The following is a 72,089-nucleotide window of genomic DNA, read 5'->3' as shown; positions in this document are numbered from 1 at the left end:
TCAAAATAGAAATTTCAAAATTGTAACTTACTTTTAAACTGTTATTCATGTTGCATTGACTATTGCTCAACCTACCACAATTCACAGTCTTTTTCTTGTTATAAATATTAGAAATCAATTGTTTTCACATTTCTCTACTAAAGGATTATAGAAGAATATTTGTTAAAGGATAATTTTTAATTTTTTTTTTATTTTTGGTTGTTGATAGACCTTTATTTTTTTCATTTATTTATATGCAGTGCTGAGAATCAAATCCATTGCCTCACACATGCAAGGCACGCATTTTACCACCGAGTCACAACTCCAGCCTGAGAATAATTTTTTAATGGGATTTTTGCAAAAATTAAAAGGAAACAAAGATAAAGCCTTTCACTATTACTTCTCAATATCTTATGAAAATCTTTGCTAATGCAATAAGACAAGAAAAAATAAAACTTATGCAGATTGGGAATGAAGAAATAAAACTGCTCTTGATTGTATATAACATGAATGTCAATCTACAAAACAATGTTCAAGACATAATATAGATCTGCATAAGTAATTGAAGTAAACAAATGAATAAATAAAAGTTTGTTGAAGCATTGATCAACAAAACTTACGTGTAGTGCATGTATAAACAGCTGTGGAGTTTAACTTGTGTTCAAAAGATTTCTCCAAATACGATTATTTTTATTTATTTATTTCCCTATGGAATTATATCCTGCATGTGTATCTTTTTCTTCTTGGAGAAAAGCTGCTCTCTGTTGGATAGATGTTTATTCTTCACTTCTCAAAAGAGTATACTTGTTATTATTGAGGCTCTTTTGGTATAGGTGGGGTGAAAGAAGAGTTTAAACTTCTCCGTAATTTGTAGTATTTATTTTACATTGCACAACTCAAGTATCTCCATATGCTGTTATAAATACTCTAATCAAATAACTGAATGATGAAAGTAAATATCCAATAAAGAGAAAATTAAAATAAACTATGTATGTAGAAATTACACAGAAACCCAATACTAAAATTCATATCTAATAAGATAAGCTGACTCTTTAAGATTTAGTTGATGGTAGAATTAAACCTTGAACTATTTACTGATTTCATATCCTTTATTTTATTTCAAGCTATTGATTTCCCTGAGATCTATTCTCTCCTCAGCATGCATATCAGCAGCAGAAATAATCTCTGTATATATTGAGCCGTAATCATAGAAAATTATGTGCAATGTCACAGAAAGACCTTGAACATTGAAATTGTCCAAATTTTCCATCACTTTATAAGTCTGATCTATTAGGAAAAACAGAGAACCTCTCTTCCTGTACATATTTTTTTTCAGTATTATTCTGAAATGTTGCCAAAACATTATCTTCTTTTAGGCAAAACAGAACTAAAAAGAATTTAAACCTTTATCTGGAAAATTAAATGGACATTCCAATGTTATTCCTGTGATGACTGATAGATGAGTTGGCAGCTGTCACCAACAAATTTCCCTGATGCTTCGGCTTAGGGTCTAATTTAGGAGATGAATACAAGACACAGCTTGAAGCCCATAATGGCTGCCAAAAGTTTCAATGACTTGTTATTGCATTTTGTCTTTGAAAGATAGTTTTCCTCAGGCTTGGTCAATACTAGAAATACAGTTTTGTTTTTCTGAAAGAATCAGAGCTGCTCCCTGTGAATGGACAAATACCTTGCCAAGAGAGGGGTGTACTAAAAAAAACCAATCTTCATCTAAAGTCAATTAAAGGTTTTGATCAAGTGCATTTTAAGGTCAAATATGTTACAGTTAAAGTGATGGAGAAAAAAGTGTGTGACACATATATTGGATACCACAATTCCATGGAGGAATTTGTTCAGTTTCTGAGTATTTGAGAATTTTGGATATTGTTAGTTTTAAATAGAACAGAGAATTTTACATGTGTGAAAAGTCAGACAAGAAGGCTCTTCTTTAAAAAAAACCATGATGTTTTCCATGTACTCTTAGTCTGAGCCAATTCTCCACCTTCTGATAAATAGAATTATGAATACTTTGTTCTTATAAACTCATATAAGTGTGTTCAAGCCTTTTGTTATACATATTTTAGAGGAAGCTCTTCTCTATGTATCTCAACCTTCCTGCCATTGGGATTAAAAACTGAAACTTTCCTCTGCGACAATTTAGTTTTTATTTCCTTAGAGCATTACACATAATTAGAAGAGACAAAAGCCATGAAAAGGAAATGGTGAAAGAACAAGATACTAAGGGTTGCATCAATGTGTGCAGTTCCACCCTTGAAAGAAATAGAGTACGGCTGGAGAGACAACTGAGTTGAATGAGGTTCCAATAGTTACGTAAAATGAAAACCCTTGGGCTTGCAGCTGGTTATTTGGTAGAGTCCTACCCTATGAAAGTTTCTTTTATTTGCTTGGTAATAAAACTCACCCAATAAATTTTAATGGCCCACATTTCTACTCTTTCTCAAAGAAATTTCTCTAGATAGTTTCACACTGCCTGAAATTCTTGTAAATCTTTGTAAGGAGTGATAATTTATCCAGAAAGTTTCATCTCCAGGCTCTATTTAAAAAATTTTACCTGCCATGTAGGCTTTAGAAATTATATTTTGACCAAAAATGCATGTGAAAATGAACTGATTGCTTTCCCTACCACTTCCAGAAAGCCCAAATTACACAAAAACTATGATTTGCATGTACATTGGACTGTAGCTTAGAGAAATTTTTCGCTCATTCTTCTCTGATGCTTATCTCCAGATCCCATTAAAACATTGTCATTTCTGATGTGCACCTGTGCTGCCTTGTTTTCCCCTCCTACTCTCCTTGAGTCTCACTTGCTGTAGTTTCTCAGTGGTCATTAAGCTATCCCTGTTTTCCTGATCTAATAGTCATGCATAGGCTAGCTAAATTAACCTTTAAGTGCGGCGTTCACTAATAATATACATTTTTCAGTTAAAAATCTTGAATTGATTTTCCTTTGCATAGAACTCAAACTCTACAAGATCCTTTGAAGGATATCATACTAGGAAGCCTTTGATCCTTGGAAGAGAGTTTACTTGAGGGAATTGGTTGACAAATTCTTGGAAAAATGTGAAGTTGTCAAAAGTTGGTAAAATATAGGCTGTTTTGGACATTTATATATGTTTGAACATTTTGAGTGTATCAATGGTATTACAAATGTGTGTTCATCTTAAATATATAGTTAATTTAGTAGACATTAGATCTTGCCACTAAATTTTGTTTTATCATGACCTAGTGGTATATGTTCAATTTTTAAAAATATAAAGACATTTTTTAATTTTCTTGGAATGTTTTTAATTGTGTTCATTTTATATTTATTTGGTTTTATTTTTAACAGTTTAATTACATGTCATACTTCAAAAGAACTTAACTGAAGCAACTTTATTCAAGATTACTTTCTAACTTACCTACAAATGACCAAAGATTAAGATCTATTCAAACATATTCCTTGGAGACAACATAAAGTCTAAACAATGGTGGGTTTTCAGGTCTCTCATATCCCACTGGTTTGGGGATTTAAATGTTTAAACATATACATACATATTATGTTTGGAAACAGTATGCTCTCTCTTATACTTTCACAACACTAACTTCATTTAAAAATCAACTTTGTAACTTGGATCCAAATCTCGTACCTTATATAAGCATACATGCAAAAAGGGTTGTGTATTTGAAAAGAAAAATGTAACTAAAACTGGGAATGGAACCACCATTTGACCCAGCTATCCCACTCCTTGGTTTATACCGAAAGGACTTAAAATCAGCATACTATAGTGATGCAGCCACATCAATGTTTATAGCAGCTTAATTCACAATAGCTGAACTATGGAACCAACCTTGGTGTCCCTCGATAGATGAATGGATAAAGAAAATGTGTTATATATAGTCAACGGAATATTACTCAGCTTTACAGTAGAATGAAATTATGGCATTTGCCAGTAAGTGGCTTGAGTTGGAGAATATTTTGCTAAGTGAAATAAGCCAATCCCACAAAACCAAAGGCTGAGTGTTTTCTCTAATATGTGGATGCTAATTCACAATAAGGCAGGGGGTGGGCACTAGGGAAGAATAGCATTACCTTAGATTAGGTAGAAGGAAGTGATGAGAGGGGAGGGGAGGGGATGTGGGGCTAGGAAAGATAGTAGAATGAAACAGACATTATTACTCTATATATACATGTGACTGCATGACAAATATGATTCTGCAACATGGAGACTCATAAAAATGAGGAATTATGTCCCATCTATGTATAATATCTCAAAGTGCATAAATGCATTCTACTGTCATGTATAACTAATTAAAACAAATAAAAAGATAAAGAAAGAAAGAAAAAACCTTAACAGGAAGATAGGAGTTTTTAATACAGATTTGTAGTGTGACAGGACTTTCTAATTATGACTCAAAATTGTGTAGCTGTGAAATGAAACAGTGATAGTTTTGCTGAAGAAGAAGAAGAAGAGGAAGAAAAGAAGACAGGAATAGATGAAAAGAAGTAGGACAAGGAGGAGGAGAAAGAAGAGGAAGAAAAAAAAGGAGGAAGATGCCATAAATAAAATAAAAACTTAGGAAAATACATTTGCAACTTGCTGTGAATTGGATATAGTTTGATATGTCTTCCAAGTGTTCACATGTTGAGATGCTGGTCCCTCGTGTGGCAGTGCTGAGAGGCAGTGAGGACTTTAAGAACAGGACTCATGGGAATCTCTAGGCCTATAAGATGAAGCAGTTTTCATGAGACTCCTGAGCTCTCATAAGACCAAGTTAGTACAAGAGCAAGCCCAACCTCTGAACCACTTTCTCCTTCCTCTTTTAAAATGTGGTTGCTTTCTCCCACATGAATTCCCACCATTTGCTGTGAGGAACTCACCAAACCTGACACTATGCTGTTTGGATTTTTAGCCTCCAAACTGAATTCTAAATAAATCCCTTTTTTCTACAGTTAGCCTGCCTCAGATATTTCATCACAGTAATGAAAAGCAGACAATAAAGAGCTAACAGAAAAAAAAAACCCAAACTTTGGAATATACCTAAATCAATCAATTTAACAAAGTCAAAATAAACAAAATGTATAATTTATAGAAAAAAGTCTGTTAAATATAAGGAACAACAGACAATGCCACAGCAATAAAATAAATATTAAAGCTCCTATTTTTCATTATTTCATTAAGGCTGTGTAACGACAAATTCTCAGACACTGCTAGTACAGACATAAATTTCTCTGGCTACTGTAGAGAGACATCTGACTATCCTAATTTCTAATTTCAGTGACTTATTATATGGATCTACTTAGGTGGGTGAAGTGATATATGTACAAAGTTATTCCTCAAGATGTGTGTAATAGCGAAGGATTGGAAACAACCCAGAGATCCATCAATAGAGAATAATTAAATTGATTACAGCACAACCATTCAGTTCTATAGGAGATCTTCTGTTTGTTAATTCAGAAAGATCTCCAGGTCTTTGCAATTTTTCTGGAATTTAATTTTAGAAAAGTAGAATATGAATCTATGTTACTAAGTTTTCAATTTCTAGTTTTTAAATAATATTTATAATTCAAAATATTATGGAAAAATGTCAGAAATTAAAAATAGACAATGCCAGACTAAAGCTTTCTTTTATCATTTTTTTTAAAAAAGTATTCTCTCTTCAAGTTATTTTACTTCTTATTTCTATTCGTTATTTAGCTTTAACCACTGCAGTCACAAAATATACCTTTAACCTGCTTGAAACTGTGTATATATGCCTGAGACAAATCAACAGGCTCTTACTACAGGGTTTTCACAGACCCATCTATTCCCTTGATGAATTTTCTAAGCAAGCGTTCAGTATCCAGGCTAAGAAACTTTGCCATGTCAATATACCTATAGTCATTATATCATTAAGCTGCCAGCCGCTTGCCCACATTTACCAAGCTCACACGGTTATTGTATTAAACTAGAATAATGATTTATTCATTTGAAATAGATATATTGCAGCATGCTAGTATAAATGTACAAGTTGGTATATGTTCCTTGCATTTAATTGATCAGTTCCTATTGAGTGTAGCCACCAAATATCCTTTTCATCTTTTATTCAACTTCTCTTTGTCCCTATTGTCAGTATTGTGACCCAATAAGCCACCATCATCCTTCCACAGTACCACAGCATTTAGACTTGTGTTTCTGAGTCTTTCTCTGCAAAATACATTCTGTAGAGGGAGATTTCTAAAGAAACTATATTCTGTAGCTCCTCTAGTTAGAAATCTTTAATATACACACACTTGTAGTAAGGATTATCTCCATGTTTTTACTTACACAAAGGCCAGAATGATTTGATTTCCATCTGCCTCCCTCTCCTCATCTTCCATAACCTCTCCCACTGTGGTACTCTCTACTTCCAAACTTTCTTTTAGTTTTTTAAAAGTGTTGTGCTGTCTCTCAACTCACGATCTTTGTGCATGTTTCTCCACCTCCCTATGAGTGTCTCCCCTGTTCCTCCCCTTCATCTGGATAACTATCTTCTGAGTGCAGCATAGTGGAACTTAATGGAAGTGCTCTCCGATCCCATTCAAAATATATAAACATATGAGGCATCCCTGATATGATCCTTAATTCTCTTGTCACAGCCCTACACATTTCATTGCAAGTGTTTGCATAATTGTCTGTATTTCTCGCTTGAGTATAAGCTCAGGGAGGATGCGGACAATGGTAGCCATGCATATTTTTGTCTTATCATCTAGTGTCATTTTAGCAATATAGAAGACTCTGAAATATTGCTGAGTGAACTGAGAAACCCTCTTAATGTTGATTTCTGATTTTGTAATGATATTTTGGATCACCTCTTTGTAACACACACAAATTTCATGTCATGATTAGCATTTAGAGCCTGGACAGTCTCATAGTCCATTGGGTTGCTATGAACATGATAGTTTATAAACAGAAGAAAATTTCCACAGTTCCACAGTTCCACAGTTCGGGTGACTGGCAATTCCCTCATCCAGGAGCTGGCTTCTTTACTTTCTGGTGAGGGCCTACTCACGAGGTCATAGATGGTGCCTTCTTGAGGAAAGGACAAGGCAGCTCTCTGGAGCTCCTTTATAAGACACTGAACCCATTTTGAGGGCTCCAGTTTTATGGCATAATCACTTCCTAAAGGTCCCATTTCCTAATACCATCAAGTTTCAACTTACAAAATTTGGCAGGAGACAGACATGCATACCACAGCAGGCAGTAACAGATCAGGGAGATGGTAACGTATCTTTAACAATGTTCTGATAAGATAACCTGATGTGTTTATCTGTTATCCACAGGGACAGCGTTTATTTGGCCCCAACAGCACATCTTCAATGTGTCAGACCATGGGTTAAAATACTCTTTCCTCAATGGTATTTAGAAGGTCTAGGAAAAGTTTACTTCTGTGATTTTTTCCCCCCTTTCTCACACACATTTTCTGTTTCAGTGATTGATAACTCACCTTCTGGTTAACAGATTCTTCCTTGAAATACACCAGAGTTATGACTTTATTCTTAGAGCTAGTATGCTTTATGCCCCCGAGAGCCACAAATGATGTTATACTTTGTCCTGGAGATATCCAGTATGTACCAAAATATTCACTAAATTAATTGAAAGAAACATTTGTTATTGATAATAATTAAAAATAATTTTGGCTCTATAGATCTAAAACTGTCTGAATTTCAAGATCATATGGAAAGTTTGGTGGGATCTGTTCTTGGAGATTTTTATTCAGTAAATAACTAAGTAATTCATGGAAATTGATGAACTTAAAAAATCAGATTCTTAAATATTTTTCCTTTTATTTAATTTTTTTTAGTTGTAGATGGACACAATACTTTTATTTACTTATATGTAGTGCTGAGGATACAACTCCAGCTCGTCCTTTTTTTCTTTTACTTAATGAATATGATGTACAAATAGCAGATGCTGGGCATGTTCTCCTTTATTGATTAGATCTGTTCAGAAACAGTTATTTTCTTAGACAAAATATTTAGATTTCAATGTTTGCAGTACTATTTGTGTGTATGTGTTTTCATAAAAAATACATATTAATGTATATGATTATGCTCATTGTTGTATAATACACAAATTTTGTTGTTTCCCTGAAGGCTTTATTCTAACTTATCATAGTGTCAACACAGTCTTATCAGCCATTTTACAGAGTATTTAAATTAAATCCTACAATACACAAACACATTTCTTTGATTTAAAGACTACCAAAACTAGATCATGCAAAACTTTCAAGTCGACTGAGACAGTTTTAATTAAACTTAAGTTTATAGCTTCAAGCCTCAAAGTTCCATAATTTAGATTATTTTTAGAACCAGTATGCAAATATATATCTAAAGGTTTGGGAAATCATGACAGAGATAAAGTCTATAAAAATACAAGTGATTTGTCTTGAAAACTGAAAAGTTTTTTTTTTAATTTTTTAAACTTTTATCAATTACAAGCCATCTTGTAAAGTTGGTATCAAAGTTCAGGGACTTTAAAATGTATTTTATATGGAAATGAGGACAACCACTCCATTCACAATATCTTCAAAAAAAATAAAATACTTGGGAATCAACCTAACAAAAGAGGTGAAAGACTTATACAATGAAAACTACAGAACCCTAAAGAGAGAAATAGAAGAAGATCTTAGAAGATGGAAAAATATACCCTGTTCATGGATAGGCAGAACTAACATCATCAAAATGGTGATATTACCAAAAGTTCTCTATAGGTTTAATGCAATGCCAATCAAAATCCCAATGGCATTTCTTGTAGAGATAGAGAAAGCAATCATGAAATTCATATGGAAAAATAAAAGACCCAGAATAGCAAAAACAACTCTAAGCAGGAAGTGTGAATCAGGCAGTATAGCGATACCAGACTTCAAACTATACTACAGAGCAATAGTAACAAAAACAGCATGGTACTGGTACCAAAACAGGTGGGTGGACCAATGGTACAAAATAGAGGACACAGAAACCAATCCACAAAACTACAACTATCTTATATTTGATAAAGGGTCTAAAAGCATGCAATGGAGGAAGGATAGCATCTTCAAAAAATGGTGCTGGGAAAACTGGAAATCCATATGCAACAAAATGAAACTGAATCCCTTTCTCTCGCCATGCACAAAAGTTAATTCAAAATGGATCAAGGAGCTTGATATCAAATCAGAGACACGCCGTCTGATAGAAGAAAAAGTTGGCTACGATCTACATACTGTGGGGTCGGGCTCCAAATTCCTCAATAGGACACCCATAGCACAAAAGTTAATAACTAGAATCAACAAATGGGACTTACTCAAACTAAAAAGTTTTTTCTCAGCAAAAGAAACAATAAGAGAGGTAAATAGAGAGCCTACATCCTGGGAACAAATCTTTACTCCTCACACTTCAGATACAGCCCTAATATCCAGAGTATACAAAGAACTCAAAAAATTAGACAATAAGAGAACAAACAACCCAATCAACAAATGGGCCAAGGACCTGAACAGACACTTCTCAGAGGAGGACATACAATCAATCAACAAGTACATGAAAAAATGCTCACCATCTCTAGCAGTCAGAGAAATGCAAATCAAAACCACCCTAAGATACCATCTCACTCCAGTTAGATTGGCATCCATTATGAAGTCAAACAGCAACAAGTGCTGGCGAGGATGGGGGGAAAAGGGTACACTTGTACATTGCTGGTGGGACTGCAAATTGGTGCAGCCAATTTGGAAAGCAGTATGGAGATTTCTTGGAAAGCTGGGAATGGAACCACCATTTGACCCAGCTATTCCCCTTCTTGGTCTATTCCCTAAAGACCTAAAAAGAGCATGCTACAGGGACACTGCTACATCGATGTTCATAGCAGCACAATTCACAATAGCAAGACTGTGGAACCAACCTAGATGCCCTTCAATAGATGAATGGATAAAAAAAATGTGGCATTTATACACAATGGAGTATTACTCTGCATTAAAAAATGACAAAATCATAGAATTTACAGGGAAATAGATGGCATTAGAGCAGATTATGCTAAGTGAAGCTAGCCAATCCCTAAAAAACAAATGCCAAATGTCTTCTTTGATATAAGGAGAGTAACTAAGAACAGAGTAGGGTCGAAGAGCATGAGAAGAAGATTAACATTAAACAGGGATGAGAGGTGGGAGGGAAAGGGAGAGAGAAGGGAAATTGCATGGAAATGGAAGGAGACCCTCAGAGTTATACAAAAGTACATACAAGAGAAAGTGAGGGGAAAGGGAAAAATAATATAAGGGGGACAAATGAATGTCAGTAGAGGGGGCAGAGAGAGAAGAGGGTAGGGGAGGGGAGGGGAGGGTGGATAGTAGAGGATAGGAAAGGCAGCAGAACACAACAGACACTAGTATGGCAATATGTAAATCAATGGATGTGTAACTGATGTGATTCTGCAATCTGTATATGGGGTAAAAATGGGAGCTCATAACCCACTTGAATCAAAGTGTGAAATATGATATATCAAGAACTATGTAATGTTTTGAACAGCCAACAATAAAAAATTAAAAAAAAAATAAAAATAAAATGTATTTTATAGAACATTTACTTACTATATTTTTTCTCAGAATTAGGTACTACATAATAAATTGGAGACTACAGAAGTGAATAAGGCAAACATATCCCCTGCCTCATGAAACTTAAAGAGTTCATTATGTCACACACTTGTGACATATTGAATATATATATAATATATTATATATACATTATAATATTTATATATATTATAATTTTGCTCTTCAGGTAAAAATCACATAAAAGAAAGTTCATATAAAAGATCATAATATATGTAATCTTTTGTGACTGGCTTCTTTCAATTAACATAATATTTTCAAAGTTTATTCATGTTGTCATATCACAATAATACTTTCCTTTATATCGCCCAACAATATTCCCTTGAATGTACATATCCTACTGGTATGTTTTTTTTTCTAAAACCATTCTCACTATGAAATCTAAGAATGTAGACAGATAAATTTTATTTAGAGACTTCCCCAGTAAGTTCACTAAGAAGTGTAAGAAATAGCATCTCTTTGAGTTTGACCCTGTGGTTCTTGAACTCATATATTCTATCTATCAGAGATATACTACCATATAATGGTTATTAAGTCAATGAACATTAAAGAATGTGCATACTGTATTTAGAGATTTGAGTTCCTTAACCCTTCATGATATTCTTTCCAAGATATCTATGCTAAGAGATCTTTCATCATTTTGTTAATTGACAGCTTTTGAACAGTGTGGCATATGATAGGACTAATGGATCCTGCATTTTCTATTGATTGCTGAGCCTTATTTGATGCAAAGCTGACTACAACATTCAATGAAGTATATCGCACAATTTTATGTTGATGAATCAAATACTCTAATAGCCTTAGGGTGGTGTTATTGGCTGAAAAGCTTCAAGAAGAAGCAAATCTATACTCTGAATGTTGACTGATTTCTGTTGAGGTGATTTGCTCTACCTTCCATGAATGGATAGGATCAATGTACTCAAACTGTCACCAAGTGATGAACTGATCTTCTTAAGGGGTGGTGCCACAGTTGCTATTCATTGTTGACAATTTTAATCACTTTTAACAGCAGTAACTAAATTGGCCTTAGTGACCAAGACCTGATACTATTCAACCTATTCACAATGTCCATTCCTGCCACCACTCTTCATTATACTAGTGTTTGGGTGGGTCATGACAATGTTTTCTGATATCAGCTAATATCTTGACTACTGATAAATCTTCAATGATATATGTTCTTCACATGCTATTAATATATTATAAAAATATCTTTATACTTTTTGATGATTTCATAAAATATGTAATCTTTTGTGACTGGCTTCTTTCAATTAACATAACATTTTCAAAGTTTATTCATGTTGATGTATACGTCTTCTTCAAAATTCCTTGTTCTCAGTTTTCCAGTTTATTTACCCAGATCTTTAACAACAAAGCAAGCTATTTCTCACTGTTCATGAATCACCATTCATTCTTGAATCCTGCCACTTTTCTTTCCACACAAATTAGATAACCAGATGTACTTTTCAAAGCCAGTTATTTAGGAAGCTTTCTCCTAATTGCCACCTTTCAGGGGATATAGTGTAGCAGAAATGTTCTGTTGTATTCACATATGAGCTGACTCTTCTATGAACAACGTTTAACTATTTTCCTTTCACAAAAGTGAATCATAAAAGATATCACTTTTCTCACGTGTGGTCATAGCATGACCTGAATAATGAATGCATAAGGAATGAAGTGATGTGCTTCTCTATTTGTTTTTGCATCTCACTCATGATGCTGTTCTTGTATAATCCCAGATGTACTGTATTCCTATTATGATGAATTGCTATTAGGCTGGCAAAAGTTTATGACTGTGTATCTGAAGAACCCAAATCACAAAATATTGTTCTGGCTGCATGTTTGCTGCATATGTCATTGCTATGTAATTGTGCTCTATCATGACTCAGTCAGAATCCAGGATTTATTATTTAAATTATCTTCTCTGCTGGAAAGGGCATGAACATACATGTGATTTATTGGGAAGTATATTCAGGAAAAATACCTGGAAAAGATGAACAAAGCAAGATAGGACAGAGAAAGGTGTTAAACTGTAATGATGTTACAATAGTAACCTCAGCTAATCTCTCAGAAAATACTGAGACTGAAGTGGAATTTTTATAGATATCCTTGTACTCATTGTCATAATCTTGCTTCTTCTAAAGAGAGGCTTTATTCTTGGACAAATCTGTTTTAGGCAATGATTTGGCTGTGAGATATCACCAAACAACATTTTTGAAAACTGACGAATAATTTCCTATATCCAGAGGACTGATCTACATTGCACACCAAAACTTTTTCTACAAAAATTGGTCCTAAATAGTCAAGTTTTAGAATAAGTAATAAGCTCCAAGTTGAAGTCTGAACTTCACCATCTATATTAGATGTAGTATATCAAAAGCTTTAAAAGGGCAATGCAAAAAAAAGAAGTTGTTCTATCTTTGAAATATCCAAACTTCTGCCACAATTTTTAAGAAACTGCTTCCAAGAGAAGTGAGAAGATAGAGGAAGTAGGACAAGGAAGGGGAAAATTTTCAAGAAGAGTGAGGCTCAGGCAAATTTCCACAGAAGTGGCTGTGCTTATGCTGAAGGATGACTCTGGTGTAACTGACTCTTGAGGAAGTGGAACTATACTTTCAGAATGTCACTAATTGTGTCAGAAAAAAAAGTTAAAGTGAACGATTGTTAAAAAAAGAAGCCAGGTAAGTACCCTGTTCAGTAGAAATAAATAGTGGAAATAACTGAGTCTTCTAATAGTTACAAATACTAGAGAGTGAAAAAGAAAAAAAGAGAAAAAGGAAAAGTTTGCCTATAAACATTGTTTTTTTTTTTTTTTTTTTTTCTTTTTGCGCCTTGCTAGGAATCAAACTCAGGGCCTCATACATGCTTAACAGGCACTCTACTACTGAGCTATACTCCATGCCAATTAATTTTTTAAATGAATCTTCCCACTTTTCTCTCACTACCTGACAATGCTGGTGTTCTGTACAGATTTCCCTTTATTCTTTATTGCAGTATATTCTATCTCTATTTTGTTGTGCCATTGCCTCTTGTCCTACATATTTGACTTTCTTTAACATCCTGTACAGAAGTTGCTACATCTGTTTACCCTCAAAGCAGAGGGCTAGAAGGCTGGGAACCAATGACTCCAGAATGCAGAGTTTTATGGTTATACCTAGAAACTGGGTTCATCCCAACAAACCCATACATGCATGGAAATCAATTTCAGTTCATCATCTCCTCCCCTTTTCCTTCCCCCTTTCCCTCCCATATTCCCTCCCCTATTCCTTTCTCCTTCCTCAATTATACTACAACTCCTTTTGTTCATCTATTAATTTGGATTTTATTGGTTCTTTATGTAATTTTATCCTTCCCTTCCCATTTCCTTAATTTTGTTCTAGTTTCTTCATGTATGAGAAAATACTACACCTTTCAGTTTCTGAGTTTGGCTAATTTCACTTAGCATGATGGTCTTCATTTCCATCCACCTACAAGCAAATTCTGAAATTTCAATTTTTAATAGCACACACACACAATGGAGTTCTACTCAGCCATTAAAAAGAAGGATGTGGCATTTTGAAAGTATAGTTCCACCCATGAGTTCAATCCCTGGTATTCCCCCACCAAAAAATATATATATTTGCAAATATATATATATATATATATATATATATATATATATATATATATACACACACACACACCCACCATGAGTTTGGAAAGGTGACAAAGGATAGTACTTTGAGTAAGGAATAGGACTTTTTCAACTATGTTTATGGTGGGTGTGAAATGGATATTTCAAGCAAAGATCTGAAAATTAAATAAAAGTAAGTATGTGATCTATAATATTTCTTGAGTAAATAATAATTTGCAGGTATAATGAAAGTAAAGTCATGCAATGAAAAATATTTCCTTTGTTTAACTCCCCCTTTTATAATATTAATAAATGTGATGTTTTGAAATAACACATTTTTTTTAAAAAAAATAAGACAATCATGAGAAGCACATATAAATGGAATGCATTAACATAACCGAAAACATATACTGGTTACATTAGGAGAACATCATTTCAGTCCTCTACACAACACAGCACACACATATATTTGCTTTCTATTAGATTATGGAGCAAGAGGGAGAAAGAGAAAGGGAGAAATGAAAAGGGGAGATAGGGAGAGACTTTTTAAAGACTGGGGTCATAATATTTAGAATATTTATAATAGGTAAGCATGAAATTTACTTTATCCAATAGGAAGAAAAATTTGAAATATAACTGTTTAGATAATATCTAATATCTTTTTTGACTTGATATTCATTTATTTTATATAATATTTCTTTGAGATAAAGAAAATTATCAGGTTTCTGAAGGAGACAGGTTTATGTTTAAAAATAATTTCAATAGAAGTCAACTCCTCATTTTTTGCATATTACATTTATTTAACAGAGTTATTTTATTAAGATTCTATTCTAAAGTAATTTCTCCATTGCTGTAACTTTTTTTAAGTGTAGAATTTTGTAAGATATTCATTCATCTTTGAGAGCTATACTATGTAGAAGAGTCTGTAGTCAACCTGATTCATGTCCTCTCCCTGATCTGTCGCTCAAAGTTATTTATGTTTCAGGCCTAAATCATTCATTTTTTGTTTGATTTTACTTTAAAGTTAAATAATTTTAATTTTTCTAAATTTTGGTTTAGAGTTGAGATTAATAGAGATCAGAAGTTTATCTTGCATTTAACAGCAAAATCTCAATTTATTCCTGTCTTTATTGTTCAAAGTTCATTATGAAAGATAGAAAATTTTTTCCTTGTTTAGTGCTGCTGGCTACTTTTTTCGCAAAATGCTTTTTTGTTTTCCAACTTATTGAGTGTTGATTATGTGATCATAGGAGACACTGCCATTAATTTTTGAAGTATCACTGCTTTGGAGAATTAATAGTTAATTCTCTGCCACATCTCTGCATTCAGAACAGTGCCTAGTATGAGTAGGCACTGAAGTTAATAAATTGAAGTAGAATAAATTTAAAAATACAAACAAATTGATATTAGTTTACAGGGTCAAGAATTATATACTGTGAAATATGTTCTGGTATTCTATTTAAGAGCATGGTGACCAAATCTAATAGTAGTGCATTATATATGTCAAAATAGCTAAAATAAAGCATTTTAAGGATCTCTCACCATAGAGAAATAATAGTTGATAATATATATATAAATGTATAAAACAATTAGCTTGATTTTTAACATAACACAATGTAAAGCTATATTGAAACACCATAGTTTTCCCCATAAATATATAAAATTATTATCCATTAACTAAAAATGAAATGAAAATACTTTTTAAAAGTATATTTTTTTTAAAAAATGTGAGACTTCTCTCAGCTCTGTCATGTAAAGAGGTTGAAGGGTCATCACTCTCATTTTACAAAGAGAATTGATTTCAGGGGGAACTATCACACCAAATTCTGGAAAGGTCAAAAGATGTAGCAACTGAAATATGCTTAACTGGAAAAGAAGCCACTGAAACTATAACCTGAAGCATAAAGAAGAGGAAGAACAATAATTATAGTATACTTTTGATCAAAGTTAACACAAGCAAGTAGAGAATGGAATGAAGTGAAATATTTTAAAAATCCACCAAACATAAATTATAAATCTAGTAAAATTATTGTCCCAAACTCAAATAAACAAAAACTGAGTAAACTTCTCAAATAGTCCTGAAATAAATGTTAAAATAATTGATTCAAGCAGAAGAGAAATTAATGAGAAACTTAGATATACACATAGATAGGAAAAGTGTCAGAAAAGGAGCAAATAAAAGTAAGTAATTCTTAAATAAATTAAAATACAACTTCATTTTCAAAGCAATAATAATAATATATAAAGTGACTATAAGATATGAGTAAATGTAATGAATGATTACAATGTCATTAAGAATGGAAGGGAAGAAGAGGGAATGTTATTGTAAAAGGTAACTAGTATAGAAGTTAACATAATTCCACAGAAAGTAGTATAGTGTTATTTGAAGGTGGACAGAGATTATTTTAAAATATACACTATAAACTCTTAGGAAATCATTAGAAAAATGGATGATTCTTGTATAGAGACAGGAAATGAATACGCTTTGCCTTTAGGAATTTGCAGTGATGGAAAGAACTATTTTACTTTATTTTTACCTGCTCATCCATGGTATGTCTCCAAACTTTGTATCTCTCCTAACTTTACCTTTTTGCTTCATGTTCTGTTTTACCACTTTGGTTAGCTGTCTTGCACAATGGTAGTAGTAACAGTTATAAAGGCCTCCTTCCCTTGCTTCTGACCTTAGTGGTCATGATCATAACAAGTGTATAGACTTAAACTTTTGGTAAATAATTTTTGTTTAGCTTAAAATCTTTATTCACTCCTTAGTTGGTGAGATTTTTAGAAATCAGGCATGAGTATTTAATATGTAATGGGTGTTCTACATCCATTGAGTGTGTGTGTGCTTATAATATAAATATACATATATGAACAGTATTATTACATATATTTTGCATAACAATGTATTGTTTATAGTTATCATATAGTATATTAATTATTATATATGTTAATATATTAAATATATACATTAAACTTATCAATGTGGTAGTGTACATTGGGGGATTTTCTGATGTTAATCCTACTTGCATTTATTCAGTTTCCAATTTACTCATCAAATATTTATTGAAACTTATTCTTTGTTAGACAATGGGATATTCTGATGAATAAAGACCTCTAGATTTAAGAGACAAAACCTACTGGTTGTGTTGAATTGTGTTAATGTAAATATACTACTTTAATACAAATTCAACATTAATTTAATTGCCAGTGATGTATTTAGGATGGTTTACTAGTTTAAAAGCAAGGTAATTTTGTAATATTGTTTTCCTGATACAATATCATATTAGCTTCATGAAATTATTTTTCTCTGAAATGATTTATATAAAACAGGAAGGTTACTTAGAAGTTTGGTAAACTTTTCATGCACATACATTTTTGGCATATTTATGTCTATGTCATGAATCTTCATATATGTGTATATATAGGCATAGATTTCTTAATATTTTCTTCCAATTTAAAAAAAAATTTACTTTTTTTGTACAGTGGTCTATTCTTTTTTCCTAACATTGTTTACTTCACTGATTTTTCCCCTTCTAATCTGTTTTGCTTAAAGTTGTATAATGTAATAGCAATTTCAGGTTTTCAATTCATTGACTATCTCTTTAAAAAATCATTTTGGTCTATTAATTTTTACCATTAAGTACATTGTTTCTTCTTCCCTACTTGTATTTATTTTATTGCCTTAGCAAAATTATTTTTTAGCTTCCTGTGCTTAATACATTTTCTGTCTTTTAGAAAAGTCCCTTTAGCACTATTTTGTCTTCATCTTATATCTAGTTTATTTTGATATATTAATTTTTAAGTACTTGAAAATATTTTATAACATTCATTAATATTTTTTAACCCATGATTAAATAAATGCTTTTTGTTTTTCATATTTTTAGGATTTTGTTTTCACTGTTTGAATCTTTAAGTTAATTGCATTTTTACAAGGCATGTGATTTTCATTATAGTAATTATTTAGAATTTCTAGAGAGTTTATTGTAATAGTAGATAACTTATCTAAAATTTCATGAGTGCTTAGAAAATTTACTTACATTAATTAAGTACATGTCTCTACATATTTTGCTAAACTCACATTTAAAATTGTTCTATATCATATATTCTATATGCCTAATTGTTTTGTTCATTGGCTTCCCTTATAGAGAAATAACATAAAATACTACTATCCATTTTTACTGATTTTAAACTTTGATTTGAAAATTTGGCAGTTTTTCCCATAGTTTACATTGTATGTTATATAAAACACCATTGTATAGTTTGGCAACTTGTTCCTTTTTACATGAAGTCTCTTATTATGGCTAGTTGAGATATTTGTATGAACTGTATTTTATCTTGTATTTTTAAAGTAAAGCCAGGTATCTTTTAATTATTTTTTCTTCTTCTTAACCCTTAATTTTTATTATATTAGTATATATTTTCTCTTTTGTAATAAGAACACCACAAGGTTTCATAAAATACAATTTAAAACTTTGTATATTGTAATATTGAGTTAAATTCTTTTATATTGATTCTAATTACATTCATATTTGGACTCATCTCTATTGTAGCCTGTTCTAATTTATTCTTTAGTATCTTTTTTTCATTTTTTCTATCTTTACTTTTAATAATTTTTGTTTACCTATTTCCATTTTTGCTGTTTTAGAAGTTTGTACATATGTATTCTTTCTTTAATCATTCTCATTTTAATATCTATGAATTTTATATTTTTCTAACAAAGTAAAATTATTAAATATTTTCTCCTACATATTGTCATGAAAAATTAGCCTACTATTTGTACCATGTAGCCACCTCCCCCTTTTTCATCTGCTTAATATCTTCTTTTTTTTTAATCTCAGATAATTTTAATTTTCTTTGCTTTAATATCTACATTTCAGTGAAAAAAATTGTGGAGCAAATTGCCCTTCCATTTTAAAATATAAAGAGATAGTGCAGTGAAATTCCATTTATTAGTAATTCCTTAATGTAATTAATAACAGTAAAACCTGAGGTAGAGCATGAATAAATTTTGCCACATAGGAAATCACTTTGATACAATGGTAGTACCAAACAAAGTATACCATCAAGCAAGCTACCCTGGAGTCATGGTACAAAACACTCAACAGACAGAAAGAAAATATTAGTATATTATGATTCCTCATCTTTTTACTATATAATTGTATTTGAAAAATAGAATTTTATTATTGAATAATTAATTAATGTATTAGTCAGGTTTTGGTTGCTGTGACAAAGCACATGAGAAAAAAAAAAACTTAAAGGAGGAAAAATTTATTTGGGCTCACAGTTTCAGAAAATTTAGTACATGAATGGCTGTCTCCATTTTTGAGCCTGAAGTGAGACAGAATATCATGACAGAAGGGTGTGGTAGAGGAAAGTTACTTAGTTCATGGTACCCACAAAGCAGAGAAAGAGAGAGAGAGAGAGTGTGAAAAAAGGCTTGTGATGTGATATACCCTTCCAGAATATGCGCCCTGTGATGTACTTCCTCCTTCTAGATTGAAACTCCTACAGTTTCCACAACCTCCCAGTAGCTCATTCAATTATGAACCTGCCAATGGACTAATCCAAGGATGAGATGAGAGTGCTCATGATCCAATCACTTCCCAAGAGTCCAATCTCTAGTCATTGTTGAATAGTGTTTAACAGAAGAATCTGTGGGGGACATTCCAGATGCAAACCAAAATCATTAGGTTATTCATGTATGAGAAACAAAAAAACTTTAATCTGCTGTGAGAAACATGAGTAGAGAAAATATAATGTGATTATTGTTGTTGCTAATTTTATTATTCAGTCTATAACATTTTCTTGACTGAGCTTAGTAGAATTTTTGTTTGCAAATTCTTCTTGAATAAGAATTCTCTTTGTATTTATTCTATAATTTTTGTTTGTTTTCTAAGCTAGAAAAAGTGGGAATAGTTATTATTCTGTCTTTTGAACTTCATACTATATGACTGTTATACAATTGAATAAAGAGATTAACAAAAGTCTGTCACCCAGCAGAATGGGAACTTAAAATTTAAAAGTGGAAGACTCTGTTGCAGGAAGAAAGGACAGTTTTTGCACATCTGAATTTTTTGTCCCAGAGTTTTATTTCCAAATAATCCTTTTTATGATTATTGTGATAATTATTTCAAGAAGGAGCAGTAAGGCAATAGTTTCAATAGAAAATAATACTGTTCTGGGAGCTAAGGTACAAAGTTAAGAGCTAAGGCTTTCAGGAGTCAAATATTTGACCAAGACAAAATTTTAATTGACTCCACTACAAAAATAAATGGTTGCTTTAAATTTCTGGAGTTCCTAGCACTTTTAATATAGGTCTGTAACAGAATTAATAGCCAAAACTTAAGTGCAAAAGTGAAAACAAGTATACATATAAAATCATGGTGTTGGCTATTTCCTATAAATAGCTAATATTAATACAGATCCTGAATTCCTTCTACTATGGCTTTTTGTTGAGATTTACTTTGTTTTGGTATTATATTAGTGTTAGTGTAACTCAGTGACTAAACAAATTATTTGACAATTTGAATATCAAATAAAGAAACTAGAGATCTCTTACCATTTTTAATCAGCTTCAGATATTCAAGGACATTGCCTTTAACAACAAGTTCTATTATTTGTGTGTAAGTTTCCTAGAACTGCTGTAACAAAGTACCACAAATTCATGGCTTAAAATAACAGAATTACTGTTTTACAATTTGGTGGCCAGGTGCTGAGAGGACCAGGTTCTCTCTGACACCCATGGAGGGAAATCTTTCTTTGCCTCTTTCATCCTTCTTGTGTCTTTGACATTCTTCACTTTGCATTTACATCACTCCATTTCCTGCCTCTGCCATCAGATAAATTTTCTCTAGGAATCTGTTCCTTCTTTCTTCTTTTAAGAACACCATTCTTTTGCATTAAGGACTCACCTTGAAATATTATCATGATCTCTTCTTACATCCAAAATGACCCTATTTCTACCAAAGCTTACATTCTACAATGTGGCTATAATGTCAGTATCTAATTTGGGGGGTATAAAATTCACCCTTTAATAATAGTGTAATACAGAGGAAATGTACACAGACGTGCAAGCACAAAGTCATTCTAAAATGATATTTTAAATGTAGTAAGCATACTTCATTTAATTGATTGATGCAAAGAGATAGTAAAGGCAGCGTGGTATGACTTTAAAATCAAGTGAACAAGTGATTAGCCTGGTAAAAAAGCAAAAGCATTTCTTGTGGACAACTAAGCATGATATCACAATTCTTACTAGGAAGCAGCTGTTTATTAAACTCTCTTTTGAACTCATGGGAAATATTAGAACAATATTTGTTATTACTTTCAGCACAATGCGTATGGTATATTCATGTAATTTTCTGAAACTGGGCAAAATGGATGACACCTGTGACATTCAGACAATAAGAGTCAGGCCCTCATTAGAGCATGCTGTTTGCTGCTGCACATGGCTTATTTGATGACCATGTAAATGATTCACTGGCATCCTGTTAGTAATTTCTGATCAACGTGCGATCCCTGCCTATTTTAATACACCACCAGAATCACCAGAATGCATTAGCCTCCCAAACAATTCTGTTATTCATTAGCTCTCAGACAGAAGCCACTTAATTTGCACAATAAGATAAGATACTGAAAGTCTTTAATAATTATTCTTTATAATCAACCTTTGCCAACCTTTAAGAACAGAATTGATTATTTTTGGAGTATATATTTTTAAATTACTATTATATATTTTTTTAAATTTAATAAATATTATTTAAAACATTTTACTTCAATCTGTGTTCTTTTTTTTTATTTTATGCTGCATTATCTGTCCTACATGAAACTCCTCAATGAGCAATTGTGATCATATCTTTGAATTCTTTTAAATTCTGAGAAAAACACAACATAAAATTTATAATTTTAACATGTTATAAGTATGCCATTTGGTAGTTAACTATATTATGCTATTATGCAACATGGATATATTATTTTTTACAAATGCTATATTTTCTTGGGCCTATTAAGTATATTATGTTATTGTGCAACATGAATATATTATTTTTTACAAATGCTATACTTTCTTGGGTAGTTACATATATTATGTTATTTTGCAACCTGAATTTTTTAATAAATGCTATATTTTCTTGCAATAATCTATTGTGTATATATATATATATATATATATATAGATAGATAGATAGATAGATAGATATAGATATACATACAAATTGGTATACAAATTGATATTTGATAGACTCTCTAGACATATGTGTAGACAAATACTTTACTTGGTGATATTGTATGTGATGATTGAAGTTATATTTACATAATAATATTTATTTTCATAGTGTGACTCAGTATAGTTCACCATCAAATAATTGGAGTGTACTAATAATGTCTACTTCTTACTAGAATAAAAGAAAGCTATGAAATCTCTTGTTAAAAAATATCAACAGAACTTACTCAGCCCTAATGTTATCTGGTGAGTTAATTATTTCACCATTGCTTTTGTCTTAAATGATCTTAGAAAATGATCTGATTATCTACTAAAACATCATGGACCTTCAAAACTTTTAGTTTAGTCTATTGGTTTCATCTGTAGGCATATTCATGCTCTGTTTAATTTACTTGATTTCAGGGACTTAAGAAATGAGCTACTATGGCATATGATACTATATTAATCTTAAATTTGCCTCCCTTCTCTTCTGGACTTATAATTTAAGCACTACTCCTTTGTGATATATCTTCCTGCCTCTGAAGACAATATCATGAGTTTCTGTCACACATGCAGTTCTGATACTTAGTGTTCCCTCACTTGTATTTCAAGAGGGAAATAGATCAGACTCTTGATTGTTTACCTTAAAACACAATTAAATGAGTCATCTCCCCACTTAAAATGTGTTGTACATATTAAAAATATTATTGATATCTAGACTCCAAGGAATAGTGTAGGACTATTGGTCAGCTATTCCAAATTCTTGTACCCTAAATCCCCATTATCCCATGGAGACCTACTTGAATACAATCTCTTCCTCTTAATGACCATTAAGGCTTTGTAAAAGGAATGATATAGAAAATACGATAGCTAATAAAATCTTGGTGAAAATTATAAATAGAATTTGATTTAAAAAATCTTGGTTCTATTTAGTTTATCATGCAGCATTCAAATTAAACAACCACCTTATTTGAATGCACAATTAAGTTGGTGCTTATGAAATAAGAAGAATCTACATTTAAAAATAATTTTTGAGCATAAAAATGCACATTAATTAAATATATTCTGATGATACAGAAGACTCTAAAATACAAAATAAGCTCACAAATCATTCACAAATGTAATAATCAAGACAAACCATTATCACCCCTCACACACACACACACACATTTTTTAAAAATATAAATGCATTATATACAAGAGTCACTTGGGTATTTATTTCCTACTCTTTTTGCCATATCACAGGATCTTTCTTACTTCTAATAGTAGAGTTAAACTTCCTTTTAAAAACAATTTGAAAATGAACTTATTTTATGGAGCCCAGGAAATTTCTCATTTATTGCCAAATGATTCTTTGAAACAAAAACAAAGGAAACAAAACAAGAAAATGGATCATTGTGATGCATATATTGCATCTATTAATTTAAAAGGAGATTGTGTTCCTTTTTGATAATTCAGCATTAAATCAATTAGAACCTCATAAAGCACAAAAATTAATGATATTCACCTTAATTAACATTTGAACTCTAATTAAAAGAATCTTAAATAAACATTATATACATATGACAGATGGGGATTTATCCTATAAATTGTATGTGAGATATACCAAGGAGTTTTGATAAATGGCCCCAAACTGACCCATCATGTTTATAACAAAAATACGTCAATGAAGTTATTTTCTGCCTTAGAATATCAGTACATTTTGTTAATGATTTGAATGAATCTTAACTCCAAAGATATTTAAAAAATTAAAGTTACTGCCTTTTCCCACATTATTCCTTTTAGTAATCAAAGATATTTAAAATGTTTCTATTAACCTTATAGTTTCACATAGAATACTGCAGAATTACTTCAAGTATTCAAACACTTTATACTCTGCTGGAAAAACATTAAAACAATTGTCTAGTCATCTTCCAGTATTTTTAAGTAGAAAATTCAGTAGAAGTTGCTTGGAGTTTTAAATTTGTTTGGCAGGCTCACTTTCTGTATGATCTTGAGCAATTCACTCAAACATTTGGGATTTCCTTTACTCTTAATTACAAAAAGGAGTCAATCTGAGTCTTTGGATTAGGCAGTTTATAATCGTGTGAATCTTCAAGTTAACAACTTTAAAAGCTATCACAGTATAGTATTCCACCCACATAGTCACATTTGTGCTCTAACTTGAAATGCTTAGAAAATTTTCAGGATGCAAGGATGTCTGGTTTCTTTGCTGAGTAGAGTATCCATTTAAAACTAATCAAGTCAGCCTATATATGCTATACTGCTCCATGCTTCTGAATCGTAGCTGCACTATTTGAGCCGCAGGTTGACACAGTCAATTCTATCAGTTGCAATGAGTCATCAGTCTTAAAGTTAACAATATTTCAACATACACTACCACTCATTTTATTTCTATGAAGCTTCTCTTCTTGATTTTAAATCCTATTCATTATGGAAAGTTATATGATATCTTCTTTCTAAAACATTTATTTCAAACAAAACTGGGGAAGATATGTAGAAAGTAATTTTAATTGGCAATGACTTCAGTAATAAATCTTTCTTGGGGTACAAATTCTCCTCAAATTTGATAATCCACAGACATTCATGAATAATCTTAATTATATTTTTTATAGATTTTTAAAAAATATTTTTAAGTTATTGATATTTATTTATTTATTTGTATGTGGTGCTGAGAATCTAACCCAGTGCCTCACACATGCCAAGCAAGTGCACTACCACTTAGCCACAGTCCCAGCCCTCTTAATTTCATTTTTGGAAAATTTTTGACATATGACTTATGAATTAAAATAGTCAAAATTTTAATGGCAAGTGCATTTAATCATTTGTTATATAACAGTTTTTTAAATTTAATTTAAGGTAATGTTATGGATATGTATAGATAATTTTTAATATTACATTTAGGAGAATTAGAATATGGCTTAATGATGTTACTTATTTATGCTTTGTAAATAGGATAGAAAAGCAGATGCTTTTTCCATTTGTATTTTCGCAAGTATGAAAAAAAGTATGTGGAAGTTGTTTAAGGTCAGTAAAATCACTCTAAAGAAACATCATAAAAATGTACATTAATAAACATATTTCCTAGGATTATGTTTTAATATGGTTGCTTTAATCAATACTCATGACTTAGAGACTTAATTGTTAGGTTACAAAGTTGTGTTATAATGGTTTGGATATTAGGTGTCCACAAAAACTCCTGTGTTAATATAGAAATATTCAGAGGTGAAGTGATTTGATCATGACAGCTGTAACCTAATCATCCATCCTAGTTTAGAGGAACTAACTGGGTGGTAACTGTAGGCAGGCAGAGCAGGGCTGGAGGAGGTGTATCAGTAGGGACATTCCCTGGAAACTTCATGTTTCCTGTGGTCCCACTTGCGCCCCCCCCCCATCTCTCTGCTTCTTGGCCATCACAAATAGAGCATTATATAAAAATTTGTACAAGTGTCATAAAATTTTCGGACCAAACAGCATCTCTTATAATTACCTAAACTCTAATTCTGACAGAAGAAACCAGGAAGAGGCACCCAGAAGTGGAAAGGAGTGCTTGCACTATTTTAGGACATTACGGTCTAGGAAGGAGGAGATACACCTTTTGTTTTCCTGTTGGGCGTTTCCATTGGTAACGTTAAAATTAATTCATGATTCCTCACATCTTGTCTTCTCAGGATCACTAGGCAATGCTGAGCTGACGTGGATCTGGGGCAAACAGTCTGCGCCTCTCAGAACACACACCGGGCCTGGAGCGGCTGAATTCAGACTCCCGTTCGCCTGCGTCTGGCAGACAAACCGCTGTGACCCAGTACTAAACACTCCCGCTGAGACAACTTGTTGGCTCCTCCTGAACCTGAGGAGGTTAATACCAACCGAGCCTTCATAGGCAGTGGCCACAGGATTGAGACAGGTTTGGGAGAGCCGGTCAGGACCCACCTGTTGCATCGGACACCAGGCAAAGGGAACGAACTGTCGCCATTCGCATGGGATATCACCATGGCAGAGAACTGACATCACCAGAATGTGGTGGAGGAGATAACATCATTGAAACCAGCGGCAGCAGGTGTGTAACCCCCTAGCCCTTCCTCTCCACACAGCGGGGAAACCTCAAGGGCCCCTCCCAGCTCTCCCGTGAGCGCGATAGTCAGACCTAGGGAATCAGGAGCGGCATGGGACCCGCAGCGCAGGACCCCCAGCTACCGCTCCCACCAGCGCTGACAACTGAGGTCCCTTGCACCAGCTACCCAGGGCGTGGCTACTGGAGGTTCTCAGCCCCACGCTCCACAACCTTAGGGTCTGAGGGAATGGCAAGCAGGGAGAGTGTGCCTAGTCGTTCAAGAAAATAGGGCTCTCAGGAGCAGCAGACCTGGCATGTAGCCAGTATTGTGGTGAGCGTCACTGGTGAGTGGGGCCTGGCGGGAGGAAAAGTGGGGAAGTGATTAGACACAAGAAAAGGCCCTAGGCACTCAGGATTGAAGACCCGCCCAGTCGGGGAGGAGGAGCTGCTTCACAGTGATTGCTTCCTGCGTATTGAGAGGAGAAGCTTGGCCAGGTGGGCACAGCCCCACCTACTGGAAGAGAAGTTAATCAAACTTTAAGTATGCAATTTAATTTTTTTTATTATTATTTGTTTATTTATTTATATATTTATTAATTTAATTATTTTTAAAAATTTTTTCTTTTTTCTTTTCTATTTTTTTCTTTTGTCTTTTCATTTCTTTTCAATTTCCTTATTCCCCTTTCCTTGAATTCTAGCTGTTTACTCTCATTCTGTTTAGTGACTTCTTACCTCCCCTTCTAATACCTTTCCTCCCAAACATCATGACGCTGTTTATGTGTAATTTACTAAATATGTATAAGTAAATGTTCCGAGGTATTATATAGTGCTACCAAGTCCCTAGCTACCCCCAAATACTCCAGACCATTCTCCTGTTAATATCCCTCGTCAGTAGAGCAAACTTCCAAGGTTGCCAAGAGATACCAACCTCAATACCATCACATCATTCGACCTAAATATAAGTCCCAAGACCAAACCGCAGACCGCTATATGCCATCAGAATCTGTACACAGTTCGAATGAACTGTGAATGAATGAATCTGCATTAATGTGCAACAAAACTCATCATCTCTAGTCATAGTCTCCCATCACAAAAGAGAGACCCCAGAGATACACAAAACCAAATAAATTTATAGGAGTAAACAGTAACTCAGCAGTCAAACAGAACAAGAAGTAACATGATCAGCATGAAAAAGCAAGGAAGAAAAGGAGTACAAACAATTCAGGACAGCCTAAATATACAGGAGGACGTAGAAGCATCAGAAAAATGGTCAAATAAAGAACTCAAGGAATACCTTAGACAGATGGAATGGAATCTTAAAGAGGACATGAGACAGCAAATTCAAACAATGAAAGAACACATTGAAAATGAAATACATAAACAGATAAAAGAAGAAGTTAAGCATCTTTATCAGGAGATAGAGATTATAAAAAAAATCAAACAATAATCCTAGAAATGAAGAAAAGTATAAACCAAATTAAAAACTCAAATGAGAGTATCACTAACAGAGTGGATCAAGTAGAATCCAGAACGTCAGATAATGAAGACAAAATATATCATCTTGAAAAGAGTCTAGCCAACTCAGAAAGGCTGGTAAAAAATCACAAGAAAAACATCCAAGAGATATGGGATAACATAAAAAAAAACAAACTTAAGATTCATCGGGGTATAGGAAGGTATAGAGGTTCAAACCAAGGGAATGAGCAATCTGTTAAATGAAATAATTATAGAAAACTTTCCAGATATAAAAAAGGAAGCGGATGTACAAATTGTAGATGCATACAGGACACCAAGCACACAAAATCACAGTAGACCAATACCAAGACACATTGTTATTAAGATATCCAATATACAGAACAAAGAGAAAATGTTAAAAGCTATAAGAGAAAGGAGGCAGAATACATTCAGGGGTAAACCAATAAGGTTAACAACGGATTTTTTATCACAGACGCTGAAAGCGAGAAGATCCTGGAACAACGTATTTCAAACACTGAAAGACAATGGATGCCAACCAAGAATTTTGTATCCAGCAAAGTTAAGCTTCAGGTTTGACAATGAAATTAAAATATTTCATGATAAACAAAAGTTAAAAGAATTCGCAGCCAGAAAACCAGCACTGCAAAACACTTTGAGCAAAACACTACAAGAAGAGGAATTGAAAAATAGCACCCAAAACCAACAGTGGGAGGTAACTCAGTAAAGGGGGGGGAAATAACCAAAGAGGAAAAACAAGCCAAATTAAAATAAATAAATAAATAAATAAATAAACATTACTGGAAGTACAAACCATATATCAATAGTAATCCAAATGTTAATGTCTTAAACTCACCAATCAAGCGACATAGGCTAGTAACTTGGATTAAAAAAACATATCCAACAATATGCTGCCTTCAGGAAACTCATATGATAGGAAAAGACATACACAGGCTGAAGGTGAAAGGTTGGGAAAAAACATACCATGCACATGGTCCTCGTAAGCAAGCAGAGTTGGCCATCCTCATATCGAATAACATCAACTTCAAGACTAAGTTAATCAAAAGGGATAAGGAAGGACATTATATACTGTTAAAAGGAACCATTCACCAACCAGACATAACAATTATCAATATTTATTCACCAAATAATGGCGCTGCGATGTTCATAAAACAAACTCTCCTCAAGTTCAAGAATCAAATAGACCACAACACAATAATTATGGGTTACTTCAACACACCTCTCTCACCATTGGACAGATCCTCGAAACAAAAGTTGAATAAAGAAACTATAGAACTCAATATCACAATCAATAACCTAGACTTAACTGACATATATAGAATATATCAACCATCATCAAGTGGATATACTTTTTTCTTAGTAGCACATGGATCCTTCTCAAAAATAGACCATGTATTATGCCATAGGGCAACCCTCAGTAAATATAAAGGGGTGGAGAAAATACCTGCATTTTATCTGATCATAATGGAATGAAACTGGAAATAAATGATAAGAGAAGGAAGGAAAAATCCTACATCACATGGAAAATGAACAATATGTTACTGAATGATCAATGGTTTACAGAAGACATAAAGGAGGAAATCAAAAAATTCTTAGAGATAAATGAAAATACAGACACAACATATGGGAATCTATGGGACACAATGAAAGCAGTTTTAAGAGGGAAATTCATTGCCTGGAGTTCTTTCCTCAAAAAAAGAAAAAACCAACATATAAATGAGCTCACACTTCATCTGAAAGCCCTAGAAAAGGAAGAGCAAAACAACAGCAAATGTAGCAGAAGGCAAGAAATAATTAAAATCAGAGCGGAAATCAACAAAATTGAAACAAAAGAAACTATTGAAAAAATTGACAAAACTAAAAGTTGGTTCTTCGAAAAAATAAATAAGATCAACCAACCCTTAGCCATGCTAACCAAGAGAAGAAGAGAGAGAACTCAAATTACTAACATACAGGATGAAAAAGGCAATATCACAACAGACACTACAGAAATACAGAAGATAATTAGAAAGTATTTTGAAACCCTATATTCCAATAAAATAGAAGATAGTGAAGACATCGATAAATTTCTTAAGTCATATGATTTGCCCATATTGAATCAGGAGGATACACACAATTTGAACAGACCAATATCAATGGATGAAATAGAAGAAGCAATCAAAAGACTACCAACCAAGAAAAGCCCAGGACCGGATGGGTATACAGCGGAGTTTTACAAAACCATTAAAGAAGAATTAATACCAATACTTTTTAAGTTATTTCAGGAAATAGAAAAAGAGGGAGCTCTTCCAAATTCATTCTATGAGGCCAACATCACCATGATTCCAAAACCAGACAAAGACACCTCAAAGAAAGAAAACTACAGACCAATATCTCCAATGAACCTAGATGCAAAAATCCTCAATAAAATTCTGGCAAGTTGGATACAAAAACACATCAAAAAAATTGTGCACCATGATCAAGTAGGATTCATCCCTGGGATGCAAGGCTGGTTCAATATACGGAAATCAATAAATGTTATTCACCACATCAATAGACTTAAAGATAAGAACCATATGATCATCTCGATGGATGCAGAAAAAGCATTCAACAAAGTACAGCATCCCTTTATTTTCAAAACACTAGAAAAACTAGGGATAACAGGAACTTACCTCAACATTGTAAAAGCTATCTATGCTAAACCTCAGGCAAGCATCATTCTGAATGGAGAAAAATTGAAGGCATTCCCTCTAAAATCTGGAACAAGACAGGGATGCCCTCTATCACCTCTTCTATTCAATATAGTTCTTGAAATACTGGCCAGAGCAATTAGACAGATGAAAGAAATTAAAGGCATAAAAATAGGAAAAGAAGAACTTAAATTGGCACTATTTGCGGATGATATGATAATATATCTAACAGACCCACAAGGGTCTACAAAGAAACCACTAAAACTAATAAATGAATTCAGCAAAGTGGCAGGATATAAAATCAACACTCACAAATCAAAGGCATTCCTGTATATCAGCGACAAAACTTCTGAAATGGAAATGAGGAAAAACACCCTATTCACAATATCCTCAAAAAAAATAAAATACTTGGGAATCAACCTAACAAAAGAGGTTAAAGATTTATACAATGAAAACTACAGAACCCTAAAGATAGAAATAGAAGAAGATCTTACAAGATGGAAAAATATACCCTGTTTATGGATAGGCAGAACTAACATCATCAAAATGGCGATATTACCAAAAGTTCTCTATAGGTTTAATGCAATGCCAATCAAAATCCCAATGGCATTTCTTGTAGAAATAGAGAAAGCAATCATGAAATTCATATGGAAAAATAAAAGACCCAGAATAGCAAAAACAACTCTAAGCAGGAAGTGTTAATCCGGCGGTATAGCGATACCAGGTTTCTAACTATACTACAGAGCAATAGTAACAAAAACAGCATGGTACTGGTAGCAAAACAGGAGGGTGGACCAATGGTACAGAATAGAGGACACAGAGACTAATCCACAAAGTTACAACTATCTTATATTTGATAAAGGGGCTAAGAGCATGCAATGGAGGAAGGATAGCATCTTCAACAAACGGTGCTGGGAAAACTGGAAATCCATAATCAACAAAATGAAACTGAATCCCCTTCTCTCATGCACAAAAGTTAACTCAAAATGGATCAAGGAGCTTGATATCAAATCAGAGACTCTGCGTCTGATAGAAGAAAAAGTTGGCTCCGATCTACATATTGTGGGGTCGGGCTCCAAATTCCTTATTAGGATACCCATAGCACAAGAGTTAATAACAAGAATCAACAAATGGGACTTACTTAAAAAGTTTTTTTCTCAGCCAGAGAAACAATAAGAGACGTAAATAGGGAGCCTACATCCTGGGAACAAATTTTTACTACTCACACTTCAGATAGACGCCTAATATCCAGGGTATACAAAGAACTCAAAAAATTAAACAATAAGACCGAATCAACAAATGGGCCAAGGACCTGAACAGACACTTCTCAGAGGGGGACATACAATCCATCAACAAGTACATGAAAAAATGCTCACCATCTCTAGTAGTTAGAGAAATGCAAATCAAAACCACCCTAAGATACCATCTCACTCCAGTAAGATTAGCAGCCATTATGAAGTCAAACAACAACAAGTGCTGGCGAGGATGGGGGGAAAAGGGTACACTTGTACATTGCTGGTGGGACTGCAAATTGGTGCGGCCAATTTGAAAAGCAGTATGGAGATTTCTTGGAAAGCTGGGAATGGAACCACCATTTGACCCAGCTATTCCCCTTCTTGGACTATTCCCTAAAAACCTTAAAAGAGTGTACTATAGGGATACTGCTACAACGATGTTCATAGCAGCACAATTCACGATAGCTAGACTGTGGAACCAACATAGATGCCTTCCAATAGATGAATGGATAAAAAAATGTGGCATTTATACACAATGGAGTACTACTCAGCACTAATAAATGACAAAAGCATGGCATTTGCAGGGAAATGGATGGCACTAGAGCAGATTATGCTAAGTGAAGCTAGCCAATCCCTAAAAAACAAAAGCCAATATCATCTTTGATATAAGGAGAGCAACTAAAAACAGAGCAGGGAGGAAGAGCATGAGAAGAAGATCACCATTAAACAGGGATGAGAGTAGGGAGGGAAAGGGAGAGAGAAGGGAAATTGCATGGTAAAGGAAGGAGACCTTCATTGTTATACAAAATTACATATAAGAGGAAGTGAGGGGAAAGGGGAAAAACAAGAAAGAGAAATGAATTACAGTAGATGGTGTAGAGAGAGAAGATGGGAGGGGAGGGGAGGGGAGGGAAGGCGGGATAGTAGAGGATAGGAAAGTCAGCAGAATACAACATACACTAGTATGGCAGTATGTAAAATTTGGATGTGTAACCGATGTGAATCTGCAATATGTATACGGGGTAAAAATGGGAGCTCATAATCCGCTTGAATCAAATGTATGAAATTTGATATGTCAAGAGCTATGTAATGTTTTGAACAACTAATAATAAAAAAAAAATTTAAAAAAAAACCAAAAACAAATAGAGCATTACTCATCTGCCACACCCTTCTGCCATGATGTTATGTTTCACCTTGGGCCCAGAGCAATGGAAATGGTCTACCACAGATTAAAATACTGACTCCAAGAGCCAAAATAAACTTTTTCTTCTCTAACTTGTCTCATAAGGTACTTTTGTCACGGCAACAAAAAGCAAACTATCACTAAAATTAGTACTGAGAGTGAGGTTGTTGCTGTGACTAACCTGACTGTGTGGTCCAGAAGATTTTGGAGTTGGTTTGTTGGACGAGTTTGAAAAAGCTTGGAGCCACAGGATAGAGAAATCTTAGAATGTTGTAAGTAAAACTTAATGGGCAATTCTGATTGAAGCTCAGAAGACCAGGATGCTTAGAAGAATGCAAAGAGTAAAGAAAGACCATGTTCATGAAAATTCAGAGGGAATCAAGGCCATTCATGATACATTCTGCAAAATAACTTCTCTACATTTTCCCCATGATCTGAGGCTTTTTGTAACACTGAATTTAAAAGTGATGGACTAATGAATCTAACAGAGAAAATTTCAAGGCAGCATAGCATTCACTTAGTGGCATGACTACTGATGGCAGCATACATTAAAGTTTACCATGAGAATAGGGAAAAGAAAGCAGAGTTGTAGGATTTTAAAATAATTTGCAGTTTAGCCAGAAAAGTGTGTGTGAAATTGGGACCAAACAAGTTATGATGTTGAAGATATTATCATCACTAAAGAGAAGTTAAGTAGTTTGCACAGATACCATAAGATGGCTTGCGGGCAACTCCGAAATTGTCAAGACCACACTCAATTCAGGCTAATGACTATAAAAAGGGAAAAGATCAAGAAGAGATCCTGGGGCCACCCCTGCTTACCCAGAAAGCCTAACAAGTTGCTTCACTGTGCTCAGTCAACCAAGCACTCAGAGGCCCCTGTAGGAGTCCAGTTACTGCTTCAGCTAGTGGCAGACTTTGCATAATCCATGTGGTACATATTCTGCCAAAATGCTGGAGTTAAGGGATCATGGGGACTTCCACCTAAATTTCAAAGGAAGACCTTGGAGACCATGCAGTACATAGCAAGGTCAGAATTTCAGCATACTGCTCCTGAGAAGGCAAGTCATGAAGCTGTGAAGATAAGCCAAAGCTAGAATGAAGACTCCACAAACTAAGAAATGCCAGTAATATTAACCATATGCCAAAGAAAGCTGCTGGCTGCAGAGAAAGCCAAGCTAAAAGACAGGCCATATGTACTGCAACCAGTAAGGCCAAAGAGTGAGTCTACCCAAGCCCTTTGGAGAGGATACTCACCACCATGTGTCCTAGATGCTGTGTGTGAATTTAAAAGATATGTTTGCCCAGCTGGGTTTTGATCTTGATTTGGTCCCTTCTTTATATGCCCATATTTTTCCTTTTGGAATGAGAATATTTATCTGTGCCACTGTATATTGGATAAATGTAACTTGCTTTTGATTTTTAGAAGGGCTTACAGGCAAGAGATTGCCTTGAATCTCAGATGAGACTTTGGACCTGGAATTTTGGGCAATTCTGGAACAGTTAAAAATATGGAAAAGGATTAAATATAGTTTGCACAGGGGAATGGCCATAAGCTTTTTGAGGCCAGGGATAGAATTTATGTTTTGAATATATAGTTTCCCCCATAAGCTCCTGTGTTAATGCAGGAATATTCAGAGGTGAATGATTGGATCATGAGAACTGTAACCCAATCAGTCCATTCTAGTTTGGATGCACTAACTGGGTAGTAACTATAGGCAGGGGGACTTAGCTGGAAGTGATGTGTCACTAAGGGCATGCATTGGAAGGGTTTATCTTCCCTGTGGCCCCAATATCTTTCCCTGTTTCCTTGCCACTATGAATGGAGCAGTGTTCCATTCCTCCACCATGCCTTTCTACCATGATGATCTATTTCACCTTTGACCTAGCCCACCATGAACTAAATCTTTGACTCCATGAGCCAAAATAAACTTTTTCTTTTCTAAGTTATATGGTTATATTTTGGTAATAGCAAGAAAAAGCTGAATAACACATATGCCCTAGGAAAAAATACATATATTTATTTAATTCTGTACATATGTGATTAAATATTTTGCTGGTGATTTTTCTGGCAACATGTAATCTTGCCAACATACTCAACAAGTAGCTGTATTAAAAACAGATGTGTGTCCACCAAACATTAAACTTCAAAAGTAGTTCTGACCTTCACTTATAAAACCTATCATGTTAGAGTCCTATTTAGTTTGGATTATTTGTAAAATAATAAATAAAAAATAAGTATAAGAGAGAGTTTTCAAAATGATGGTTCACAGTCTGAATTCTGTCCACCAATGTGATTTTTGCTTGCATAAGGTATCCACAAAATAATTTTATTTATGTATTTATTCATTCATTCCTTGGTACTAGGGCCTTGCACATCCTAGGCAAGTTCTCTACCACTGAGCTATATCCATACCTCTCTTTATTTTCTTATTTTGAGACAACGTCTCAGTAAGTTGTCCAGGTTGTCCACAGGCATGCAGTGTTTCTGTCTCAGCTTGCCAAGTAGGTGGCAGAACCAGAAAATGATTTTTTAAAACCCATTTCCTAGTGAGAAGTTAACCTAAGTCATCAGCAATATGAATACAACAGTTTTTTCATTCTAAAGTTTCCATGTACAAATAATTGGTGTGACCTAGAGCAGCTATTTCTTTTTCTTTTCTGTCTTTTATTTATTTATTTATTTATTTTTGCACCAGGTATTGAATTCAGGAGCACTCGTTCACTGAGACACATCTCCAGCCTTATTTTGTGTTTTATTTAGAGACAGGGTCTCACTGAGTTGCTTAGTGTTATTGCCGAGGCTGGCTTCCAACTTGTGATTCTCCTGCCTCGGCCTCCCAAGGCACTGGGATTACAGGCGTGCACCACCATGCCTAGCCAGTTATTTCCTTTTGAAGAGACATGCTTTCTATTCCACACTTGGTCTGTTCCACATAATTTTATTTTCTGTTCCATAAAGATTTCTGAGTCTTCTGCATCTCTCATTACTTTTTGGACACTCCTTAGATCACCTAGTCAGTTATGTGATTATCAACTTATTGAAGGAAGAACTATTCTTATCTCAGGGTCTTCCTTCTCATCTATATATTTTTTTCCTCAATACTTTTAATGCTCCCAAGAAAAAGCACGGCTAAGTTGTACTAAACTTTATCTTCTAATTTTGAAGGCAAAATACTGGAGGAGGAAATGATGATGCTAAAAGGAAAATATCAGAAAGCATGAGGGGAACATGTGGAAAACTTAGAACTTCTTCCCCAACCAACATGTAAAGGATGCCACTCAGATACCCAACAGGAACAACAATCATAACAATAGAAATGAAAGAAGAAACTTGACTTAAAGAGGCTTTGACAAATTAAATATGGTAAGAAATTTGTGGTTGTATCCGGTATCACTCAGAGGCTGCCAATAACAACCAAAACAACATAAAATTAAAGTATGCACAAGGATATAGTTTATTTTATTACTTTTTTATTCCATTAGAATAATGTATAAATTCTCTATTGTTCAGAAGAATGAGTAATGTCTTTTCCTATATTTAGAGACAGCATGATATTGCACTCCTTCAGTAGAAGATTATACTTTCATTTACATATATAATAAACTTATGAATATATCAAAGCTGAATTGAATTTTTTTCTACATACAAAGGATTTTGAAGTAAATACATAATTTCTTGCTACATAATTTCTTGGAGATAAGAGTGATACCTTCAGAAAACATTAAAATTGGCTTCAGGTTTCCTTAATTATCATTTCATTGTAGTAAATCCTTTATTCTAGATGAGACATTTTTCTGATTATAAAATTTTCTCCAGAGTTCTGCATAAATTGAAATCTGTGCTAATTGGCCAGCCAATGTAGAAGGAATTTGTCACAATGTAGATGTATCCTTCTGCAAGGAACAAGCCTTGTCTACATGAAAGATCCCAGCAGACTCGGACACTTTCATCCATCCCACCTTTTATTTCTCTGAAGGTATCCTCTTTTTATTTATTGTACTCACTCTAAATTAGACTTTGTTTCTAAAATGGTTTTTGACTTACTTTTAATTTTTTTCTTGAGTGTTGTTACTTTATTTCTAAGTTCTTCTAAATTTGACTTATTTTCTTTCATTTCTTATTCCATTTCTGTGTATCTTTTAATATGTTTGAAATAATAGATTATATTTTTGATGGGATTCAGAAGTCTGTGTGTGTCTATATGCTTCTTTTGTCTTTAGGGGCTATGTTAGGGATATTTGGATTCATAATGGTTCTGTGAAATTAGTTTTCTTTTGAACTTTTTGAAGGAATGGTAGTTCAGGATAGTTCTTCTCACTTGAAAAAAAAAAAACAAAAAACTCCTTCTTTTCTAGATTCCATGTAGTGTTCAAAGCTGTGGTAGTTTGCACTCTGAATTTTCTGTCTCTACTCCCATTTCTCATATTTACACAAACCTTTTCTTTCCTTTGCCTACTGTCCCTGTCTTGACCAATTTTATTTCATTCCAGGTGTTTTCTGTTCAACAGGTTTACACTGTTCCAACTCTGGTTGGAAGTTGTTGGATACAGTTCTTAGCAGATTTGGTGTTGGGCAAAGCCCTCTGACTTTGAGTTACTGTTCTTTCCTTGATGACTAGTGTGGTCCAGGAAGTGCTAGGGCCAGTTCAGGATTTCTCCTATTTTTACTTCTGTCCCATTGCTCTGTTCTGATTCCTGCTATACCCATCATAAGTGCATAAGTCTCATGGTGATGGCATTTATCCACACATGCTTTTATTTCAGGATTTATATTTTTATCTTACAGCAGCTTGTGTTGTTTTGTTTCTGCTTTTATTTGGTGCAGATTCTGAGACATTACAGAACTATACTGCAATTGACATCTTTCCATAATCCGGCTGTTAACTTTATATATGGGGGCAAGAATTGTACCAAAAAAGTTAGATAAGAAAGTTGAATAAGGCCTAGAGATCATTTTAGGTAATTATCACCATAAATTTAGTAATTTCCCAGTATAGCACAATACACAATCACATTTTTGATTAATTCTGTATTTTGCAATATTTTTTCCTTTTCTTTTGTGCCTGTAGTTAATCAAATAACTCATACAACCCTATCATATAGTGTATTTGTTCACTGTTTTTATGGTCAATTTTAGCACTAAATTTCTTTATAATTATTTTTTGAACATTAGCCATAACATTTAGAGTTTAGTGTAAAAAAATATAAGCCATTTCTCTTCCTTTTTTTACATAAAATTTTATGCCTTATGCACAGTTATTTTTAACATTATTTCCCCTACCACTAAAGTAAAGCACTCAAGCTAGATTATTTCCCTAATGTCATTTATGTATTAAATGCTAATAAAATTCCACAATTATCAACTTTTCTTCTCCAAAATCACATATGGAGAACAAAAATCCTATGAAAGACTCAGTCCTTCTCTAGATAATGTGTATGATATGAGAGTAATATTTATGAAAACAACCTTTACTAGACTATAATTCATAAAACGTGAATCATTCCCAAACTGTGGTAACTTTAAAACTGTTTATAACAAATTGTTTGTAACATAGCCCCATGACTGATTGCGACACCCCGATTTATCACTTCACTGTAGCTAGAAACCACTGGATTACAGGAAGTTGACCTTTTCAATGGCTTTTCTAAAGGATTTGTGAAAACCTTACATTTTAAAGGAAGCTCCTTCTGTACGTTATGAAATGTCATCATAATTTGTCTTCACTGCTATAGGTATTTTCATTTACTTGGGGGAATTCCCTTGCCCGAGGAGGAAGATTTTTGTTCCTGGTGTGCTTTAATTTCACCAGAGAATATTTTTGACAGAATACCTTTCTGGAGGCCATTCTAAACTTGATCAACATAAACCTACTACTACACAGTTCTCCTTTGGTTTCAAAGGAGAGTCACATATAACCGATGGAGTTTTGTGGCTCTGCTGTGGTTTAAGAACTAACAATGTTATAAATAGATAACATTTTCTAAACTTGTATTCCATGACCTCTCTTGAACTTTTTAAACATGCCTTGAGATATGCTTAGGACTTTACTCTCACCATTCTTTATTAACTGAAAAGTATTCTAAAGTCAAAATAACTTTAGAGTTAGAAGAAATTTGAGGAGAAAACCTTATCTTTTGGCTGCCACAGAATTTACAATGGGGTTAAGAACTGAGATTCCAAGGGATATTTTTTGTTTGTTTTCACCTAGTTGTATGGCCTTGACTGCCAAAATGTCATTTTCTTTTATGGTAAAATGTTTTCTCTGATGCTGATGATTAATTGTTTATTCTCTTTTAAAATGCTTTTTCTTCACATGGTCAAATGTTTTATTTATATTTCTTGTAGATAGTGTACCTACCCAAGTAGGCTTTTATAAATCTATGATGCACACATCATAGATATATGGAAATGAAAAAATGTCTATTGTTATACAAACACTATTGTGAATATTTGAATGTCATATTAGAAATACCCACTTTTTCTTCTTGAAGTTAGTGAAGAAAATAAGGACACAAAAGACACAATTCCTGTAAAAGGAGCTTCATTTTATCTACAACAGTAATTTCTTTATTGCAAAGACTTTAATAGAACTTGCATACAATAGTCACATTGTTTATCATCAATTTGTGTTGAGTTCTAATATAATAGCAGAGCATTTAGAAATAACCTAACAATATACACTATGAATAATAAAAGAAAATTGTTTTGAGTTATGAAATTTTCATTTTACAAAAAACTGTACATATTTTAGCAGAAAATAATAAGCATTTGATTGTCTATCACCCTTACCTATGATCCATGATCATAGAATTCAATCTACAGAAATAACTTTGACTATTTTTAATGGAAAAGGATTTTATTAAAAAAAATTAGCTAGCTCAAAGAAGTGCCAATATTCTATGAAACTAAGCAACCTGGTTATACCTAGAACCATTCCACACACCTAGTTCAGGGATCCCACTACTCTCACCCATAACAGATCTTGTAGTTGAAGCACTTCTACTACTCACACACGTTCTAGATGCTGTGACAGGGGAGTGGACAGTGCTTCCTTTATAAACTTGGCTGCCCTCACCATCTTCCTGGTGTCTAGGAAGTACTTGTCATAATTCCTAACTCATAGTTTTGATGGGATGCATGTTATTGGGAGGATTTGCATATATACAAGCTGCAAAGGAGACTGGGAAAATAAATATTTAAAACAGTTTCTGCCATTGAGTATATGCTTTGTCTCCCATGTGGACATATCAAGTCCTCAAAACATAAAAGGTTCTGATACTGGTTCACCTGAAAAGCAAAACTATTCCTTAAAATATTTCTCATTTTCTGACAGATGCTTTTTTAAAACAGATATTTCTTTTGTGTGTCTTATTGGTGTGGTTTTGAAAATATAGATAAAAGTGAACAAGAATTATTACTCTTTGGTACCATTCAACATCAATAAGGTCCAGGTAATTTTCTTCAGTATTTCAAATTATTTCTTTGAGTATGCTTATGTGTGTGTAGTCAAAAAGAGAATAATGTAGTCATTTTCTGAACCTGAATTCCTTAGACTCTTTCAGGCTTCTTTTTAAGAGATACTGGAAACTCGGCCCCAGTCACAGTTGTTTATTCATGAAGTAATTACTTTGGTTGTGACAGATAAATTGTCAATCAATGGACCTTTAACAATTGTGAAGAAAATGCAATAACCTTTTCAAGTTTCTATCCTGAGCTCAGCCCGAGGCCTCAAATGATTTAGCAACTTATTTGATTTTCTTTTCCTCAGTTGAAAATACAAAATTTCTTTGATTTTTTTCTTTTATATTCTCTTTGTTGCTTCCTAGACTCCCATTTCTGACAAAAAGTCAAATAACTTGGGGAGAAGGCTTATTAAATGTTCCCTTTACGCCCCACCACCTGGAGGTGATTCTGGTTCTGGTTCAAATCCAGACTTCTGCCAGGATTTGGAAAAGCTCTGTTTGGCCTTAGGTCATACTCAAGCTGTGTGTACTCAAAAGCTTCAGAAAGTTTTTAAAATGTAATAGAGGATTCAATCAGTGATAAAAGTCCTCACTATGGTTCATTGTTGCCTGAGAGAATTCACTGTCACCACCATAATCCATCACAAAGAACTTTACTCTTAAGGCTAGATACCAAAAAGAAATATTATGTTTATTCATAAAACACATCCACAGAATTTTTTGTAAAAACAATGTTCACAATAATCATAACTAGAAAGAACCTGTATGTTCATAAACAGTATAATTAATAAGTAAATTATGTTGATGACTTTAGACATAAAGATTGTATGCTGAATGATTATGTATTTGAAGTCTAAAAATAGAATAGACAAAACCAATCTACAATATCAAAAGTAATAATATTGTTTATCTTTGGGTGAGAACTAGTGACTGGAAGATGATGCAAGGGAAGGTTTAGTTGCTGTTAATGCATTTCTTGATATGAGTGCTATTTTCATGAATGTGTTCACTTTGTACAAAGTTGTGGAGTTGAACACATACCTTTGTACTTTTGGGAATTATGTTATAATTCAGTAAAAGTTAAATATGTAATCCAGTTAACTCTAAATCATTTATATTGATGCATTTGAACTTTTATTTTACTCTCAAACATACAGTACTATACTCTAAATCAGGTGATTTAAAAGTTTCAGATTTTTTTTAAAGAGAGTTAATATTGATTCTCATTGCTCTGAGCACATTATCATGCTCTATTTATGGGCAATATACTTAGCTCTTACTGGATAGTTATCCGTAATGAAGTGTAAGTAAATCATCTATGAGTGGCATCATTTTGAAATGAAATAATGTACCACAACAATCAATTTTATTTGGTGCTCATAGAAGAGTGAAAGGCATGCTGTTTGAGAAATATTCAATGGTATATTGATGCAGAATGTGAACCTCTCTTGCCATTGCTCTTAATTCAAATTTTCTGCATTTACCCATATAAATGTCTGTATTATCAGCCAGTGTAATGTATAGATGTGTGTATATGTACATATCAGCTTGTATAAGTACCAATTGCCTATATTTTATTTGAATCTTATTTGAATATGAAGAGATACCTATCTCCTAATATGTGTTCTACAACATCAAACACATCTCCAGTTATATTCGTATCATAATTCATTGTATTTGACTAACAGCTAGTCTTTCCAGTTCGAGCATATGCTCCATTGGGGATTACACAATGTCTGTCTTACACAGTTTCATGTCCATTATGTTCTGAATTGACTGTCACACATTAGATATTTAAATAATGTTGGTGTCTGGATGCAGTAATCCAACTAGAGTATTCATGCAGGAATACCTTCTTGGATATTTTTTGATAGTTTAAGTTTCTCAAATTTCTAAATCCTAATAACAAACATGACAAATTAAGAAAATTTGAAGAAAATGATTCATGATTTTTATGTGAAAATTCAATTTAAAGACTGTAATGATTTGAAAAAAAATCTGTTAATAGTAAGTAAACAAGAAAAGAAATGTGATATCAACTGAAAGTTAAGGTTAAGATTCCTGTGAAATATAGCAGGATCCTATAGGAAAAAAATTGATTATGGTATAATCAGGCACTATTATTTGCAGCTTCAATTATGTTATAAGTTTGTGAGCTTATCAGTGAACCACTCTTGCAAATGATATACCTCTCTCTCTCTCTCTCTCTCTCTCTCTCTCTCTCTATATATATATATATATATATATATATATATATATATATATATAATATATGTGTACATACATATAAATTTTACATTGTACAAATATTTTGAATGGTGTTCCAAGAAGTTACAAGTTAATATACTAAATAAGTGTTTAAATTGGCAATTTTGACACAAAATTCTGTATCTTATTGTTACTTTGCTGGCAAATCAGAATATTACATTATTGGAAGACTTCCCATAAAACTCATTGATATATTTAATTGAATTTTTTGCAAAGGATTATAATTCTGCATAAATACAATGAAATACTACTAAAATACAAAAAAGTATTATTACAAATATCATTAAACTACTAAGTATTACTGTTCTTTTTATAGTTTTCCAACAATGCAGAAAAAAATTCAAGATTTCATGAATTCCTAGAATTCCCATTTTTTTTTTGTTTCCAAATTCTCAGTATTAATATCTGTTTATGTTTTGAAATAATATATTCAAATACATACTCAAGATGCTTTTCATCTTGGGGGAAAAGAACCCTATTTATAAAATATAAATTGTGTACACAATAGAATATACCAAAATTCTCTATCAAGAATAAACTTGACTATAAAGTTATTAAAGGAAGAATTCAGAATGGTGTGGGAAGAGTGGTGATGGCCTATGGAAGAAGCAGCACTTGGATTTTCAAGTCTGGGTCTATTGAAATAAGTGGCCAAAGAAGGAAAAGAAGTTAGTGACTTTAGACAAGAAGAATGGAATCCTCAAAATATGTAGGAACATTCTTTTCATGACTAAATCATAGAACAATTTTTTTCAAAGAATGAGTTTCTATTATGTGAGATTAAATTTAGAAATCTTGATGAAATAGGTTAAAATGAATTGTTTTGGCATTTCAACAGTTGCTGCATAGTTGCACTTGGATAATGTCCAAGTTAGTTGGAATTTACTACAATAACTTGTCATAAATTTGTTAATATAGTTGCTGCCTTGACATCCATTTTTTATGCCTGATACAGTTATTTGAAACCCAGTTGCACATTGTCATTTTAAGCCTAGTTAAAAAAATTCTGGTCTATTTGGTTGGTTGTGATGTTGTCCACTTAGTCCTCATATTACTGATCCAAACCCAACATACCCCACAGCTGTCAACCAGGATAAAATTTAATAGTTGACACCGGAGTCCTATAAATTAGTTTCCCCTGTAAATTAGTTTTTCTGCTTATACCAACAGCCAATCCACAACCTTCATTGTAAAGCATAAGGAATGATGTCTTTGTACCTTAATACAAACACAGGCCTTAGCGTCTGTTCTTTCACTTGCTACCCGCTGATGAAGTTCCCTGGTGCCTTTGGACTCTCTGTCAGCCTCTTGTCCCACTCCTAATCTCTTTAGGACCTTTGAGTTCAAGTTGTTTCATGATTTTTTTTTCTGCCACTCCTCATTGTGTTTCACCCAACACATTTGAATGTAACTTTCTCTCACTGGACAGGCTATCTTGTAGTATAGCTATCTTGGCTTATGGTCACTCTCAAGAGATAGACCTTAAAAACCACCTTAGAAAGAAATCACATGGGTACTGAAGTTTTGATCATAGTGCAGAAAAGTTACTCATATAAGACACTAAAGAAGACCAATATCAGTGCTAATTAAATAATTTCCATCCCATTTTAATTCATTTATAGAAATGTAAGCCAAATTATTATTAATAATTAAAAGTTTCCCAAAGCTCTTCACATAAAATTTATAATATAACCTATATCATTATTAAAAATATAGAGCTATTTAAGTTAGAATTATTCAAAATTAATGTGAATCTATCTGACATTAAATTTATTCAATTGTTCATTTGTTCATTCCTTTATCCAGAAAATATCTCATGGTTCCCTGTTTCCCACATACTAGATATTGTTGATCATTTATGAACTATGCACACTCACTAGGTAGACTCCTTATGATAAAAGAATGAATAACATTTTCCATAGGTAATGGGAGGGCAGTGTGGCTAGGACAGAGTACACCTGGGGATGATAGGAAGGAAGGAGATCTAAGTGGCAAGGGTGGTGTGGTAGTGAGTAGGTTGCAGGTTGGGTACAGCCTGGAGTCCTTCAAAAGAACTTTGGACTTTACTTTGAGTGAGATGGGGAACCACTGGAGAATTCCAGCAAACAAGTTATATGATCAATGTTTTAAAAACATCACCACTCTAAGAAGACATCTGGAAGAGGAATATGAAAATATGGAAGTCAATTGCTATGATATGAATATGATTTGTCCCCACCAAAACCCATGTTGAAATTTGATTCCCAGGGTAATGGTGTTGAGGACTCTGGGGACCTTTAAAAGACACTTAGGTCATGAGGGCTCCACTCTCATGAATGGATTAATGTGTTTTTGAGAGACTGGATTTCATTACTCAGAACTGGATTAACATAAGTTAAAACAAGAATGAGTTGTTTTAAAGCAAGTTTATTCCTAGTGATTTGGCCTCTTTCATAAGTGCTCTTTCCACCAGATGCTATCTGCCATGAGGCTCTCACCATAAGCCAAACAGATACTTGTGCCGTGGTTTTGGACCTATATAACAATAGCTAAATATACCTCTTTCTGTCCAGTCTCAGATCTTTTGTAATAACAACTCAAAACACTTTATGATACCAAGTAAACATTTTGCAAATAATGTAGGAAATAAATGAGAATGTCATGCTCTAGGGTAATAATTTTAGTGAAAACTGATGACAAATGGTTTCATTCTGAGAATTCCTAAGTAGAAACAATCAGATTTCCTTACTCATCGAATATGGACCATAGAAAAAGTTGAACATTCAAAGTTGTTCTACATTTGGGTGAGAATGAAATTACTATCACTGTAATTTGAGATATTTGGAGTCCAACAAAATTTTTGGGGGAAGATCTTTAATTTAACTTTAAAATGTAAGTTTGAGATGCCCAGTAAATAAAGAGGTATTTGTTTGCTTTCACATCATGACTCAAATCACTATGATTTCTTTCAAAAACTGCATGCATTCTGGCACTTACCTTTGTTCAGTTGAAAAAACTGGCAGTGAAAATCATTTACAATTAGATTTGGTGTTTTCAAAAATTACACTGTACAAAATTTCATTGAAAAAATTTATGAAGTAAATCTTTAACTAAGAAATTTCCTTTTTCATAAATTTATTATAAAAATTATAGTAAAATATATCCAGTTTTCTTTAAAACAAGACCCAAGTGTTTATTGTAACAAAATATTTTTAAAGTTCAGAAATGACTAATATGTGGTGAAAACAAAATAAATAATAATAATAAGGTTCAAATCTTTTTTTTTTTAGAAGTTTTTATTCAATTTTCAAATTCTCCTTTATTCTTTAATCACCCTCCACCATCTTCCCCTCCCTCCTTTCCTCCCTCCCTCCCTCTTTCTTTCTTTCTTTTTTTCTTTCCCTTCAATTATTATTTATTTAGTTTAACATTTACTCTATTCCAGGTACTACAATAGGCATTTAAAACATACAAAGATACTTTGTTATAGGTTTATTTAAATAATTACAATCTTAAATACAGGTTTATTTAAATAATTGAAATATTGGTAGAGGATAATAAATATACACCTTGCCACATGTAGCAAGATATTGAAGATATTATGTAAAATGAGAAAACTATAGACAGATTTCTGAAACTTAATGTTTCATTGTATCCTTTGTTACATTTTACATAAATAAATTTTCTTTATGTCAGTGATGTTATTTAATGTGCCATGTTTCCTAATGATAGACCAGGATTTGTCAAATGAATGCAGGTTAATCAATGATAAGAGCTATAATTTAAATTTTATAAATATTTTATCTGACTATAATCATTCTAGAAGATAGAATATATAAAGTACAAGGACAGTTGAAATCTTTTTATCTATATAAATATTAAATACATATCATGCTTACATGAGTCCTGGAAGAATTCTATGGAGAGATTCAATCTCATTTGCACAAATAACTGTTGGCAGTTATTCCACAAGGCCCCTCAAAATTTCTACTAATAATATTGTATGAATGTCATATAAAACAGCTGTGTTTAGCTCTCAGTTTTATTTGCCATCTACTTACTGGATTACTGAAGTCGGAACCTGATTTAGTTTGACCCTTAGAAGACAGGATAAACAAAATACAGAGACATGACATTAGCTTGAATAAAACATATCTTTGCTGAGAGAAAGTTCATTTGTCTCCACTAAAACAAATCTTTTACTGGGCTGAAAGAGAAAATGTAAACTCATATTTGTGTCTGTATTCTTACACGGTAGCAACAGTAGAGACCAGACTTTTGTATATCAAGAAATCAAGTAACTCTAATAATTCCTTTAATTTGAAAGTTTAAAATGACTTTTTACCATAGCAAAATGATGATATTACAATGAACAGGATAGTAGCACATAGCAATTGAAACAGATATCCTGGAGATTTTTTAATGAAATACTAGCATTTCAACCACTATTAGAGGTCATACTGGTAACTATAATATTGAGAATATGTTTGTGATTATAGACAATGATTGTGTTTAGCACAATATTTCAACAATGGATGAGCTTAGAACATTATTAGAAGTTTAGTGATTTGACAGGAGAAATAAAGGGGAGTAGACTTCATATATTCAGATGCTGAATGGGTTAAAAATTCAACAATTTCTAAATATCATACAGTAGGAAATAAGAGGGAGATCTCTTTTCACTACTGAAGATTCATTAAGACCCAGCTACAGGTAAAAAAATCAGAGCAAAGGTGGCATTCTCTTGTTTATAATTGAAACTCTCAATGTTGTCTCCAGTTAAGATGAGAGAGGGAGTAGCTTGTAGTCAAAAATCCACTATAAAGAAGATTTGAGATTTGTACCTAAAGAGGTATTTTGGATTAGACAAAGGGATATGAAGGGAGGTAAGGGGATCTGGGGGTAGGAAGGATAATAGAATGAACCAGACATTATTACCCTATGTGCATATATGATTCCATAACAGATGTAACTGTACAACATATACAATCAGAAGAATGAGAAGTTTTACTCCATTTATGTATGATCTGTCAAAATGCATTCTACTGTCGCATATAACTAAACAAAACAAATAAAAATTGTATTAAAAAAAGAACTTTGAGTGTGTTACTGGTCATGAACTGGCTGGAACCAAATAGCTCAGAAGTATATGAAGATTTGAAGAAATTACATCCACAAGATTCTCTGATCTCAGATTACAAGCCCTTTAAATTACTCTATAAAATATTTTTCAGGGCTCCAGTCTTACTCCAGAAATGAATTGTAAAAATTTGCACAGATGCCAAGTAAAGTATTCTCCTCAGTCAACTTTTCAGATGCATCATAGAGTATCTTAATCCTGATTAATCTCTAAATTTTTGGTGTGATGTTGAGGGGTGAGCAGATAATTCCCTAGAACTTAAGTGGCTGTTCTAAGGGGAGTCACATCTGATCCCACTATACAAGACTGAACAACACAAAACCTAAAATTTCCAGTATTTAAGACTAGATAGAATTTTGAGTTGTCTTCTAAGGAGTGGAAGAGAAAAAAAGAGCAAAGAGCATTTTGAGATCAGAATGATAGAATGTGGCAGAGAAAGATAGTGTTTGCTTTTTAGATACTCAGTGAGGGAATTTTCTAACTTCCTATTAATTTTAACAGTTTGGAGCTATGTGCAAGTTCTGGTCAGTTGATAAGGACAGGAGTAAGGTGTGCTGCATCCTGGGCCAAGACATGAAAATCTATAATATACTATTTGCCATTCATGCCTCCATTCTCTAGGAAAATTCGAGGTCCAGGGATTGGGTTGAAGATTGTGTTACCACAGGATGAAATAAGTGAGTTGGAGACTGGAGTAACTGCTAAGCAGCCCCCTTATATTTTACTCTCCGTTGCCCAACTCAGTGTATATGACTTGAGAAACAAATAAACCTCTGTTGTGTCTATTCATAGATATTAGAATTTTTTAACTTATTAAAATGTCTTATTAAATATATACATATTCTGCATTATTCAGGGTTCTCTAGAGGAACAGAATCAACAGGAAGTATAATTATAAAAGAGGGACTTAGTAGGTTGGCTCATATGCCCAGAAGCTGGATAGTCCACAATAGCCACCTGCAAGCTAGAGAACTGGAAGAACCAGTAGCTGCACAATCCAAGAGACTGAAGCCCCGGAACAACAGGGATCAAAGGTGCTACCCTTGTCCAAGACCCAAGGTATCTGGAGAATCCTCTTTGGAAGAGTGAAGAACCAAGAGTTGGATATCCTCCGAGGAATGCAGCAGCAATCAAGAACACATTCAAGAAGAATGGAGCCTACATCTGCTGCTACTTCCTTGTTCCTCCAATCATTATTCCATCCATGCCATCATCCTACTGGATGATGCTGCCCATGCTTAGTGAGGGTCTCATTTCAGTTGGTTATCTCACATGCCAATCATTCCCAGACACACCCATAATCCCCTTAACCCTTAGCATCTCTTAATCCAATCAGATTGACAATTTAAATTAAACATTACATATACCTATGGAGAAGATTGACTGGGACAATCTGAAACACTGAAGTCACACTGTCAAACTGTTTATGACTTGCCCCAAGAAATGGGAGAAAGCTCATATTATATTGTTTAGTGTGTAAGGAAAGAGACCAAGCCTATTGGAGGAAAATTTACTTAATATGAGTGGTATGTTAGCATTTAGGAGGAAAGTTAAAATATCCCCATTTCTCCCATAATAAAAATGCTATCGAATCTTGGGAAGAAAAGATACAGAAAATATCTAGGCTGAACTTTTGAAATTCATTGGGTAAGTAGTGGTCAACAAGAGAGTGGAATCCTGCTAAAGTTCTCTGCAGAAATTTCTTCTCAGTCAAGGAAAATGGAGGGTTGGACAACCTACCAGGCACGGTCCTTAAGCCACATTGCTTTTTGTTTAATTAATCAGAAGGGGGGAGATGTTGGGAGCCATTAGCCAAGTAGGTATGACAATTTCCTTGCCAGCGTACCCCATGTTGCTTAGTGGAAGGACTCATGGAAATAGGACGTTTTGCAGTGACATTGCATGTAGGTGACCTTGCTCAAGGACCAAGGCGGATCCGGGTTTAGGGTGTTCCCGGTTTAGGATGATCCAGGTTTAGGGCGTTCCCGGTTTAGGACAATCCGGGTTTAGGGTGGTTCCAGGTTTAAGGTTATTCCTGCTGGTAATAGGGCGTATCCTGCTGCCTGAGTTCCCCTTGAGTTCTCACGGGATTCAGACAGTATTTTGGGGGGAGACAGAAGCCCAGTGGGGGTGGATTTGGGCAGAGAACGTGGATTTCCCCAGAACGTGATTGTAGACGGCCGGTGTGAGTTTGGGAATAAAGAATTGCTGTTTGAATCTACAAGCTGTGTGGTGGCTCGTGATTTTGTTGTCTTTAAATTTAGATTCTCACCCAATGCTAAAACTAAATATTCAAGGACATGAGTTTAATGGGCTACTGGACACAGGAGCTGACCTTAGCATCATATCTCTTCAAGGATGGCCAAAACATTGGCCATTACAACAAGCCACTCAAACGCTTCGAGGCCTAGGAGTGGCGACTAATCCCCATAGAAGTTCTATAATATTAGATTGGAAGGAACCTGAAGGACGTGAAGGAACTATACAGCCATATGTATTGGATCATCTTCCTATAAATTTATGGGGTGAGATGTCCTAGATCAATTAGGTTTGACGTTAACAAATAACATCAATCCTTATGCGTCCACTACTAGGGCTAGACAAGGCTTTAGGAAAGAAAAAAGATTAGGAAAACAAGGGCAAGGTATAGCAGCACCAATACAAATAGATCAAGGAACAGACAGACATGGGTTGGATTTTCAGAAAGGGCCACTGAGACAATCAAAATTACTTGGAAATCAGAAAGACCAGTGTGGGTTCCTCAGTGGCCCCTGACTAAAGAAAAGATACAAGTAGCCCATGATCTGGTCAAACAACAATTAGCGGAAGGACATATACAACCTTCTATATCTCCCCATAATACTCCCATTTTTGTCATCAAAAAGAAATCTGGTAAATGGAGATGATTGCAAGATTTAAGAGCCATTAATAATGAGATGGTTATTATGGGACCTGCTCAATCAGGGATTCCTCAATTGTCTACTTTGCCAAAAACCTGGCATGTTTTAGCTATAGATATTAAAGATTTTTTTTTTTTCAATTCCAATTCATCCCGAGGATAGTCCACGTTTTGCATTTACTATCCCTGCATTAAATCATGAAGGTCCTGATCAGAGATATGAATGGAAAGTACTCCCTCAAGGGATGGCTAACAGTCCAACTATGTGTCAAATATATGTTAACAAAGCAATCCAGCCACTTAGAAATCAAAATCCTGAACTACAAATATTTCACTATATGGATGATGTATTATTGGCACATAAAGATAAAAACATATTGCTGGAATGTTATGACACACTTACAAACTTATTAAAAAATTATAATCTAGAGATAGCAATAGATAAAGTACAATTAAATTTTCCAATTAATTATTTAGGAGTTCTATTATCCTCAACCATGGTCCATCCACCAAAAATTCAAATACGAGTAGATCAACTCAAATCACTTAACGACTTTCAAAAGTTATTGGGAGACATAAATTGGATAAGGCCTTATCTAGGTATACCAACAGGAGAGTTGGGACCTTTATTTGATATTCTAAAAGGTCCATCAGATCCAAATTCACCCCGCATGTTAACTCCTAAAGCAAGAAAGGCATTAAAATTATTGAAACATATATGGAAAATATGCATTTGGATAGAATTGATATAAGTTTGCCTTTATTATTTATTGTACTACCAACAAAAAATATTCCTACAGGAGTATTTTGGCAAGAAGGTCCATTATTGTGGATACATTTATCTTATTCTCCTAACACTATTCTTACTAGGTATCCTGAGGCTGTAGGACAATTAATACTCAAAGGAATAAGAGCAGCAAAGGGAGTGTTTGGAATTTCTCCCAATAAAATTATTACTCCATATACTATGGATCAAATTGATGAGTTAGCTAATGAGTTAAATACTTGGGCAATAATCATGTGTAAATCTAATGTTACATTTGATAATCATTTACCATCTAATCCTTTGTTGTCTTTTTGGTCTAAGCATCCTGTAGTTTTTCCTAAAATGACAAGAAAAACACCTATCATGAATGCTCCAAATATATTCACTGATGGGTCTAATAATGGTACAGCAGCAGTAGTTACCCCAGATCGAACTTTAACATTTTTAGTACCCAAACAATCAGCTCAAAAGGTAGAGCTTAATGCAGTTTTACAAGCTTTTTTGATGTTTAAAGATTCTGTATTGAATTTATTATCTGATAGTCAGTATGTAGTTAATGCTATAGTATCTCTTGAAGATGCTGGTAGGATTTCCCCTTCTTCTACTGTTTTCTCTTTGTTTTCCACTATACAAAGTCTAATCTGGGACAGAAAAGATCCATTCTTTATAGGACATATTAGGGCACATACAGGATTGCCTGGAGCCCTTAGTTTAGGCAGTGATTTAGCAGATAAAACTACACATGACATACATATTTTCTCTACATTTGAAGAAGCTACAAATTTTCATAAAAGATTTCATGTTAATGCTAATACTTTACAAAAGCGTTTTAAAATAACTAAGGAACAAGCCAGACATATAATAAAACAATGTCAAAATTGTGTGACATTTTTACCACAAGTTAATCTTGGAGTCAATCCTAGAGGACTGATACCTAACCATATTTGGCAGATGGACGTCACACACTTGCCAGAATTTGGAAAATTAAAATATTTACACGTTACAGTTGATACTTCTTCTGGATTTTTGATGGGCTCCCTTCATGCCGGAGAAAAAACTAAAGATGTTATAGCTCATTGCTTACAAAATTTTGCCACTGTGGGCATTCCTAAACAGTTAAAAAATGATAATGGTCCTGGTTATACTTCTACCTCTTTTAAACAATTTTGCTCATCATTTGGTATTACTCATATAACAGGAATCCCATACAATCCACAGGGACAAGGCATAGTTGAAAGAGCTCATCAAACTATTAAAATGTGCTTATTAAAGCAAAAAGAGGGAATTGGAAGGGGGTATATATCCCCCAAAGATAAACTTAAAATAACGCTTTTTACTCTAAACTTTTAAAATTTGGATTCATCAGGACTTAGTGCTGCGGAAAGGCATATGTATCCAAAAAATGTACATAAGCCTAAAGTACTTTGGAAAGATATTCTAACAGGACAATGGAAAGGTCCTGACCCAGTGATTGTCTGGAGTCGGGGGTCTGTTTGTGTTTTTCCACAGGGAGAACAGCAGCCGATTTGGATTCCAGAGAGATTAACTAAAACAATTTCTACAGATTGAAAAGAAGATGATTTGACTCAAATCCATAACAGCTGATATCCAGAACTCCAGCTTGGCCATTCTTACATCTGCAACAGTGATTAACCAGGATGCTTTTTTCAGCTATTTTATTATTGCATTTTTCCACATCATAAGGTTCTATTTTTATTTTTTGAGCTCATACAAACCTAGGTTAATGTTTTTCTGATCAGTTTTATTTTTTGACTGTGGAGTTTTTAAACATTGCAATGGAGATTTCACCTAGGTAAAGCTACAAGGCCTTTACTATTGTCTTATGTGTTGTACGTTTGTGTGCACATTTGTGTTTTGTGTTGTATGTCTGTATGTGCGTATGTCCATAGATCTTATATGAGGAGCGCTCATGAAAAAATGGATCCGAATTATTATTATTTTTTTTATTCACGTGATTTAAATGGTTTAATTTAAATTAGGTAAACAGCTGTTAAGGATTGTTTTTAAAGGTGGTTAACAGATCTGTTTGTTTACTTTCACCTTTCCTTTTCATTATATTTAATAATTCTTTTCAGGATAATGTCTCTTTAGCATCATTGCCAGAATTCCTATCTTCATCCCAGTGCCGGTGAAGACAAAGATAAAACCAAACTACAGCTTCTATGATAGCTATCACAGTAAACTGTATAAACTGATGCATCAATGAATATAACTCAACAAGTAATGCTCAATCAAGGAGTCAACTTACTTTGGGAGGAAACGGATTTTGGGAGGAAATGGACATATTGATAGATTCCTCCGCTTTGAACTGCTTGCAGAACTTGCCTGGACTATGTAACTATCGTTTGGTGCAGCGAATTGTGGTAATGCTGGCATATCTTTGCTGATGGTGTCACCAGTGATGCAATTTTTATTTCCTTGCCAGCGCACCCCATGTTAATTGTGGTAGTGCTGGCATATCTTTGCTGATGGTGTCACCAGTGATGCAATTTTTCCCAAGGAGCCGTCAGTTGGCTTGGTGTCATGGCATTTCTGTATCCTCCTCCCTTCTGCTAGTGGTGGTCTAAAATTTGGGGGCCAATGGCTATATGCTGGACCGGTAGTCAGTGACGGGTATGATCAATTGCAGTGGTATCAACCTAAGACAGGAGGCTGACACCTAAAAGTCAGTTTTCCGATGACGGGTAAGAACCATATGTTGAATTGGACAACCTACCAGGCACGGTCCTTAAGCCACATTAACCTCACTCCCCCACTGGCACCAAGGCCAAATTTGGGGGCCTACAGAGGTGAGGCAAAGAACCTCACCCCCCCCCCCCAACTGGTGCATAGACCTATCCACAAGTATGGCTGTATGCTGGACTGGTAGTCAGTGACAGGTATGATCCAATTGCAGTGGTATCAACCTAAGACAGGAGGCTGACGCCTAAAGGTCAGTTTTTCCCATGACGGGTAAGAACCATATGTTGAATTGGACAACCTACCAGGCACGGTCCTTAAGCCACATTGCTTGTTGTTTAATTAATCAGAAGGGGGGAGATGTTGGGAGCCATTAGCCAAGTAGGTATGACAATTTCCTTGCCAGCGTACCCCATGTTGCTTAGTGGAAGGACTCGTGGAAATAGGACATTTTGCAGTGACATTGCATGTAGGTGACCTTGCTCAAGGACCAAGTCGGATCCGGGTTTAGGGCGTTCCCGGTTTAGGACAATCCGAGTTTAGGGTGGTTCCATGTTTAAGGTTATTCCTGCTGGGAATAGGGCGTATCCTGCTGCCTGAGTTCCCCTTGAGTTCTCACGGGATTCAGACAGTATTTTGGGGGGAGACAGAAGCCCAGTGGGCATGGATTTGGGCAGAGAATGTGGATTTCCCCAGAACGTGATTGTAGACGGCCGGTGTGAGTTCGGGAATAAAGAATTGCTGTTTGAATCTACAAGCTGTGTGGTGGCTCGTGATTTTGTGCCCAGCCAGACTGTGGCAGAGGGTGGAGACAAAAATATATGATGGCAGCCAATTCTATCATGTGGTTATTATAGAAATCAGAAATTCCCTAAATTACTATTTCTGAGGAATTCTAGATACCCAAGAGACATGGCACATTTGACCAGGAAGTAGCACTAGGGGAATGTGAATGGTCACCACTCTGTAAGGTTGTGGAAATGACTGGTACACATGGAACACATTTGACTATGGACAAGTCATGACAGAACAAATGACCCAATAAAAAATATAACTGAGTACATGTAAGTGCTCTTTGGGAGCTGCTGAGACACAGTCTATACAAGAAAAATACATGTAGGATTTATCTATCTATCTTTCTATCTATCTAATCTATTTATTTTGTTTCTGCTTTTCTTTCACAGTTGCTCCTCCTATGTAAAATAAATTGGATAATGTTTGTATCTCTGTCACCTGCAATAATATTTAACACATGGAAGATACTCAATTAACATATATTAAATAAATGCTAAGTATTTTTGTGTTGATATGTTTTAACCTCATAGACTGTACTCTAATGTACGTGTATTTTGGAGGGGGTTGTCTAAATAAGAAATAACATAAATAGAATAATAGTTTCAGCATTAGAATTTGACATAATCTTCGCAAAATTATGCCTAAGTTATTGTAATTATTACAAAACCCAAACTAATTTCATCTTTTCGTTTTCATGAGGCCATTTAGGTAAGAAACTAAAATTGTAAACTATTTCAGAATTACATTGAGAATTTATTGTGATCCTACAAATCTCTAAAAATTTATGTTACTACTTTGGCCTGAGTTTTTAAAATGATAATTTATTGAAAATTTCTCTAGTGTTTGATTTTTCTAATTATTTTTTGAAGGACTTCAATACCAGAGTCTGATGGAGCTTCCCTTCCCTTGCCCTCCACATCAAGCTTGTTGTCTTTTTTTTTTAAAATAAAAAATGACGTAGAAGGCAACTGCTTCCACAACTACTTGACCGGCAGCACATTTGATGAGTGGAGGCATTGTGGATGTAGTGATACATCTGCCATTGCCTTTCTTGTTATTAATGGGATTCTAATTAGAGAAATCAGTTTTAATTAGTATGCTGTCATGTAGCAATCTAATAAAATACTGTGTAGAGAAAAATTGATCTGGCCTTGATGCTAATTACTCTCCTAGACTCTAAGCTTTATCAAAATAGGAATTGATTATTTCCAGGCAACCTTAGTTCTGTCTCCCTTTCTTTGTCTTCTCTTGCTTTCTAATGCACTGTATTCTACTTAAGTTGTCTCCTTAATTCATACCATGTGCTCATCCTTAATTCATATTGTGTCCTCCTTCTCAATTTATTTTAACCACAACTTGGTCTTTGGTGTAACCTGAAAGAGTAGGGCTTTATCACTTGTCAGAAAAAACATTCCTCAGTTAAACTTTTTCTCTAAGGAATGTAGCAGATCATAGTCCTGTAATCCTGAATGTTGGCTCAGAGCTAAGGCAGGTAGGGTTAGACCAGGTCAGTCTCCACATAAATCAAAGCTAGAGAGAACTGAGCTATAGCTGGAATCAGAGATGGATAGAGACAGTAATATTAACATTACAAAAGAAATATCTTAACAATTTTAATATGAGATTTGTTTACTCTGTTTTCTCAAAGCCACTTGACATTTTTAAGGTTAAATAAACAAATATTTCCAAGAACCAGCAAACTGATATTTCCCTTACTTCTATTTCAATCTTTTTAATTCAAAACAATTTGAGATAATTGATATTCTCTTTAAATCATAGGTACTTGGAATATGAATCTTGAACACTTGTTAGCTCAGTAACTGTAAGACTAAGGTTTTTAAAGTGAAATTGTTATTGGAAACAAAATTTAAATATATCCTTGTAAAAATGAATTGAATTGCACTTTGTTATTTCTCTTTAAACATTCTTTATTTTAATGATGCTTTAAATATAAGGGCACATTGGAATTCATTCAGAGTATTCATGAATTAATACTTATATTAATACAACTGTTACTTGAGACACTGAAGTCCTCATTAACACTCTACATTTTCTTTTGTGTATGATCGTTGGGAAGTATGTGATAGCTATAGATCTATGTATTTTCAGCCTAAATCAGATGAAATAGGCTTTGTGACTACATAAATTAGTTTATGGAGTGAGTACTAAGTGTTCCCAAAATTCTTATGGAAGATACAGGGAATGTATTCACAGTTTAGTCTAAGAATCCATTAAATTTTACTTTGTGGATGAGGATAAAGAAAAATTCAATTGAGGTATTGAATCACTGACCTGCTCCTTAGGCTTCTTCTGGGGTGAACTCTCAAAGCAACTTATCCCTTAGTTCCTTGTTACCTATGAACAAATAGGAGACCATGTGAAGTATGAAAATCACCTAAGTCATTAAACACACTGTTTAGTTCACCTGACATTTGTTTTTTTTTTTTTTTTTTGTTTGTTTGTTTTATACAAAGACTTTATGACTGAAGAAACTAGTACACTGAATTATATTCTGGCATGAGCTCGTTTCATTTCATTATGTACTGTCACTTTGAATATCCCTGCTGTACACAGCCTGGTCATATTGAAAATATAAGAAGATGTTTCCTAGATGATGGATCATTTCAGAGATAGTGGAGTAATGGTGGGGGAGGTGAGCTTCAACTGCCCTACCTATACCTGGAAGTCTCACTATGTTTAAAATACATCATCTGATACAGTCTTGATTAATCTTATGGGAATTCCACTACCAGATATGGAAGAAGCAATATCAGAACAGATGACTGTTTATTCCATTCTATCAGGTACCTGACAGATAACTTGAAAATAATAAAATGTTTGAGAGAATATGACTTTTTATGATAAAGTTTGGGAACATGTATAAAGAAAATCCTAAGTATAGAGAAAGAAACTAAAATATAAGAGAATAGTTTTTAAAAAAAGGTTGAAAAGAATGTGTCAAATCCTACAGTCAGGGAGCTTCAAGAGGCTCTAAGAGAGATTCTAGGCACTCAAGCACAGCATATCTACTCCAAACTCTGTGCGGACAAGGTTTCCCGTTGTCCACTGAGGCATCCCTTGCTTCCTGGCCTATCCCTGTGGGAGGCCATTTCTCTTCATGTACACAGTGATAGGAGTTGAGAAGCTGCCACTTAGAGAGCATGACCCATATCATCTCTGAGAGTGCTTGTAGGTCAAATACTAGCATGAAGCCTCTACCTTAAAAAGTGTAAAAGTGAGAAATGAGAACGGACTGGCTATTCTTACAGACCCGGGAAAGGGAGCATTGCTATGAGTGCCCTGTTCTCCTGGAAGGTTTGTAGGGAGTGAGTGCTCCTCCTGGTCCAGGTGTGAGTCATTTGAGAAAACAATCAACTCTTGAGTTATTTTAAAGTATGTGATCAGTAGATCCAACTAGAAGAGCAACAAAATCCCAACAGAGGGAGCCTTATAGCATAGACTGCAAAAATCTGGGGCTGAGGAGGTGCTGCTCATTTTCAGTCAGAGTCAATATTTGAAATAAGGGACTGTAGGTAGAAGAGCCTGGTGATAGGAGAGAGAATTCTCCACAGAATCATGGAAACAGATGCTCAGCTCTGGGGGTCCAGAAAAAACCCCAGCCCAGCCAAAGAAAATCTAGTATCGGGCCAATATGACCTCTCCTAAATCTCAGAATATTTTTCTCACTCAACATTTCTCCACCTTCAGAAAACTGAAAAGGTAGCTTAGTAATTATGTGATGATGGGAAGAGTAGAGGCTAATGGTGTATATTTCAGCCTAAACATCCTTCTTCCCACTGTAGGGTTACCAAGCTGTCAGGAAGCAAAAAAACAAAGAGTGTTAAACTTCATATTTAATTTTGAAATATTACATGTGATTGGGCATTTTGATTACTAAAATGAGACTGCATAGCTCAAGGTAATCAGAGAACATTGTATTTTCTAAGAGTGACTGAGAAAGAATATAAAGTGCCTTATCTAGGGAGAAAACTAACTAGTTCCAAAAATGGGTTTGAATGGGTGGTAGGGGGAGAGAGAAATTTGTGTGCGGTTTCACATCATTTGAATTCTGTTTATTCATTATACTTGTCACACTGTTGTTCAGGAAGTTTACTTTGATTTCCAGGGAATAGTTCAAGCCGAATGAAAATATCATTTGTGCAGAAATCATATTGTAAGCATTCCCTGAGACATGCTAAAGATATAACTGTGGAAAGAGAGAACAGGTCTTACTTTTGTGAGGCCTATTGTCTTAGTCAATTTGAGCTGTTAAAACAGAGTACTATAGACTAGGTCACTTGTAACAGTAGATATTATTTTTCTTATAGTTCTGGAGACTGGGAGTCCAAGATCAGGGTGTCATTCTGGTTAGGTTTTGGTAGCACTCTCTTCTGGGTTGCAGAACACTGACATTTCCTTGTATCTTCTCAGAGTAGAATGAGAATGAGCTAAATCAATGACTCCTACTTAAAGGGCACTGATCTCATTCACAAGGACTTCCAGGACCTTATTGCCTTGTAAATGCTCCACATTCAAATACTTCACTGACCTGTATTAAAGACAGAAGTATTTTAGCCATTGAAACTTTGTTTTTGTTTGCTTACCACTGATTGGTTATTACTGGAACATGGCCTTCTCTTGGAGTCATCAGGTTGTGCAGAGTCCGACTTTCATTCTGAGATAAAAATACACTCACAGGAAGGACTTAGGCCAAAATTGATAATATTTTAGTTTTAAATTACAAAATACATGTTAGAGTATTTTGTGAAAGGTAGATTCTAGAATAGAAACAAAAGAAGTTAAAAGAAACTTTAGTAAAACATTCAAGATGCTACTCAATAGCCAAAGAAATTAATGCTACTGCTTACAATAAAGATGGTAGCTAGAAAGAAATGTCAACATAAGTTGGAGGAAAGTATACATATTCATCATATTCTAGAGATGAAATAAACAGATTTAGTAGAATATAAAAAAGTAAAGAAAGCTATCTTCCATTAATTTCCTGAAATCCTGGTGGAGTGCATCAATACAAAAGAGTAGATGAAGAATGATTTGAAGGAGAAATTGAGAATTAGAGTCTCCTTTTGGGTACATTTAATTTAGCACAGTTTTCTCCCTGTTTTTGGTGTGTGTGTGTGTGTGTGTGTGTGTGTGTACTTTATTATTGTATTTTTTTCCTCCTCTTATAATTTTAGACACTTTTGTTATCAGTTTATTATTAAATACCAGCATATATAATGAACTGTGATTAACTTTGAGCAGTAAATAATAGACCAGTCATTAATAAAGTGACTGTCAGGACTACATGTCTATTCATTTCAAGGAGAATGTTGAGATCCTTACATAAAGAGTAGCTGCTTAATGTAAGTGATAAACGTACATGTGTGGTAGCACAAATATGTGTAGAATGGTACATATAGATGCTTGGCAGCTTGAAGGATGAATGCTGTAAGTTATTAATTTATCGTCTTTGAACTCCAAATCTGCTCTACTTTGCCCACTTATGTATTATGATTTGGTTCTTAAAAATATCTCCCAAAAGCTCATGTGTTGAGTCAGGTTCGCTATTGCAGCAGGGTTCAGAGGTAGAATCTTTGGGTAGTGATTGAATCTTGAAAGCTCATGAATGCATTAATCCACTTATGGACTTCTATTTTAATAGGTTTTGGGGAGAGACTTTGTTATAAAAGCAAACTCTCTTTCTTTGTTTCCACAATGTGAGCACCTTTACTCCATCATATCTTCCCCACCATGATGTTTCCTCTTGCTACAGGCCTGAAATCATTAGAGTGAGCCAACCATGGACTGAAAACTCTGAAAATGTGAACCAAAATAAATGTTGCTTCCTCAGGAAACATGGTTATCTCAGATATTTTGTCACAATGTTGGAAACCTGACTAAGACATTCTAATAATGAAATTAGATTCTGAAGATTGTGTTTCTCCTTTGTCAACTGGTTTGATATTAAGAGTCCACCAATAACAGTTTCACAGAGATGCTGTAGAACTAAAAGAAGAAGAATGTGTTGTTCTGCTCCCGTGCAGCAACAAAGAGCTCTCTATGCATGAGTCCTGGCGTTCCTCACCATATTGGTGGAATACTCTTAAGAATAAGCTGTTGGGGTCCTTCAGGCCTTTGTTACCATTTTGTCAGGGGCTCCAGAACCTTTTGGTTCAGTGGCCCCAAAATTGTATTCACTTTCTTTTTCACCACAGCAGTGGGCAATTTGTTCCTGAGAAACTCTTAAGTTGAGATCAAAATGAGCATGTACAGTGGAATGTTTCTTTTGGAATATAGAATTTAATAATGATGAAGAGGCTAAATTATGAAATTTCAGAACACAGAATTTATAGCATTGGGGCTTTGAGTCACCAACAAGAAGCCATAGATAAAAGACCACTGATAGACTCAGTTTGGCCAAAATTTAAAAGGTGAATACAAAAAGACAAGATCATTAGGAGACTGTGAAGAAATGGTGAAAGAAATGTGAAGAAAGCCAATTGAGTGAAGTTTTATGGAGATAAAAAAATGCTTTTCATAAAGGGAATGTTCAATTGTTCTGAAAGTAGTTGAGAAAACACAAGGGCAAGAAAATTATCATAGTATTTGTCAACATCCTAGTCTCTATGATCTAAGCAATTTCTTTTTATAATTATTATAATTTTGTCATAATTATATGATAAGCTAACAAAAGAGACTCTACCTTTTGTTACACCTTTCTAGAATGATAATAAAATAATTTTCACATAAATATTTTTTCAGTTTTCTAAGAGGCTTCTTTTTTAATTATTTGACAGATAATCTTAAAATTTTCATTTTGTTGATCTCATCATTTTTTTCTTTTACTGGCTGTTTTTTAAAAAAAAATATGTTGTAAAATATGAGTATGACATCTTTTGCTAGACTTGCAATTTTGTACCAGTTTATTCATTATATTCAGTATAAGTAATATCATACTATGATAAAAAAAAAAAGATTTTGACACATCCAGGTAGAAATAGGCAAAGTAGCATTAATAAGGCCATTTAAAGACTAATTTTTTTTCCTTAAGAAACAGTATAAGTTAGAAAAAAATGTGTAAAAATGGGTAATCCAAGTACAAAGAAAAATTCCTTTCTCTTTACAGATTTTTCCAGAAGATATTACTCTGGTCTTGGTTCTGTCTTTTCAGATGAACTGATAGGCTACAAGGATTGAGCTGAAATTTGAAAAGAAAATGCTGAAATTTGAAATGAAAAGTTGTAAAAGTGTACTTAGCTAGGAGTAAAGGTAGACTTGAAGGAGCCAAATATCTGAAAAGTTATTGCATAAAAGAATATGAATTATCATATACCATTTTCTATCAGGCAGAAAAAGATTTGACCTAGGTATGAAATGTTAGAAGTCAGTGGATAGAGCGTCTTGGTGAATTCGTATGGTGGACTGGCTATCAGTTCCAGTGTAAGGTTTTTCTAGAATGTCATCTGATGTAGCAAATTCTAGAAAGCTGAAATTAGATTCTCTTCCAGATAATGTTCTGAATAACAAATTAGATTCCACCAAAAAATGGTCTTCTTATACAATTCTGAAAGCCGAATTGAATCTAATACCATCTTCCTACTGGAGATATTGGATTTTGTTTCTGTTTATTCAATAAAATTGTATTGGCTTAGAAATTGATAGGGCAAGATTACAGAGTCCAATCAGGAGGCTTATAGCAGTCAAAGGGGAGCTTCAGTAGACACACAAATGGCTTCCTGAGTCCTATGTCAGTTGTGTTACTCATTAGTACTACACAGCAGTGTTTTGGATATTCTTTAAAACATGTGGTAGGATTACATTTCTCAACCTCTTGAAGTAGGTGAAAACATTTGGCTTGCTTTGACTGAGGGCCTGTGAGAAAAACTGTTTGTATCACTTCTACACAGAAACATATAGGTGCCCACATGTACTTCTTTTCTCTTCCCTCAGCTACAGCTAAGGTGGAGTATGTGCTCAAGAGGAGTTGCAACTATGACCCGTCACATCCACAGCTGCAGTCCTGGGGCATCTTACAGTTGTGTAGTAAAGTACATGTGAGCAATAAATATCATCTGAGTGATTTTCCTTATTTTTTTTAAGTCAACAAGATTTAGAGATTGGTACCCTACCATACCTTGAGAAACCTCAGTACAACATACACTGATACCATTCTTGAAATGCTGTGATAACAAAGCCCAAAATATGTGGCTTTGGCTTGGACAGACGAGATAAGAAACTTTAGTGCGAAAATTAATAGTCTGCATTAAAATTCTTAATACACATATATACCATGATTTTTCATATCTCTGTTTGTATATAAGGTATGTTGATACCCAATTCAAGTCTTTATGCATGTACTTTGTATAATGATGAACATCACAGAATTGTAATGCAACAAAAAGAAACTTTTTTGTATTTGTATAATGGCATAAATTGACGTGAACATACTTTATATACAGAGATATGAAAAATTGTGCTCTATATGTGTAATAAGGATTGTAATGCAAAAAAAGAAAAGAAAATTAATAGTCTGGCTATTATCAGTTAGGTGACTTGTAAAGGGACTTTTTAGAGGACACGGGAGGCTAATCAAGTCTTTAATGAACTTGTAGAGAGAAGGAGTCCACAGCAAAGTGAACCTGAGTATTTTGCCATGATTACTATTGACTGTGGAAGAAAGGCCTTACGTGAAGAAATCAGTTTCGAAGAAAATTAGAGTGTTAAAGATTTTTAAAAGATGAAAAACAATATAGAAATTTGGGAATTTCTGGGGCTAGAAAAGCAGATATTTCTTAGCCTCTCACTATACATGTAGAACCTAAAAACAGCTTTGAGTGACAAGAATCAAATTAAGGGGATGACTATCACAATGGTCATTATAATCTCTGAATGGATTAAATGTCTCCGATTTAAGATCCAATTAAGAGCTTGGCCAAGCACAGTGAATCTTTAATTAGTTAAAATGTCTCATAGAAAATAGATTAAGGTATTTCTCAATCACAGGGCTACCACAATCAAGGTTCCCGAATGCACAGCTAGGTTAAAAAAGGGCTGATGGTAAGACAGAAACCAAATAAACACTACATATTTGCAGTGTCCTGAGAAGAACTGTGAATTTGGCAATTAATCCATGCTACTGATTGAAATGAAACAAGAGTCTACTACATTTTTAGAGAAATTTTTCTACCAAAGGAAGCACGTACTGAATTAAGACATATTTCTTTTTTTTTAATATTTATTTTGTAGTTGTAGATGGACACAATACCTTTATTTTATTTTATTTTTTATGTGGTGCTGAGAATCGAACCTAGGATCCTCAACACCACATGCTAGGCGAGCATTCTACCGCTGAGCCACAAGCCAGCCCCCAAAACATATTTCTGACTCAAGATTTTAAGTGACTTTTTTTGGCTCACAAGTTTGTGTATATAAACAAAATAATGAATCTGACCAGCTGCAAAGAATGGTGTATTTGTATGTGGCTCAAGCGGTAGCAAGCTCGCCTGGCATGCATGTGGTGCTGGGTTCGATCCTCAGCACCACATACAAATAAGGAGATGTTGTGTCCGTCGAAAACTAAAAAAAATAAATATTAAAAAATTCTCTCTCTCTTAAAAAAAAGAATGGTGTATTTATCAAATCTCCAGGTATTTGTTGTAATAACTCTGCTCCATTCCTATAAATTGGTCATTGGGGTATATAAATTGCCTTTTTTTTTTTTTTTTGCCTCTTTGGATCAAGAGCAACCATATTTGGACCTGATATAGAGACTATCATGAGCACCAATATATCATTAACTTTAAATTATGTGTATAATCCACAGGGCTCTCAGGCATTAGAAGGACTGGCTATGGTGGTCAATAGTACTGCTCACAGATACTGATAGTTATTTTTTCAGACCTACAGTATGAGAAGTTAGGACAGACCTGTGGCTGATAGGAGTTGTGCAAAGTGGCCTATGTACATCTCTAAAACAATTTTGAGAGGAAGTATTTAAAGAACAAGTGAATTATTTTCTCTCTTCCCACTCCCATCTTGATGATCATTCAAATTCATTACTATTTAGATGTGCAACTATCAGATATCTCATAAAAGACACAGGAGAATTTCCATAAAGTACAGTGGACATTGTTTGAACAAGAAATAAAATTTAAATTTTTTGAAACCAATGAGATATTGAGTTTCTTTTAAAATTTTACATGAATTAGGTAAATCTGAATAATACAATGCACATAGGGTTTTGATCCTGAAGCCAGGAGTTCTAGCATGGACCACTTCATTTTTTATCTCTAGGATATTAAACAAATTGTTGGGAACCTAGGGGTAGTTTAAACTCTGTGAACCAGCTTTCATAGTAATCCTGAAACTACCTAATACCCTGCATTAAGTTTCTTTCTGTTTAAAATACATAGATTCATAGTTTATTCTGTTACTTATACCTGAACCTCGACTAATATACCCATCAAGGCAGAATGCTACAGGTCCAAGACTAAAGCAGACAATTCAGTACTTGTGATATAATCTGATGGATAAATGGGCAGTAGAATCTAAAAATTAAAAACCTTGAAATCCAATTATGAAGATTACAAAAATGGGTAGGATGCTTGTATTATGGAATAGAAATCTGAGATTGTTTCAGGCATTTTCCAGCATGTTACCTGTGATTCCAAATTGAAGCCATGTGGGTATGGTGGGTTATTTAAAAGTACTACAAAGTAGTAGATATACTTTGGTGGTACAATGGTGGGGAGCAGTTTTAAAATTCAATTGCTGTACTTGTTAAATATAACTTTCTAAAATTCTAAGAACTGTTCAACATTTCTGATTTCCTTGTGGAGCAATGAGTTCTTTAGAAGTTTCTAAACATTTTATAAATGTTCTTGGTAAAATATATTACTGCAGAACTCTCCATATCAGAAAGAAGCTACATTTTTTTATTAGAAATAGCAAAATAGCAAAACAAGCAAACAAACTGATCATAGATACTTGCATTTCAGTCTATAATGAGGTAACGAACACTATATATTTATGTTTATATTCATACATATACATGAATTTTCATTTCATTTTATTCTCTGGAAATCTGTAGAGTTATTAGCTTGTTGCATAAAGTTCTAGTCATCTGGGGGAAGCCTTGCACTGAGATGGCTCTGAAATGAGAATAGTCCTCAAAATCTTCAATTTTATGGCAAAAGTAGGAATTTGAAGGATGAGCTGGATAATATTATGAGAATTTGACTCTAAGATCATGTGAACAATGAAAGTAGGCTGAAAGGGATGGGGATGTGGCTTAAGTGGTAGCGTGCTCGCCTGGCATGGGTGGGGCCCGGGTTCCATCCTCAGCAACACATACAAAAAACAAAGATGTTGTGTCCGCGGAAAACTAAAGAATAAATATTTAAAAAATCTCTCTCTCTCTCTCTGAAAAAAAAATAGACTGAAAGGAGAGTAGACAATTTCAGTGAAGAAACTATGTTCCCTCTATTGAGGACACAGGGAATACAATATATAGAGAGCACTTGCCTCCTAGAAGTAACAACCAAGAAAATAGGAAAAGTGCTCTGTTTCTCTGGTTAGAACTAATGATTGGTTTGTTTTTCAAGTGAAACTAATTTGATGTTCATGTTGAAAGGTAAAGCAATTCTTATTCTGTGGTTAAAAATACATGCCTGGTATATTAAGAAAGTACTGGTTTTAAGAAAGCATCCATCTTTAATCATCAGGGGTTAAAAAGAAAACAAAACAAAGAAACAGTATTTTAGATACTGGTTTCTACCCAAATAGTCACTAGAAACATAAACAATCCTGAAACCTAAGAGGTGTGTATCATATAAGGAAGAAAAAAATAAATGTGGATGATATTAGCAACAGGATATCACATAGTTGGTTAGAGAACAAAGCCTATAAAATGTATAATTTTCCCCTAGGTATTGTAAATTAGCCACATAATAACATCAAAATTTTCACTGTTGAGAAAAATGAGATAACACATGCAGGCTAATTGCTAAGAAGAGAAACTATAAAACAAGGTAAAATGTGTTATTTGAGATTTATATTATGATACTTGACAGTTTTATTTTGAAGTCCCACACTTGTTTTCAAAACCCTTTGTTGGAAATCAGGACTGATGTGCATGGCCAGTTCCAGTAGTGAATTTTATTTTTAAAGAATATTTTTATTTTTAAAGAATATTTATTTTTAAAGAATACTCCCTCCCCTGGCCTTTTATTTTTTCTTACGTATCAGTCAAGGTTCTCCAGAGAAACAGAACTGATAGGCTATATCCATACATATGGGGAGAATCTAGAACTATTGGTAAAACCAGAGATGATAAGATGGATTTGAAAATAAAATTTTGGAAGGACATTGAGAGAAATATCTGAGAGTAGAAATATAAAGATCCAAATATTAGTTCCAGGTATTTATGCTTATTAAACTTAAAATGTCACAATTCTAATTATTTTAATCTAAGAATTATTGGAGACAGAGCATCCTTGGTTTATACCCAAAGGACTTAAAAACAGCATACTACAGGGACATAGCCACATCAATGTTTATAACAGCACAATTCACAATAACTAAACTGTAGAACCAACTTAGATGCCCTCCAGTAGATGAATGGATAAAGAAAATGTGGTATATATATGCAATGGAATATTATTCAGCATTAAAAGAGTATAAAATCATGGCATTTGTAGGTAAATGGATGGAGCTGGAGAATATAATGCTAAGTGAAATTAGTCAATCCCAAAAAACCAAATGCTGAATGATTTCTCTGATTTAAGGATACTGATGCATAATAGACTGTGGTGGGGCAAGGTGGGGGAGAGGATTAAATGAACTCTAGGTAGGGCAAAGGGGAAAAGGGGAGGGGGCCCAGGGATAGGAAAGACTGTGGAATGCAATGGTTATCATTACCCTAAGTACATGTATGAAGACACTAAGGATGTGACTCTATTTGTGTACAACCAGAGATATGAAAAATTGTGCTCTATATATGTAATTTGAATTGTAAAGGATTCTGTTGTCATATATAACAAATTAAAATTCAAAAAAAAAAAAGAGATTTAGTTGGTTTTTACAGTGGTGGAAGCCAGCAAGTCCAAAATCTATAGGCCAGTAAGTTGGCGATCTAGGGAAAAGCTAATGCCGCAGCTGGAATCAGAAGGCAGTGGGGAAGCAGAATTCTCTTTATAGGGGAAGTTTAGTGTTGTTTTTTTACCCCCTTAAACTCTTCAAGTGATTGGATGAGATGCACTCACTTTATAGAAGGTAATCTGTTTTACTCAGTCATTAAGTTATGGACTAGGGGTGGAGCTCTGTAGAGCACTTATCTAGGATATACAAGGTCCTGAGTTTAATTCCTAGTACTAGAAGAAATTATAAAACAAAAAAGGAAAATCTAAGTGTTAAGCCATCTAAAATATAGCTTTATAGAAATATTTACATTGGCTTTTGAGAGGAAAGAGATTGAAGGGGAGTGAGGTGAGATGTGATTAGGGAAGAACATTGGAATGAATCTGGCTAACTTTCCTATGTATAGTAAATATACCACAGTGAATCTCACCATCAAGCATATCCATGAGACACTAGCTTAAAAAACAAACAAACAAACAAACAAATAGCAGAAAGATCAGCAGAGGAGAGGGAAAGGGAATAGAGGAAAGGAAGATGGAGGAAAAGAGGAAGTAGTAGGGACTGAATTAGAACAAATTATATTCCATTCTTTTATAATTATATCAGAATGAATCTAAACATTATGTATAATTAAAAAGAACCAATGAAATTAAAAAAAAATATCTGGATCTAGCCAAGAGAACACACTACATTGACTAAATTAATCATCACAATTTGTAAGGGAGCTGTGATAGTTTAAATCTGAAATGTGCCCCAAAGGAACAATGTTGAAGACTTGGTCCCAGCTCACGGTGCTTTGTGAGGTGGTAGGATCTTAATCGTGACCTGTGGGTAGGTTTAGTTCATTGTATTTGTGTTCTCAAAGTGGATTGTGGAACTATGGTGTATTTTGTTTCTCTTTTAACTCCTGGCTCTGAGATGAACTATTGCTCTACAGTGTTTGTCCTTTCCATTCCCATCTGATACCCCCATCAGAGCTGAAAGCAATGTGTCTGCTGGGCCTGGGACAGAAATCTAAAAAAACTTAGAGTTAAAATAAGCCTTTACCTTGTACTTTGATTATTTTAAGTATTTGCTACATAACAAACCCAACTAATACAGGAGGACCCTTTTCAATCTTTTTCTTATTTTTTACCTCGAATCTGCACCCAGATCTGTGATTGATTCTTAAGACTGAATTCCTAATAGTTTTATTCCATTTTACTCCATTCTCAGGGGGATTTGTGCTTTGACAAGGAAAAGTTTCTAATCTAAAATGATTGAACACTCAATATATACTTTGAATTATATTTGATTAGCAAAGAATTATTTTTTGAGCAATAACCTTTTTTTTCTTTCTTTGGTTTCCATAACCAACACATAATCAGGTCTGTTATATGTAGACACACAGTTTATTATTATTATGAGCATGAATACCTTAGCATTCTCTCACAACAATTAATTCAACTCAACGCGGATTAAGTGTATACATTGTTCCATGTCTATACTAGAAATTTTAAGGTAAAAGCTGATAATATCATAGATGACCTCATGGTCTAGCAAGGGAAATGTGTATATAAATAAATAAAGCATAGTTTGTTAAGTGCTACTCTAAATTATTTTAGAAATAGAAGGAAATCATAGTTTCAATCTTGAGTCGTCAAAGAAGTTGTCAAAATGTAAGATGGCAATTAACTGGGTGTTGAAAGATGACTCATTAGATTGATTGCTGTCAGAGAAGTAGAGAATGGAATTTGGCAAATTGAGAGAATGAGGGGGTATTTGTTAGAAGTACTTCATGAGGATGCCTGGAACAGAGCCTATGTGAGATTGGTAAGGGCCAAAACTAAGAGATGAGTTAGGAAAGAAATGAACGCATAACTAGAAAGATTGAACTTGATCCCATAGGGAATGTAGAGTCCTAAAGTATTTAAGGTAAGGAGAAAAATGGTCAGTTATTTGTTTTAATTTTAATTCTTATACATAAGAGAAGGATAAACTAGCCTAAAATAAAATTGAGTCAGATAAACTGATTATAAAGGAAACTTGTATAATTGTTCTGAAGAAGAGAGATTTTAGAATATGTCAGTTGAAATGGGGAAGAGATGATGAATTTATGTCTTTAGAAGGAAATGGATAATATATTTGATTAAATGAATGCAGTGAGGTAAGGATTCATGTTTCTCCCCCAGATTATTAAAAAATAAAATGTTATAATTCTAAGTCATTTAAGGGATGTCTTCCAAAATGTTATAGGATATTTTCTTATTTTTTTAAAAAGAGAATACTGAACATAATTTAATTTTATGATATTCAATAAGATTAACATTAATTATTTTATTTTTCTATGATTCATAACATAATTCTATTTACATTTGTGATGTTTTACTTTTTTTTCTTCTTTCTTTCTGTTTTCCATCTGCTCTCCTGTGGTCATTATAAAATGATTATTCATTTGAGATTTTCTGTACTTTTTCTTCTATTTCTACTAATAGAGTGTGGATTAGAAAATCAGAGGACAAACTTGCAAAGAAGGTATACTAATAGGGGACATTTAGAAGCAAGGGTCAAGGAATGTTCCTGTGGAATAAAGAGAAGGCTTTGGTTCTGAGGTTTTCTGACAGGTCTGTGTGAGCGTGTGTGTGTGTGTGTGTGTGTGTGTGTGTGTGTGTGTGCGCGCGTGTGTATTACTACTCAGAGATTTCATTCACTTTCTACCATAACAGAATATATCAGAGCACTTAGTTCACCTGGCTGAACTCCACAATGGGAAGATTCTATTACATAACACATATTTTATTATATAATATATGTATACATGGACCTGAATATGTTTCATGTGTAATAAATAAGAGAAAAAGCATTCATTATTGGTCATTTCATTATTTCTAATTCCATTGTTAATATAGAAATGTATTATATTGTAAATACACTGCTATAGATCAGACTTTGGCAAATTGTGACCCAAAGGTCAAATCAGCTGTACCACCTGTTTTTTATACCTCAAAACTAAGAAAAGTTTTTATCTTGTTTTAAAACAAAAAGTAGAACATCAGAAAGAGACTACGTAGGGCTCAGAAACTCTAAAATATGGTCTCACTAACCTTACTAACCTCAGTGGAGGCACAGAGCAGTCTTGTGTGTGTGCACCATTCACATTTAGTTTAGTACATCACCATCTTTTCATATCTGTGACACTACAGTTATGAAAGTTTCACAGAGATCACAAAGCTCCCTAACATTTGTGGAGTTCAGAAAAGGGAAGAGAGACAATGGTAAATTCTACAGAAAGAAGAGAGAGAGAGAGAGAGAGAGAGAGAGAGAGAGAGAGAGAGAGAGAGAGAGAAGAGAGAGAGAGAGAGAAGATGTTTGGGTAAGAGTCCCAGTTTGAGATATCAAGGACCCTAATAAAGTTAATTTCTCATTAATTTATTTATCTTTATATAAATAGAACTAAATAGATCTTTATAAATCACTACCTCGGATATAGATAGTTTACCCAAACTATCTAAGTTGTATGACTAGAATTATATGATTGACTAGTGCCCTTTTAAGTAAGGAATGAATTTATGTTGAACAAAATGTAAGTTTTATTGATCTTCTTAGGAAGAAGTCATGTGAAAATGTGTGGCATCGTCAATAGAGCCTACACTCTAAAAGGATATATAGTTCTTTGATGATATCAGTTAATTCATCTGTGTTGAAAGTAAATGATAACTATAAAACACTGTTTTGAAAGATCCATATTAATTTTAAGTATTTTTTTCTGTAATAGCTTTACCTCTTTACTAAAGAAAAAAATCCATAAGAAAGTAGTTAGGGAAAATTTTAGGGCTTAATGGTATAGCCTTTGGCCTGATATTGCCTTAGTTTGAACACTACTTTTCCCTGTGGCTGTCACTCAATTCAAAATGCAAATTTCTTCTGATTTAATTTCCATTT

The sequence above is a fragment of the Marmota flaviventris genome, chromosome 8, assembly GCF_047511675.1.
Source record: "Marmota flaviventris isolate mMarFla1 chromosome 8, mMarFla1.hap1, whole genome shotgun sequence".
In the NCBI taxonomy this organism is placed as follows: Eukaryota; Metazoa; Chordata; class Mammalia; order Rodentia; family Sciuridae; genus Marmota; species Marmota flaviventris.
The sequence above is the reverse complement of the archived record's forward strand: the minus strand, read 5'-3'. Positions refer to the sequence as shown.